Consider the following 61893-nt stretch of genomic DNA (forward strand, 5'->3'; position numbering starts at 1 on the left):
CTCCTTCCCACCTCTCCCTTTCTCCTCTCTCTCCCCTTCCTTTCTCTCTGCCCTGCCTCCTTCCTCTCTCCCCTTCCCCACTCTCTCTCTCACTCCTTCCCTCTCTCTCCCCTTCCCACTCTCTCCCCTTCCGCTCTCTCCCTTTCCCCTCTCGCTCCCCTTCCTTTCTCTCTGCCCTGCCTCCTTCCTCTCTCCCCTTCCCCACTCTCTCTCTCACCCCTTCCCTCTCTCTCCCCTTCCCCTCTCTCCCCTTCCATCCCTTATTCCCCCCTTCCCCACTCTCTCTCTCAAATTCCCCCTCTTTCTCATTCCTTCCCGCTTTCTCTCTCCTCTTCCCCTCTCTCTCCCCTTCCCCTCTCTCCCCTTCCATCCCTTATTCTCCCCTTCCCCACTCTCTCTCTCAACTTCCCCCTCTTTCTCATTCCTTCCCGCTCTCTCTCTCTCCTTCCACTCTCTCTTTTCCCTTTCCCTCTCTTTCCTGCTCCTTCCCCTGTCGGACCCAGCACAGGTGGCTCCATAGCTCAGGGGTTAGAGCACTGGTCTTGTAAACCAGAGATCCTGAGTTCAAATCTCACTGGCCTACTCAAAATTAGTTCAGCATTTAAATTCACCATCAATTAACAAGGGGTTTAAATTATAAATATTAAACAGCTCTGAGACCGACCCTTGAAGAACAGGCTTCTCTCTCCCCTTCCAAACCTCTCTCTTCCTTCCCCATCACATTCCGTTCTGCATCTTTTTACCCTCTCTCCCGCTATCTCTCTTTCCCTGTCTCTCACTCCTTCCCCTCTCTCCCCTCACTCTCTATCCTTTCACCTATCTCGCCCCTTCTGCTCTCTCCTTGCTGATCTTTCTCCTCTTCCCCCTCTCTCTCAGCTTCCCCCCTCTCTCCCTCTCCTTCCCCCCTCGCTCCCCATTCTGCTCTCTCTCCCCTTCCCCTCTCGCTCACTCCTTCCTCTCTCCCTTTTCATTTTCTCCCCTCCTCGCTCTATCTTCCCTCTCCTTCTCCCTCCCCTCACCTGTCTCCACTCCCCTCCTTCCTGACTTTCTCTCCTTCCCTCGCTCTCGCTCTCCCCTTTCCCATCAGACTCTCCCCCTCCCCATCTCAACAATTCTCCCCTTCTCCCTCTCTCTCCTTCCTCCGCTCTGCACAGAAAGAGAGAGACAGTGAGAGAGAGAGAGAGAGAGAGATCGAGAGACTGAGAGACAGAGAGAAAGAGAGAGAGACTGAGAGATTGAGGCAGAGTGTGACTGAGTTGCCTTGGGATGTTTTACTACGTGAAAGACCCGATATATCGATGTTGAGAGGCGAATATTGAAGAGACGGAGGCAGGAGTCTGGGGGATGAGACACAATCTGAGCGTTTCACTGACCCCTCCTCATTCTTCAAACACACAGCACTAACTGGGGAATGACCCACAGCCCAGGGCAGGTGGTTCCATAGCTCAGGGGTTAGAGCACTGGTCTAGTAAACCAGGGGTCGTGGGTTCAAATCTCACTGGAGCCTTCCTAAAATTAGTTCAGTATTTAAATTCACCGTCAATTAACGAGGGCTTTAATTATGAATATTAAACAGCTCCGAGACCGACCCTGGAATAAAAGATTCTCTGTTTGCGTCCTTTTCCCTCTCTCCCTGCTTTCCCCATCACTACACATTCTGCCTCTTTTTACTCGATCCCACTCTCTCGCTTTCCCCATTTCTCTTTATCACTCATTCCCCACTCTCTCCCCTTCCTCTCTCTCTCTCCCCTTCCTCTCTCTCTCTCTCCCCTTCCCCACTCTCTCCCCTTCCCCTCTCTCTCCCCTTCCCCACTCTCTCCCCCTTCCCCACTCTCTCCACTTCCCCACTCTCTCCCCTTCCCCTCTCTCTCCCCCCCCTTCCCCACTCTCTCCCCTTCCCCACTCTCTCCCTTTCCCCACTCTCTCCCTTTCCCCACTCTCTCCCTTTCCCCACTCTCTCCCCTTCCCCACTCTCTCCACTTCCCCACTCTCTCTCTCCCCTTCCTCTCTCTCTCTCTCCCCTTCTCTCTCTCTCTCTCCCCTTCCTCTCTCTCTCTCTCCCCTTCCCCACTCTCTCCCCTTCCCCTCTCTCTCCCCTTCCCCTCTCTCTCCCCTTCCCCTCTCTCTCCCCTTCCCCACTCTCTCCCCCTTCCCCACTCTCTCCCTTTCCCCACTCTCTCCCTTTCCCCACTCTCTCCCCTTCCTCTCTCTCTCTCTCCCCTTCCTCTCTCTCTCTCTCCCCTTCCTCTCTCTCTCTCTCCCCTTCCTCTCTCTCTCTCTCCCCTTCCCCTCTCTCTCCCCTTCCCCTCTCTCTCCCCTTCCCCACTCTCTCCCCCCCTTCCCCACTCTCTCCACTTCCCCACTCTCTCCCTTTCCCCACTCTCTCCCCTTCCCCACTCTCTCCCCTTCCCCACTCTCTCCCTTTCCCCACTCTCTCCCCTTCCCCACTCTCTCCCCTTCCCCACTCTCTCCCCTTCCCCTCTCTCTCCCCTTCCCCACTCTCTCCCCTTCCCCTCTCTCTCCCCTTCCCCACTCTCTCCCCTTCCCCACTCTCTCCCCTTCCCCTCTCTCTCCCCCACTTCCCCACTCTCCCCCACTTCCCCACTCTCCCCCACTTCCCCACTCTCCCCCACTTCCCCACTCTCTCCCCTTCCCCACTCTCTCCCCCTTCCCCACTCTCTCCCCTGCCCTCCCATCCTCTTCCCCTCCCACTCTCTCCCACTCCTTGCCCTTTCTCTCTCCTTCCACACTCTCTCTCTCTCTCCATCCCCTCCCTCTCTTTCCCCACCTCCCTCTCTTCCTCGCCGTCTCACTCCTTCCCTCTCTTTTCCCTTCTCCTCCCTCTCTCTTCCCTTTCCCCCGTCTCTCACTCCTTCCACTCTCTCTCTCCCCTTCCCCTCTCTTTCCTGCTCCTTCCCCTGTTTTTCACAGGACAGGTGGCTCCATAGCTCAGGGGTTAGAGCACTGGTCCAGTAAACCAGGGGTCATGGGTTCAAATCTCCAGGGGTCTGCTCAGTGTTTAAATTTAACGTCAATTAACAACAATTTTAATTATCAATATTAAACAGCTCCGGGACTGAGCCTGATCAACAGGCTCATATCTGTTACACTTTCTCTCCACCTCAAATCTCATTCTGCATCTTTATCCTCTCACTCTCCATAATTTCCTGTTTCGCTCCTCCCCTTCCCCATCTCTCTCTCACTTCTTCCGACATTCTAACCGATGCGGTCTAAAACGCGGCTGCCCCCGTGTCCGAACTCGCACCGAGTCCCGCTCGCCCATCACCCCGTGTCCTAACTCGCACCGAGTCCCGCTCACCCATCACCCCGTGTCCTAACTCGCACCGAGTCCCGCTCGCCCATCACCCCGTGTCCTAACTCGCACCCAGTCCCGCTCACCTATCACGCCCCGTGGTCCTAACTCGCACCGAGTCCCGCTCACCTATCACGCCCCGTGGTCCTAACTCGCACCGAGTCCCGCTCACCTATCACGCCCCGTGGTCCTAACTCGCACCGAGTCCGGCTCACCCATCACCCCGTGTCCAAACTCGCACCGAGTCCCGCTCACCCATCACCCCGTGTCCTAACTCGCACCCAGTCCCGCTCACCTATCACCCCCTGTGCTCACTGACCCATGCCTCGTAAACCGGGGTTGTGGGTTCAAATCTCACTGGGGCCTCCTCAAGATCAGCTTATTTATTAAATTCACCGTCAATTAACAATGGCTTTAATTATAAACATTAACCAGGTCTGAGTCCAACCCTGGAACAACAGGCTCTCCTCTCCTCTTCCAGTGACCTCAGTCTTTATTAAGACACTCCAGAGTGAGGAACAGGCCTTAGGGGCTGGCATATATACAAGGATGCTGGGATCCCTTGGGACTTCAGGGGATGCGCTCCCTGGTGGTGGAAGATGGGAGTACATGCTTTACAGATACACAACAGAACCATCTATTCTTCTCTCTCCCCTTCCCTCTCTTAGTCCTTCCGCTCTCTCTCCCCCCCTTAACTCTCTTTGTCCCCGTTCTTTCCCCCTCCCCCTCTCTCTCTCCTCTTCCCCTCCCACGTTACCATTCCCCTCGCTCACTCCCCTTCCCCTCTCTCTCTCTCCCCTTTCCTCTCGACTGTCATTCTCCCCCCAATCCTTCCCCTCTCTCTCCTTCCTCATCTATCTTGCCTCTCACTCCCCCCCGCCTCTCTCCCTTTCCCCCTCTGCTTTTTCACTCTCCCTTTCACTCTCCCTCTCCCCTTCCACTCTCTTCCCTCCCCTCCCTCCCTCCACTCTCTCTCTTCACCATTCTTTTCAGATTCTCCCCTTCACCCTCTCTCTCTCCCCTTCCTTTCTCTCTCTCCTGCCTCCTCCCTCTCTCATCTTCCCATCTCTCCCCTCCCCCTCTCATTCTCTCCCATTCCTCTCTCTCTCACTCTTTCCACTCTCTCTTTTCCCTTCCCCTCTCTTTCCTGTTCCTTCCCCTGTAACTTTTCAAACAGGAGGCTCCATAGCTCAGGGGTTAGAGCACTGGTCTTGTAAACCAGCGGTCATGAGTTCAAATCTCACTGGGGCCTCCTCGAAGTTAACTCAATATTTAAATTCAGCCTCAATTAACAAGGGTATTAAACAGCTTTGAGACTGACCCTGGAGCAACAATCTCCTTTTGTCTCCAGTAATATCGCTCTCCCTTCCCGTTCTGCATCTTTTTCCCGCTATCGAGCTTTCCCCATCCCTCACAGACTCCCCTCTCTCCCCCATCCTTTCACTCTCTCTCTCCGTCCCCTCTCTTTCCCCTCGCCCCTCTTTCTCTCACCCCTTCCCCACTCTCTTTCCCCTTCACGTCTCTTTCCCAGTCCTCCACACTCGCATTCCCCTTCCCGCCTCTCTCCAACCCTTCCCTTTTCTCACTCTCCACTTCCCCTCTCTCCACTTCTCTCTCACTTTCATTCACCACGCACTCCTTCCCTCTCTCTCCTTCCTCCTCTATCTTCCCTCTCTCTCCCCTCCCCCTCATACCCCTACCCACTCTCTCCACCCTCTCTCCCCCTTCCCCCTCTGCCTTTTCACTCTCCCCTCCCCTCTCTCTCCTCCCCTGCCTCCTCTGTCTCTCGCTTTTCCCTTTCTTTTCAGATTCTCCCCTTCTCCCTCACTTTCCCGTTCCCATCTCTCCTCTCCCCCTCTCTCTCCTCTCCCCCTCTTTCTCTCCCCTTCCCTTCTCTCTCTTCCTCCATGTCTCCCCTTCCCCCTCTCTCTCAGTCCTTCCCCTCTCTCTCATTCCTTCCACTCTCTCTCCACTTCCCCTCTCTCTCTCACTCCTTCCCCCTCCCTCTCCCTTCCCCTCCATCTCATTCCTTCCACTATTTCTCTCAATCCTGACCCCTCTTTTTCCCTTTCCCCCCTCTTTCCCCTGCCACACTGCTCCCTTGCCCCCCTCTCTCTCCCCTTCCCTCTCTCTTCCTCCCTGTCTCCCTTCCCTCTCTGTCCCCTTCCCTCTCTCAATCCTCCCCACTCTTCCCCTCCCCCTCTCACTCCTTCCACTCTCTCCCTCCCTTCCTCACTCTCTCTTGCCTCTCTCCCTCCCTTCCACACTCTCACTCTCTCTCTCTCTCTCTCTCTCTCACCTTCCACTCTCTCTCCCTTTCTGCTCCCTCTCTTTCCTCTTCCCTTCCTCTCTCTCCTTCCACACTCTCTCTCCCCTTTCCCCTCTCACTCCTTTCCCTCCCTCTCTTTCCCCTTCCCCCTCTCTCTCACTCCTTCCCCTCTCTGTCTCCTCTTCCCCCTCTCTCTCACTCCTTCCCTCTCTCTCTCACTCCTTCCCTCTCTGTCTCCCCTTCCCCCTCTCTCTCCCTCCTGCCACTCTCTCTTTTCCCTTCCCCTCTCTTTCCTGCTCCTTCCCCTGTCTTTCCCAGAGCAGGTGGCTCCATAGCTCAGGGGTTAGAGCACTGGTATTGTAAAGCAGGGGTCGTGGGTTTAAATCTAACTGGGGCCTCCTCAAGATCAGCTTATTTATTAAATTCACCGTCAATTAACAAGGGCTTTAATTATAAATATTAACCAGCTCTGAGACCGACCCTGGAACAACAGGCTCCCCTCTCCTCCCCTTGTCTCCCTCACACTCTCTCTTCCCCTTCCAAATCTTTCTCTGCCCTCCCCATCACTGTTATGTTCAGAATAAATCCACGGGACCGTATCGTAAGCTGAAACTATTGTGACCTTGGTCTCTTTATTGAGACCCCAGAGTGGGGAAGCAGCATGGTGGATCACCTTATGTACCTGCTTGTCCCAGGGTGCACAAGTGACCCTTAGGCCTCCCACAGGTGTGCCCCCTAGTGGCAAGTCTGACATATTGGTGAGGTTTAGGTGCATACATAACATCACTCCCCCCCCCCGCCCCCTCCAAAGGCTTATGTACCAGTTATGTGCAAGTTGAGGCGATATGATGCCCTGTGTCCCCGGGTCGATCACCTGATTTGAATTCCTGGCCTGGGTGAGTTGGTCGGAACGTTGCTGCCCGGCCGAGTGCCTGGTGTGATGGGACAGACGTGGCCAGGTCCTTTCACAATGGTGGCCTGCTTATCGATAGTTTGCAGTCTGGTCTGGTCCAAACGCTTTCTGCGTTTGCTCAGCACACGGTTTCACAACCAAACACTCCATTTTCATCACACACACACACACACTCCATTCCCCTCTTTGTCTCACACAGTGCTCTCGGCCCCATCTGGGGGCCCTGAATATTGTCCACGTCACTTATTCTGATGTGGTGTGGAGGGGGGCCGTACGATCCTGGTGCATTCTCTGCTGATAGCAGACGGAAGGCTCGGTCCTGAGCGACTCTGTCCGGTGACTGCGTAGCAACCCGGGACAGCCGGGGTCTGTAGGGAGTCTACCGCGACACGTGTGGTGCTCGGCTTGGTGATCTGGGCTGCCCGCTGCGGACTATTGTCGCTGACCCTAAGGCCTGGAGAGCCCAGGATGGGCCGATACGGCCCTGAGACTTTCAGTGGTAGCGGGAGGCCGTGTGGTCCCCCGTGGATCCTGGGCCGTAGTACGGAGGTTCCCGCACCACCGACTGTGTGTAGCCTCCCTGCCTTTCTTTGTAACACGTTGCAGGGTTTGTCCCACACGGGGGGGGCGCAATCTGATGGGATGAGCATTACGTCTTTGCGACGGATAAGCTGCAACACTCCCGTCTGGCGGTTCGCCGTGAGCAGGCGGTAATGTGATAACACATCACTTCCTACAAGTACTTTGTCAGATACATATACGACCAGTTGGTGTTTACCCGCTACTTTGGCTTGTTTTAACGTACCCCCGACCCCATATGATAGTACACCATTGGCCGTGAAAGAACGCTCACATGGGTTCCACAGTGCAAACAACTTATTGGAACGTAGTGGGTTCCTGGCCTTCTCAGCGGCCCCCCCCTTTACCTTTGCCCCAAACCCAGTGGCCTTCCTCGCTGGCCAACACATGCCTCTGTTCCGTTGCGGCCACATCCCGTGGTCTGGACGTTTCTCTCGACCCGTGGTCTGGACGCTTCTCTCGACTGCCGCCATCTTCCTCCCCAGGGATTCCCGCCTCTGGCGTCGGGAAGACACATTCGGATGGTTTCGGCCGGAGCCCCGCTCCGCTTGGTCGACCTGGAGCCTCTTCCGTCGCCGCCAAGAGGTCGTCGGCTTCGGGTGCTGGGTACCCTCCGTCTGTAACCGCTGCTCGGTTGATCTTCACCTCCTGGTGGTCGCGACGAGCGGCCTGTGCCTCGGGGGTCTGCAAATGGATCTGCACTTCGACGCCTGGTTCAGCTGAAGGTGGGGGGCTTGCTCAGCCTTTGAGCAAGGGGAGAGGTTGTTCGCCAGAGAAGGTACGCAGAGGTCTTCCCAGTTCCATCGAATCTTCCCCATCCACCTTCTACCAAGCAGCATTGGCCCATCACCTGAAACAATCCACAGAGGTAAATCGCGCACCGCTCCCTCATGGGATACCCTTATGCCCGCACTACCAATAACTGGTCTCAGTTCCTTGGTGCAGGTGCCCAGCTTTGCCTGAATCAGTATTTAAATTAACCGTCAATTAACAAGGGATTTAATTATAAATATTAAACAGCTCTGAGATTGACCCTGGAACTACAGGCTCCTGTCACACCTTTCCCTGTCTCTCTGCTTTCCAGATCACGACCCGTTCTACATTTTCTTTTTACTCCTCTCTCACTTTCCCGTGATCTCACTTTCTCCATCTCTCTCTCCTCTTCCGCTCTCTCTCTCTCCCCTTCCCCTCTCTCTCCTTCCGCTCCCTCCCCTCACTCCTCTCTCTCACTCTTTTGCCTTTCTTTTCAGATTCTCCCCTGCTCCCTCCCTCTCCCCTTCCTTTCTCTCTCCCTGCCTCCTCCCTCTCTTTCTCCTTCCCCTCTCTCTCCCTCCTTCCACTCGCTCTTTTCCCTGTCCCTCTCTTTCCTGCTCCTTCCCGTATCTTTTCCAGAGCAGTTTGCTCCATAGCTCAGGGGTTAAAGAACTGGTTTTGTAAACCAGCGGTTGTGAGTTCAAATCCCACTGTTGCTTAATTTTAGTATTTAGATACCTGTCTCTCATTCCTCCCACTCTCTTCCCCCTTGAAAAGATGCAAAATTCAGAAGAACCCCCTCACAGTGTTTGGGCTCATTCGAAAGGAAATTTAATTTGGGACTATCGACTGGAAAGTTTGGAACCCTGAAGTGCTTATGGAAGAAACGACGAACTTGAATAGAATTTTGGAATTTTTAAAGACAAATTCAAGGCTGTGGGCGGGCCTAAAGAACGAACAGGAGACAACTTGATTATTGAGGCTGTCTGGGTGTTGGGACTAACATAACTTGTCTGGAGAAATGGGTATTCGAGAATCCTTCTCCACGAGAGATATTAACATTACAATAAATAACCCAGAGATAGCCAACCATCAACCTGAATCTGGAAAACCATTTCAGCATATGCATCACAAAGAGGCCCAATCCAGCCTGTATGCGAAAAACTAAGCACAAATGGACAGTGCGATTACCAAACTAATATTTCCATCAGGAAGCAGTTTATCGCACATCAACCCACCCAAAACATTAACTTTTAACGAGCCCGCCAAAATATTACAAAGACTCAAGCCTGCCAAATACAAACAAAGAATCCTGGACTGATTTGGCGCGAAGATTAGAACCACTCAAACCGTATAACTGGCCCCTGTTTTAACAGAGGGTATGACATACTTTGCCACACAACCGAGACCACGCTTGTGTCATCAAGAAGGGAGAGAAATCAACGCGACCGTTGTAAACTTACTTCTCCAGCCTCGAAGTCCTGAAGTCCTGAAGGAAGAACATCACCATCGCGGCAACAACTGACCACAGCCAACGTGGTATCAATGAAAAACCACCGCAATCGACCAAACTACAAATAAACTCCAACTGGAAGAAACCGAAGAATCGAAAGTTTCCAGTCTACAGTCTAAGCCCTGACTACCAACAGGTGAAAACATTACCTAAAGAGACTTTGAACCTATTTCTAACAAAGAAAACCGGGTACTTACCCCATAGATCCAAAACGTGCTTTACCGCATCAGTGGACTCAACCCAACTGAAGATTGTGCAGCTAGAAGTCTTCTCCAACGTTCGGGGTACGGCAAGCAGAACCTACACAATTCAAGGAACCCTGAAACCGCGAACTACCGCTAAGTGACCAGAAAGGATTGGTAAGCATAGTCCCTGCCTGCCCTGGAGTCTCATCTAGCTAGGATTAGGTATGGGGAGGTGGGAGGTTTAATTATACTGTACACCCCCTTTGAATGTGTAATGTATTGTTCTTTATCAGAGTGATTATAAGTTTTGACATTGTATTTTCTTGTCTTTAATAAAATCAAAGTTCTTTTGCACCAAAGCAGTGACCTTTGCACTTTGTCACACCCCCCCAAATAAATCCAGAGTCTCGAATCGAAGGGAGTGGGGGCGATTCGAACCGCTCAAGTAGGTCAGAGGTGAACCTGACCCCCGGGACCACCACCACACTCTTACACTCCCGTCTCTCTCTTTTCCCTTTCCTTTCAGGTTCTCCCCCTCTCTGTTCTCCCCCTCTCTCTCTCACTCCTTCCTCCTCTCTCCCCTTAACATCTCTCTCCCCTTCTTCCCTCTCTCTCCCCTGCCCCTCTCTCTTCCTCCCTGTCTCCCCATCCCCTTCCCCTCCTACTCGCTCCTCTCCCTCTCTCTCTCCCACTCCTTCCCCTCTCTCTCCCCCCTTCCACACTCCCCCTCTCTCCATTCCCTCCCTCTTTTGCCCCACCTCCCTCTCTTCCCCACTCTCTCCCCTTCCCCTCTCTCTCGCCTTCCGCCTCTCTCTCACTCCTTCCACTCTCTCTTTTCCCTTCCCCTCTCTTTCCTGTTCCTTTCCCTGTGTTTCCCCAAACAGGTGGCTCCATAGCTCAGGGGTTAGAGCACTGGTCTCGTAAATCAGGGAATGTGAGTTCAAATCTCACTCGGGCTAGCTCAAAATTCGTCTCAGTATTTAAATTCAACGTCAATTAACAAGTGCTTTAATTATAAATATTAAACAGCTCTGAGACTGACCCTGGAACTGCAGGTTCTCATCTCTCTCTCTCCCCTTGCCCACTCTCTCCCCTTCCCGCTCTCTTTCTCTCCCCTCCCCCCTCTCACTCACTCTTTTCCCTTCCCCTCTCTTTCCTGCTCCTTCCCGTGTCTTTCCCAAAGCAGGTGGCTCCAGAGCTCAGGGGTTAGAGAACTGGTCCAATAAACCAGGGGTCATGAGTTTAAAACTCCCAGGGGCCTCCTCAAAATTCACTGTCTATTCGGAAAAGTTTCAATCATAAATATTAACAAGAGTTTTAATGATAAATATTAAACAGCTCCAGGACCGACCATCCAACAACAGGCTTTTGTCTCTGTTACACTTTCTATCCATCCAAATCTCTCTCTGCCTTCCCCATTCGACATCTTTTTACCCCGCTCTCCCTTTCCCGCTATTTCGCTCTCCCTGTCTCTCACTCATTCCCCCCTCGCCACACCCTCTCTCCCCTCACTCTCTATCCTTTCCCGTCTCTCTCTCTCTCCCCTTCCCTCTCTCACTCCTTCCCCTCAATCTCTCCATCCCCTCCCCGCCCCTCCATCCCCTTTCCCCTGTTTCTCACTTCTTCCTACATTCTACCCGACGTAAACTAGAGGTGATCTAAAACTCGGCTGCCCCCATATCCTAACTCGCACTGAGTCCCACTCACCCATCACCCCCTGTGCTCACTGCCCCGTGTCCTAACTCGCACTGAGTCCCACTCACCCATCACCCCCTGTGTTCGCTGCCCCCTGTCCTAACTCGCACCGAGTCCCACTCACCCATCACCCCCTGTGCTCACTGCCCCGTGTCCTAACTCGCACCGAGTCCCACTCACCCATCACCCCCTGTGTTCGCTGCCCCCTGTCCAACTCACACCGAGTCCCACTCACCCATCACCCCCTGTGCTCGCTGCCCCCTGTCCTAACTCGCACCGAGTCCCGCTCACCATCACCCTCTGTGCTCACTGCCCCCGTGTCCTAACTCGCACCGAGTCCCACTCACCCATCACCCCCTGTGCTCGCTGCCCTGTGTCCTAACTCGCACCGAGTCCCGCTCACCCATCACCCCCTGTGCTCACTGCCCCGTGTCCTAACTCGCACCGAGTTCCACTCATCCATCACCCCCTGTGCCCCGTGTCCTAACTCACACCCAGTCCCACTCACCCATCACCCCCTGTGCTCACTGCCCCGTGTCCTAACTCACACCGAGTTCCACTCACCCATCACCCCCTGTGCTCGCTGCCCTGTGTCCGAACTCACACCGAGTCCCGCTCACCCATCACCCTCTGTGCTCACTGACCCCGTGTCCTAACTCACACCCAGTCGCACTCACCCATCACCCCCTGTGCTCACTGCCCCGTGTCCTAACTCACACCCAGTCCCACTCACCCATCACCCCCTGTGCTCACTGACCCGTGTCCTAACTCACACCCAGTCCCGCTCACCCATCACCCCCTGTGCTCACTGCCCCGTGTCCTAACTCACACCCAGTCCCACTCACCCATCACCCCCTGTGCTCGCCGACCAACATTGGCTCTCGGTTAAGCAACGCCTCGATTTCAAAATTCTCATCCTTGTTTACAAATCCCTCCTGGGCCCTCGCCCCTCCCTATCTCTGTAATCTCCTCCAGCCCCTACATCCCTCCCTATCTCTGTAACTTCCTCCAGCCCCTACACCCCTCCCTATCTCTGTAACTTCCTCCAGCCCCTACACCCCTCCGTATCTCTGTAACTTCCTCCAGCCCCTACACCCCTCCCTATCTCTGTAACCTCCTCCTGCCTCTACACCCCTCCCTATCTCTGTAACCTCCTCCAGCCCCTACACCCCTCCCTATCTCTGTAACCTCCTCCAGCCCCTACACCCCTCCCTATCTCTGTAACCTCCTCCAGCCCCTACACCCCTCCCTATCTCTGTAACCTCCTCCAGCCCCTACACCCCTCCCTATCTCTGTAACCTCCTCCTGCCTCTACACCCCTCCCTATCTCTGTAACCTCCTCCAGCCCCTACACCCCTCCCTATCTCTGTAACCTCCTCCAGCCCCTCGCCCCTCCCTATCTCTGTAACCTCCTCCAGCCCCTACACCCCTCCCTATCTCTGTAACCCCCTCCAGCCCCTCGCCCCTCCCTATCTCTGTAACCTCCTCCAGCCCCACAACCCCCCGAGATGTCTGCACTCCTCTAATTCTGCCCTCCTGACCATCCCTGATTATAATCGCTCCACCATCGGTGGCTGTGCCTTTTGTTGCCTGGGCCCCAAGCTCTGGAACTCCCTCCCTAAACCTCTCCGCCTCTCTACCTCTCTTTCCCCTCTCTCCCCTTCCCCTCTCTCTCACTCCTTCCCCCTCTCTCTCATTTCTTCCCCCTCTCTCCACTTCCACTTCCTCTCTCCCCTTCCCCCTCTCACTCCCCTTCCCCCCTGTCACTCCCCTTCCCCCCTGTCACTCCCCTTCCCCCCTGTCACTCCCCTTTCCCCCCTCTCTCGCCCCTTCCTCACTCTCCCCCGTTCCCCTCTCTCTCCCCTTTGCCTCTCTCTCCCCTTCCCTCTCTCTCCCCTTCCCCTCTCTCTCCCCTTCCCCTCTCTCTCCCCTTCCCCTCTCTCTCCTCTTCCCCACTCCCTCTCTCTCCCCTTCCCCTCTCTCTCCCCTTCCCCTCTCTCTCCCCTTCCCCTCTCTCCCATTCCCCACTCTCTCCCATTCCCCACTCTCTCCCCTCCCTCTCTCTCCCCTTACCCCTCTCTCTCTCTCCTTCCCCACTCTCTCTCTCCCCTTCCCCTCCCTCTCTCTCCCCTTCTCCCTCTCTCTCACTCCTTCTACTCTCTCTTTTCCCTTCCCCTCTCTTTCCTGCTCCTTCCCGTGTTTTTCCAAAAGCAGGTGGCTCCATAGCTCAGGGGGTTAGAGAGCTGGTCTTGTAAACCAGGGGTCGTGAGTTCAAATCTCACTAGAACGTAATCAAAATTAGCTCAGTATTTAAATTCACTGTCAATTAACAAATGCTGTAATTAGAGAAATATAGAAAATAGTAGGCCATTTGGCCCTTCTAACCTGCACCACCATTCAATGAGTTCATGGCTGAACATGCAACTTCAGTATCCCATTCCTGCTTTCTCACCATACCCCTTGATGCCCCGAGTCATAAGAATTCATCTATTTCCTTTTTGAATATATTCAGTGAACTTGCCTCAACAACTTTCTGTGGTAGAGAATTCCACAGGTTCACCACTCTCTGGGTGAAGAAGTTTCTCCTCATCTCGGTCCTAAATGGCTTACCCCTTATCCTTAGACTGTGTCCCCTGGTTCTGGACTTCCCCAACATCAGGAACATTCTTTCTGCATCTAACCTGTCTAACCCGTCAGAATTTTAAACGTTTCGATGAGGTCGCCTCTCATTCTTCTGAACTCCAGTGAATACAAGCCCAGTTGATCCAGTCTTTCTTGATAGGTCGGTCCCGCCATCCCGGGAATCAGTCTGGTGAACCTTCGCTGCACTCCCTCAATAGCAAGAATGTCCTTCCTCAGGTTAGGAGACCAAAACTGTACACAATACTCCAGGTGTGGCCTCACCAAGGCCCTGTACAACTGTAGCAACACCTCCCTGCCCCTGTACTCAAATCCCCTCGCTATGAAGGCCAACATGCCATTTGCTTTCTTAACCGCCTGCTGTACCTGCATGCCAACCTTCAATGACTAATGTACCGTGACACCCAGGTCTCTTTGCACCTCCCCTTTTCCTAATCTGTCACCATTCAAATAATAGTTTGTTTCTCTGTTTTTACCACCAAAGTGGATAACCTCACATTTATCCACATTATACTTCATCTGCCATGCATTTGCCCACTCACCTAACCTATCCAAGTCGCTCTGCAGCCTCATAGCATCCTCCTCGCAGCTCACACTGCCACCCAACTTAGTGTCATCCGCAAATTTGGAGATACTACATTTAATCCCCTCATCTAAATCATTAATGTACAATGTAAACAGTGGGACCCCAGCACAGAACCTTGCGGTACCCCACTAGTCACTGCCTGCCATTCTGAAAAGTACCCATTTACTCCTACTCTTTGCTTCCTGCTTGACAACCAGTTCTCAATCCACGTCAGCACACTACCCCCAATCCCATGTGCTTTAACTTTGCACATTAATCTCTTGTGTGGGACCTTGTCGAAAGCCTTCTGAAAGTCCAAATATACCACATCAACTGGTTCTCTCTTGTCCACTCTACTGGAAACATCCTCAAAAAATTCCAGAAGATTTGTCAAGCATGATTTCCCTTTCACAAATCCATGCTGACTTGGACCTATCGTATCACCTCTTTCCAAATGCACTGCTATGACATCCTTAATAATTGATTCCATCATTTTACCCACTACCGATGTCAGGCTGACCGGACTATAATTCCCTGTTTTCTCTCTCCCTCCTTTTTTAAAAAGTGGGGTTACATTGGCTATCCTCCACTCCATAGGAACTGATCCAGAGTCAATGGAATGTTGGAAAATGACTGTCAATGCATCCACTATTTCCAAGGCCACCTCCTGAAGTACTCTGGGATGCAGTCCATCAGGCTCTGGGGATTTATCGGCCTTCAATCCCATCAGTTTCCCCAACACAATTTCCCGACTAATAAGGATTTCCCTCAGTTCCTCCTCCTTACTAGACCCTCCGACCCCTTTTATATCCGGAAGGTTGTTTGTGTCCTCCTCAGTGAATACCGAACCAAAGTACTTGTTCAATTGGTCCGCCATTTCTTTGTTCCCCGTTATGACTTCCCCTGATTCTGACTGCAGGGGACCTACGTTTGTCTTTACTAACCTTTTTCTCTTTACATATCTATAGAAACTTTTGCAATCCGTCTTAATGTTCCCTGCAAGCTTCTTCTCGTATTCCATTTTCCCTGCCCTAATCAAACCCTTTGTCCTCCTCTGCTGAGTTCTAAATTTCTCCCAGTCCCCGGGTTCGCTGCTATTTCTGGCCAATTTGTATGCCACTTCCTTGGCTTTAATACTATCCCTGATTTCCCTTGATAGCCACGGTTGAGCCACCTTCCCTTTTTTATTATTACGCCAGACAGGAATGTACAATTGTTGTAGTTCATCCATGCGGTCTCTAAATGTCTGCCATTGCCCATCCACAGTCAACCCCCTAAGTATCATTCGCCAATCCATCCCAGCCAATTCACGCCTCATACCTTCAAAGTTACCCTTCTTTAAGTTCTGGACCATGGTCTCTGAATTAACTGTTTCATTCTCCATCCAAATGCAGAATTCCACCATATTATGGTCACTCTTCCCCAACGGGCCTCGCACAACGAGATTTCTAATTAATCCTCTCTCATTACACAACACCCAGTCTAAGATGGCCTCCCCGCTAGTTGGTTCCTCGACATATTGGTCTAAAAAACCATCCCTTATGCACTCCAGGAAATCCTCCTCCACCGTATTGCTTTCAGTTTGGTTAACCCAATCTATGTGCATATTAAAGTCACCCATTATAACTGCTGCACCTTTATTGCATGCACCCCTAATTTCCTGTTTGATGCCCTCCCCAACATCACTACTACTGTTTGGAGGTCTGTACACAACTCCCACTAACGTTTTTTGCCCTTTGATGTTCTGCAGCTCTACCCATATAGATTCCACATCATCCAAGCTAATGTCCTTCTGAACTATTGCCTTAATTTCCTCCTTAACCAGCAATGCTACCCCACCTCCTTTTCCTTTTATTCTATCTTTCCTGAATGTTGAATACCCCTGGATGTTGAGTTCCCAGCCCTGATCATCCTGGAGCCACGTCTCCGTAATCCCAATCACATCATATTTGTTAACATCTATTTGCACAGTTAATTCATCCACCTTATTGCGGATACTCCTTGCATTAAGACACAAAGCCTTCAGGCTTGTTTTTTTAACACCCTTTGTCCTTTTAGAATTTTGCTGTACAGTGGCCCTTTTTGTTCTTTGCCTTGGGTTTCTCTGCCCTCCACTTTTCCTCATCTCCTTTCTGTCTTTTGCTTTTGCCTCCTTTTTGATTCCCTCTGTCTCCCTGCATTGGTTCCCATCCCCCTGCCATATTAGTTTAACTCCTCCCCAACAGCACTAGCAAACACTCCCCCTAGGACATTGGTTCCGGTAATTATAAATATTAAACAGCTCTGAGACCGACCCTGGAATTACAGCTCCCCTCTCCTCTTCTCATCCTGGTTTACTCTCTCTCCCACATTAAAAATCTCTCTTTCCCTTCCCCATCATGACCCATTCTGCATCTGTTTTTCACTCATTCTTCTTTCTTATCCTCTCTCCTTCCCATCTCTCCCTCCTTCCCCTCCCTGTTCTCACCACCCCTCTCTCTCCTTCCCCTCCCTCTCTTTCCCCTTCCCCTCTCTCTTTTTCCCTTTCCTCGCTCTCCCCTTCCCCTCTCACACTCCCTCTTTCCCCTCTCTCTCCTCTCTGCCCTTCCCTCTCGACTTTCATTCTCTCGCCACTCCTTCCCCTTCTCTCCCCTTCCCCTCTCTCCCTTTCCCCCTCGAGAGACACACAGAGAGAAAGTGAGCGTGTGTGAGAGAGACAGAGAGAGTGAGAAAGTGTTGTGTGTGCAATAACTCAACAGACAGATTACTGTCAACTCCGAACAGGTACACACCTGGCTCTACTTTATTAGGGCCCAAAGTGATTACATTACAAGATGGCTGGCCTTTTATACCTGGGCCACACACGCGTGTGTACAGCCCAATGACCTCCGACAGTGGCCCCACCTGGTGGCTAGTAACCCCAAGCACACTTTCATGACAGAAAGAGAGAGACAGAGAGACAGAGAGACAGAGAGATTGGGACAGAGTGTGATTGAGTTGCCTTGCGATGTTTTACTATGTGAAAGACCCGATATATCGATGTTGAGAAGTGAATATTGAAGAGACGGAGGCAGGAGTCTGGGGGATGAGACACAATCTGAGCGTTTCACTGACCACTCCTCATTCTTCAAACACACAGCACTAACTGGGGAATGACCCACAGCCCAGGTCCGATGGCTCCATAGCTCAGGGGTTAGAGCACTGGTCCAGTAAACCAGGGGTCGTGGGTTCAAATCTCACTGGGGCCTACTCAAAATTAGCTCAGTATTTAAGTTCACTGTTAATTAACAAGGGCTTCAATTATAAATATTAACAACTCTGAGACTGACCCTCAAACAACAGGCCTCTGTCTTGCTGACACTCTCTCTCACTTTCCCAATCTCTCTCTGCTTTCCAGGTCATGACCTGTTCTGCATTTTTTTTTTCCTGCAATCTCACTTTCTCCATCTCTCTCCCCTTTCCATCTCTCTCCCCTTTCCCTCTCTCTCCCCTTCCGCTCCCTCCCCTCTCTCCTCTCTCTCCCTCTTTTGCCTTTCTTTTCAGATTCTCCACTGCTCCCTCTCTCTTCCCTTCCTTTCTCTCTCCCCTGCCTCCTCCCTCTCTCGACTTCCAATCTCTCTCCCCTCCCCCACTCGCTCTCTCCCAATCCGCTCTCTCCCATTCCCCTCTGGCTGACTCCTTCCCCCTCTCTCTCCCATTCCCTCTCCCACTCATTCCCCTCTCTCCCCCCTTTTACAACCTCCAAGAACCACTCTCTCTCACAGAGCCGACACAGACACGATGGGCCGAATGGCCCTCCTTGTGTGCTGTAAGATTCTGTCAATGTTCAGGGATGAATCACCGAGAATGATTATTCGGGCCCCATCTCCTTGTTAACAATAGTAAGATGTTAACAGGAGCTGGTGTTACACGTGGCTCCATAGCTCAGCGGTTAGAGCACTGGTCTTGTAAACCAGGGGTCGTGAGTTCAAATCTCACTGGGGCCTACTCAATTTTGGCTTCTGTTACTGAATTGACCGTCAATCGGTGACAGGCCGACACCATCAACAGGAACCGCTCACTCCGCACTTTACAATCTGCCCACAGCACATTCACTTCCCACTCCCAGTCTGTATCCCACCTTTTCCACATCCAGTCTCAGAGACACCGATATATCATCGACTCATAGAAACTTACAGCAGGGAAGGAGACCATTTCGGCCCATCGTGTCTGCACCAGCCGACCAAGAGCTATCTGCTGGGCAGGGCCACACAGTCCGCATGTCCCAGACACGAGACTCCCAAAGCAAGCGCTCTACTCGGAACTCCTTCACGGCAAGCGAGCCAAAGGTGGGCAGAGGAAACGTTACAAGGAACACCCTCAAAGCCTCCCTGATAAATTGCAACATTCCCACCGACACCTGGGAGTCCCTGGCCAAAGACCAGTCTCCCCTTCCATTTCTCTCACTCCTTCCCCACTCTCTACCCTTCCCCTCTCTCTCCCTCCTTCCACTCTCTCTTTTCCCTTCCCCTCTCTTTCCTGCTCCTTCCCCTGTCTTTCAGAGAGCAGGTGGCTCCATAGCTCAGGGGTTAGTGCACTGGTCTTGTAAGCCAGGGGTCGTGAGTTCAAATCTCACTGGGGTCTAATTTTAGTATTTAGATACCTGTTTCTCATTCCTCCCACTCTCTTCCCCCTTGAAAGGATGCAAAATTCACAAGAATCTCCTCACAGTGTTTGGGCTCATTCGAAAGGATATTTAATTTTGGACTATTGATCGGAAAGTTTGCAACCCTAAAGTGCTGATGGAAGAAACTGCGAACTTTAGTAGAATTTTGGACTATTTAAAGACAAATTCAAGGCTGTGAGCGGGCCCAAAAAACGAACAGGAGACAACTTGATTATTGAGTCTGTCTGGGTGTTGGGACTAACATAACTTGTCTGGAGAAATGGGTATTCGAGAATCCTTCTCCACAAGAGATATTAACATTGCAACAAATAACCCAGAGATAGCCAACCATCAACCTGAATCTGGAAAACCATTTCAGCATATACATCACAAAGAGGCCCAATACAGCCTGTATGCGAAAAACTAAGCACAAAAGGACATTGCGATTACCAAACTAATATTTCCATCAGGAAACAGTTTATCGAACATCAACCCACCCAAAACATATTAACTTTTAACGAGCCCGCCAAAATATTACAAAGAGGAGTCAAGCCCGCCAAATTCAATCAAAGAATCCTGGACTGATTTGGCACGAAGATTAGAACCACTCAAACCGTATAACTGGCCCCTGTTTTTACAGAGGGTGTGACATATTTTGCCAAACAACCGAGACCACGCTTGTGTCATCAAGAAGGGAGAGAAACCAACGCGACCGTTGTAAACTAAATTCTCCAGCCTCGAAGTCCTGAAGTCCTGAAGGAAGAACATCACCATCGCGGCAACAACTGACCACAGCCAACGTGGTATCAATGAAAAACCACCGCGATCGACCAAACTCCAAATAAACTCCAACTGGAAGAAACCGAAGAATCGAAAGTTTCCAGTCTACAATCTAAGTCCTGACTACCAACAGGTGAAAACATTACCTAAAGAGACTTTGAACCTATTTCTAACGAAGAAAACCGGGTACTTACCCCATAGATCCAAAACGTGCTTTACCGCATCAGTGGACTCAACCCAACTGAAGATTGTGCAGCTAGAAGTCTTCTCCAACATTTGGGGTACGGCAAGCAGAACCTAAACAATTCAAGGAACCCCGAAACCGCGAAATACCGCTAACTGACCAGAAAGGATTGGTAAGCATAGTCCCTGCCTGCCCTGGAGTCTAACCTAGCTAGGATTAGGTATGGGGAGGTGGGAGGTGTCATTTTACTGTACACCCCCTTTGAATGTGTAATGTATTGTTCTTTATCAGAGTGATTCTAAGTTTTGACATTGTATTTTCTTGTCTTTAATAAAATCAAAGTTCTTTTGCACCAAACCATTGACCTTTGCACTTTGTCACACCCCCCCAAATAAATCCAGAGTCTAGAACCCAAGGGAGTGGGGGGCGATTCGAACCGCTCAAGTAGGTCAGAGGTGAACCTGACCCCCGGGACCACCACCACACCGTTACACTCCCGTCTCTCTCTTTTCCCTTTCCTTTCAGGTTCTCCCCCTCGCTGCCCTCCCCCCTCTCTCTCACTCCTTTCCCCTTTCTCCCCTAAACATCTCTCTCCCCTCCCCCCCTCTCTCCCACTCCTTCCCTTCTCTCTCCCCCCATTCCACACTCTCTCTCTCCATCCCCTCCCTCTCTTTCCCCAACTCCCTCTCTTCCTCGCTGTCTCCTCTTCCCACTCTCTCACTCCTTCCCCACTCTCTCTCCTTCCCCTCCCTCCGCACTCCTTTTCCCTTCCCCTCTCTTTCCTGATCCTTCCCCTGTTTTCGCTGGAACAGGTGGCTCCATAGTTCAGGGGTTAAAGCACTGGTTTAGTAAACTAGTGGTTGTGGGTTTAAATCTCACTGGGGCCTATTCAAAGTTAACTCAGTATTTAAATTCACTGTCAATTAACAAGGGATTTAATAATGAATATTGACCAGCTCTGAGACTGACCCTGAAACACAAAGCTCTCCTATTCTCCTTTCGCCCCCTTTCTCATTCTCCCTCTCTCCCTATCTTCCCCATCACTACACATTCTGCCGCTCTCCCCATTTCTCTTTATCACTCATTCCCCTCTCTCTCCCCTTCCGCACTCTCCCGTTTCCCTCTCTCTCCTCTACCCATTTCCTCCAGTCTCTCTCATTCCTTCCCCCTCTCTCCCCTTAACATCTCTTTCCTCTTCCTTCCTCTCTCTCCCCTTCGCCCCTTTCTCTCTCCCACCCCTAGCCCTCTCTTTCCCTCCTTCCACTCTCTCTCTCTCCATCCCCTCCCTCTCTTTTCCGCTGTCTCTATTCCCTCTCTCTCACTCCTTCCACTCTCTCTTTTCCCTTCCCCTCTCTTTCCTGCTCCTTCCCCTGTCTTTTCCAGAGCAGGTGGCTCCATAGCTCAGGGGTTAGAGAATTGGTCTTGTAAACCAGTGGTCGTGGGTTCAAATCTCCCTGGGGCCTAATTATAAATATTAAACAACTCCAAGACTGCTCCTGAAACAACAGGCTCCCCTCTCCTCCTCCTTGTGTCCTTTACACTCTCTCTCCCTGACCCATTCTACATCTTATTCTTGCTTTCCCCGTCTCTCACTCATTTCCCTCTCCCCTCTTGCTCCTCACTCGCCACACTCTCTATCCCTTCCCCTCTCTCGCATTTCTTTCTACATTCTGCCCAATATAAACTAGAAGTGATCCAAAACGCGGCTGCCCCGTGTCCTAACTCACACCCAGTCCCACTCACCCATCACCCCCTGTGCTCACTGCCCCGTGTCCTAACTCTCACCGAGTCCCACTCACCCATCACACACTGTGCTCGCTGCCCCCGTGTCCTAACTCGCACCCAGTCCCACTCACCCATCACCCCCTGTGCGCGCTGCCCCGTGTCCTAACTCGCACCCAGTCCCGCTCACCCATCACCCGCTGTGCTCACTGCCCCCGTGTCCTAACTCACACCCAGTCCCACTCACCGATCACCCCCTGTGCTCGCTGCCCCCGTGTCCTAACTCGCACCGAGTCCCACTCACCCATCACCCCCTGTGCTCACTGCCCCGTGTCCTAACTCGCACCCAGTCCCACTCACCCATCACCCCCGGTACTCACTGCCCCCGTGTCCTAACTCGCACCGAGTCCCGCTCATCCATCACCCCCTGTGCTCGCTGCCCCTTGTCCTAACTCGCACCCAGTCCCGCTCACCCATCACACCCTGTGCTCACTGACCCCGTGTCCTAACTCACACCCAGTCCCACTCACCCATCACCCCCTGTGCTCACTGACCCCGTGTCCTAACTCGCACCGAGTCCCACTCACCCATCACCCCCTGTGCTCACTGCCCCCATGTCCTAACTCGCACCGAGTCCCCCTCACCCATCACCCACTGTGCTCACTGCCCCGTGTCCTAACTCGCACCGAGTCCCGCTCTCCCATCAACCCCTGTGCTCTCTGCCCCACATTGGCTCCCGGTTAAGCAATGCCTCGATTTCAAAATTCTCATCCTTGTTTACGAATCCGTGCATGGCCCCTCACTACTCCCTATTTCTGTAATCTCCTCTAGCCCTACACCTCTCCCTTTCTCTGTAATCTCCTCCAGCCCCTACACCCCTCCCTATCTCTGTACCCTCCTCCAGCACCTACACCCCTCCCTATCTCTGTAACCTCCTCCAGCCCTACACCCCTCCCTATCTCTGTAATCTCCTCCAGCCCTACACCCCTCCCTTTCTCTGTAATCTCCTCCAGCCCCTACACCCCTCCCTATCTCTGTAACCTCCTCCAGCCCCACAACCCCCCCTATCTCTGTAACTTCCCACACCCCTCCCTATCTCTGTAATCTCCTCCAGCTCCTACATCCCTCCCTATCTCTGTAACCCCACAATCAGCCATGATCTTATTGAATGGCGGAGCAGGCTCAAGGGGCTAGATGGCCTACTCCTGTTCCTAATTCTTATGTTCTTATGTCTGCACTCCTCTAATTCTGCCCTCCTGACCATCCCTGATTATAATCGCTCCACCATCGGTGGCCTTGCCTTCTGTTGCCTGGGCCCCAAGCTCTGGAACTCCCTCCTTAAACCTCTCCGCCTCTCTACCTCTCTTTCCTCCTTCAAGACATTCCTTAAAACCAAACTCTTCACCTGCGTTAATTTCTACTTTTGTGGCTCGGTGTCAAATTTTTATCCCATAATCCTCCTGTGGAGCACCTTGGGACGTTTCACTACGTTAAGGGCGCTATATAAATATACATTATTGTTGGTGTTCCCTCTGTCTCTCCTCTTCCCCGTCTCTCTCTCACTCCTTCCCCTCACTCTCCCCTTCCCTCTCTCTCAATCCTTCCCCTCACTCTCCCCTTCCCTCTCTCTCAATCCTTCCCCTCACTCTCCCCTTCCCTCTCTCTCACTCCTTCCACTCTCTCTTTTCCTTTCCCCTCACTTTCCTGCTCCTTCCCCTGTATGTCCCAGTGCAGGTGGCTCCATAGCTCAGGGGTTAGAGCACTGGTCTCGTAAACCAGGAGTCGTGAGTTCAAATCTCACTGGGGCCTACTCAAAATTAGCTCATTGTTTAAATTCACCGTCAATTAACAAAGGCTTTAATTATAAATATTAAACAACTCTGAGACTGTCCCTGGAACAACAGGGTCCCCTCCTCTCTCCTCCTTCTTGTGTCTCTGACACTCTCTCTCCCTTCCCCATCACGACCCGTTCTACACCTTTTTATCGCTTTCCCGTCTCTCACTCATTCCCTTCTCCCCCTTTCCCCCTCCCTCGCCTCACCCTCTCTCTCCGCTATCCACTCTCTCACCCCCTCTCTCCGCTCACTCTGTCTCTTTCGCCAACCCAGTCTCTCCACCCTCTCTCCCCTTCCCCTCACCTTTTCACTCTCCACTTCCCTCCCTCCCCTCCTTCCTCTCTCGCTCTCTTTTCCCTTTCTTTTCAGAGTCTCCCGTTCTCCCTCTCTCTCCCCTTCCTTTCTCTCTCGCTTGCCTCCTCCCTCTCTTGCCTTCCCATCTCTCTCCCCTTCCCCCCTCTCCCCTTCCATCACTTACTCTGCCTTCCGCTCTCATCCATTATCCTCTCTCACTCACTCCATCGTCACCCTTCCCTCTCCCTCTATTTCCCCTTCCCCCTCTCTCTCACTCCTTCCACTCTCTCTTTTCCCTTCCCCTCTCTCTCAATCCTTCCCCTCACTCTCCCTTTCCCTCTCTCTCACTCCTTCCCCTCACTCTCCCCTTCCCTCTCTCTCACTCCTTCACCTCACTCTCCTCTTCCCCGTCTCTCTCTCACTCCTTCCCCTCACTCTCCCTTTCCCTCTCTCTCACTCCTTCCCCTCACTCTACCCTTCCCTCTCTCTCACTCCTTCACCTCACTCTCCTCTTCCCCGTCTCTCTCTCACTCCTTCCCCTCACTCTCCCTTTCCCTCTCTCTCACTCCTTCCCCTCACTCTCCCTTTCCCTCTCTCTCACTCCTTCACCTCACTCTCCCCTTCCCTCTCTCTCACTCCTTCCCCACACTCTCCCCTTCTCTCTCTCTCAATCCTTCCCCTCACTCTCCCCTTCCCTCTCTCTCACTCCTTCCCCTCACTCTCCCCTTCCCTCTCTCTCAATCCTTCCCCTCACTCACCCCTTCCCTCTCTCTCAATCCTTCCCCTCACTCTCCCCTTCCCTCTCTCTCACTCCTTCCCCTCACTCTCCCCTTCCCTCTCTCTCACTCCTTCCCCTCACTCTCCTCTTCTCCATCTCTCTCTCACTCCTTCCCCTCACTCTCCCCTTCCCTCACTCTCACTCCTTCCCCTCACTCTCCCCTTCCCTCTCTCTTCCTCTAAAGAGCCCACCTAGTGGACTATCGATGTAATAACAACTACTGACACGCTCCTCTCTCTCTCCATCTCTCTCTCTCCCTCTCTCCCCGTCCCCCTCTAACTCACTCCTTCCCTCACGCTGTCCCTTTCCCCCGCTTTCTCCCCTTCCCACTCTCCGCTCCTCTCTCTCCACTCAATCCTCAATCTCTCTCCTCCCTCTCTCTCTCTTTCTCTCTCCCTTCCCTTCTGACTTTCCCCTTCCCCCTCTCTAACCCCTTCCGGCTCGAGAGACAGTGAGCGACAGAGAGAAAGTGATAGAGAGACAGAGAGAGAGAGAGACAGAGGGAGAGAGAGAAAGAGATTGAGAGACAGAGAGATTGAGGCAGAGTGTGACTGAGTTGCCTTGGGATGTTTTACTACGTGAAAGACCCGATATATCGATGTTGAGAGGCGAATATTGAAAAGACGGAGGCAGGCGTCTCCCCTGCCTCCTCCCTCTCTCTCTTTCCGATCTCTCTCCCCTTCCCCCTCTCTCTCACTCCTTCCACTCTCTCTTTTCCCTTCCCCTCACTTTCCTGCTCCTTCCCCTGTATTTCCCAGTGCAGGTGGCTCCATAGCTCAGGGGTTAGAGCACTGGTCTCGTAAACCAGGAGTCGTGAGTTCAAATCTCACTGGGGCCTACTCAAAATTAGCTCAGTGTTTAAATTCACCGTCAATTAACAAGGGATTTAATTATAAATATTAAACAGCTCTGAGACTGTCCCTGGAACAACAGGGTCCCCTCCTCTCTCCTCCTTCTTGTGTCTCTGACACTCTCTCTCCCTTTCCAAATCTCTCTCTCCCTTCCCCATCACGACCCGTTCTACACCTTTTTATCGCTTTCCCGTCTCTCACTCATTCCCTTCTCCTCCTTTCCCCCTCCCTCGCCTCACCCTCTCTCTCCACTATCCACTCTCTCACCCCCTCTCTCCGCTCACTCTGTCTCTTTCACCAACACAGTCTCTCCACCCTCTCTCCCCTTCCCCTCGCCTTTTCACTCTCCACTTCCCTCCCTCCCCTCCTTCCTCTCTTTTCCCTTTCTTTTAAGAGTCTCCCGTTCTCCCTCTCTCTCCCCTTCCTTTCTCTCTCCCTTGCCTCCTCCCTCTCTTGCCTTCCCATCTCTCTCCCCTTCCCCCCTCTCCCCTTCCCCTCTCTCCCCTTCCCCTCTCTCCCCTTCCAATCACTTACTCTCCCCTTCCGTCTCATCCATTATCCTCTCTCACTCACTCCATCGCCACCCTCCCCTCTCCCTCTATTTCCCCTTCCCCCTCTCTCTCACTCCTTCCACTCTCTCTTTTCCCTTCCCCTCTCTTTCCTGCTCCTTACCCTGCGTTTCCCAAAGCAGGTGGTTCCACAGCTCAGGGGTTCGAGCTCTGGTCTAGTAAATCAGGGTCGTGGGTTCAAATCTCACTGGGGCATACTCAAAATTAGCTCAATATTTAAATTCACCGTCAATTAACAAGGGCTTTAATTATAAATATTAAACTGCTCTGATACCGACCCTGGAACAACAGGTTGTCGTCTCTATTACACTTTCTCTCCATCCAAATCTCTCTCTGCCGACCCCCATTCTGCATCTTTTACCCCCTTTCCCGCGATCTCGCTTTGCCCGTCTCTCCCCTCCCTTGCCACACCCACTCTCTATCCTTTCCTGTCTCTCTCTCTCCCCCTTCCGCTCCCCACCTCTCATTCCCCTTCCCCCTGTCTCTCAATTCTTCCCACATTCTACCCCAATATAAACTAGAGGTGATCCAAAACTCGACTGACCCCGTGTCCTAACTCGCACCGAATCTCACTCACCCATCACCCTCTGTGCTCGCTGCCCCGTGTCCGAACTCACACCCAGTCCCGCTCACCCATCACCCGCTGTGCTCACTGCCCCGTGTCCTAACTCACACCCAGTCCCGCTCACCCATCACCCTCAGTGCTCGCTGCCCCGTGTCCCAACTCACACCAAGTCCCGCTCACCCATCACCCCCTGTGCACGCTGACCCCGTGTCCGAACTCACACCCAGTCCCGCTCACCCATCACCCCCTGTGCTCACTGACCCCGTGTCCTAACTCACACCGAGTCCCGCTCACCCATCACGCCCTGTGCTCACTGCCCCGTGTCCAAACTCACACCGAGTCCCGCTCACCCATCACGCCCTGTGCTCACTGACCCCGTGTCCTAACTCGCACCAAGTCCCGCTCACCCATCACCCTCTGTGCTCGCTGCCCCGTGTCCTAACTCGCACCGAGTCCCACTCACCCATCACCCACTGTGCTCACTGCCCCGTGTCCTAACTCGCACCGAGTCCCACTCACCCATCACCCCCTGTGCTCGCTGCCCCGTGTCCTAACTCGCACCGAGTCCCGCTCACCCATCACCCCCTGTGCTCACTGCCCCGTGTCCTAACTCGCACCGAGTCCCACTCACCCATCACCCCCTGTGCTCACTGCCCCGTGTCCTAACTCGCACCCAGTCCCACTCACCCATCACCCCCTGTGCTCACTGCCCCCGTGTCCTAACTCACACCCAGTCCCGCTCACCCATCACCCGCTGTGCTCACTGACCCCGTGTCCTAACTCGCACCGAGTCCCACTCACCCATCACCCCCTGTGCTCGCTGCCCCGTGTCCTAACTCACACCCAGTCCCACTCACCCATCACCCCCTGTGCTCACTGACCCCGTGTCCTAACTCGCACCGAGTCCCGCTCACCCATCACCCCCTGTGCTCGCTGACCCCGTGTCCTAACTCGCACCCAGTCCCGCTCACCCATCACCCCCTGTGCTCGCTGCCCCATGTCCTAACTCACACCCAGTCCCGCTCACCCATCACCCCCTGTGCTCACTACGTAAAGGCGCTTTATAAATATACATTATTGTTGGTGTTCCCTCTGTCTCTCCTCTTCCCCGTCTCTCTCTCACTCCTTCCCCTCATTCTCCCCTTCTCTCTCTCTCACTCCATCCCCTCACTCTCCCCTTCCCTCTCTCTCACTCCTTCCCCTCACTCTCCCCTTCCCTCTCTCTCAATCCTTCCCCTCACTCTCCCCTTCCCTCTCTCTCACTCCTTCCCCTCACTCTCCCCTTCCCTCTCTCTCAATCCTTCCCCTCACTCACCCCTTCCCTCTCTCTCAATCCTTCCCCTCACTCTCCCCTTCCCTCTCTCTCACTGCTTCCCCTCACTCTCCCCTTCCCTCTCTCTCACTCCTTCCCCTCACTCTCCTCTTCTCCATCTCTCTCTCACTCCTTCCCCTCACTTTCCCCTTCCCTCTCTCTCACTCCTTCCCCTCACTCTCCCCTTCCCTCTCTCTCACTCCTTCCCCTCACTCTCCCCTTCCCTCTCTCTCAATCCTTCCCCTCACTCACCCCTTCCCTCTCTCTCAATCCTTCCCCTCACTCTCCCTTCCCTCTCTCTCACTGCTTCCCCTCACTCTCCTCTTCCCTCTCTCTCACTCCTTCCCTTCACTCTCCTCTTCTCCATCTCTCTCTCTCTCCTTTCCCTTCTTACTTTCCCCTTCCCCCTCTCTACCTCCTTCCGGCTCGAGAGACAGTTAGCGACAGAGAGAAAGTGATAGAGAGACAGAGAGAGAGCGACAGAGGGAGAGAGAGAAAGAGATTGAGAGACAGAGAGATTGGGACAGAGTGTGACTGAGTTGCCTTGGGATGTTTTACTACGTGAAAGACCCGATATATCGATGTTGAGAGGCGAATATTGAAGAGACGGAGGCAGGAGTCTCCCCTGCCTCCTCCCTCTCTCTCTTTCCGATCTCTCTCCCCTTCCACCTCTCTCTCACTCCTTCCACTCTCTCTTTTTCCTTCCCCTCACTTTCCTGCTCCTTCCCCTTATTTCCCATAGCAGGTGGCTCCATAGCTCAGAGGTTAGAGCACTGGTCTCGTAAACCAGCGGTCGTGAGTTCAAATCTCACTGGGGCCTGCTCAAAATTAGCTCAGTATTTAAATGCAGTGTCAATTAACAAGGGCTTTAATTATAAATATTAAACAGCTCCAAGACTGTCCCCTGGAACAACAGGGTCCCCCCTCTCTCCTCCTTCTTGTGTCTCTGACACTCTTTCTCCCTTTCCAAATCTCTCTCTCCCTTCCTCATCACGACCCGTTCTACACCTTTTTATCGCTTTCCCGTCTCTCACTCATTCCCTTCTCCCCCTTTCCCCCTCCCTCGCCTCACCCTCTCTCTCCGCTATCCACTCTCTCACCCCCTCTCTCCGCTCACTCTGTCTCTTTCTCCAACCCAGTCTCACCACCCTTTCTCCCCTTCCCCTCGCCTTTTCACTCTCCACTTCCCTCCCTCCCCTCCTTCCTCTCTCGCTCTCTTTTCCCTTTCTTTTCAGAGTCTCCCGTTCTCCCTCTCTCTCCCCTTCCTTTCTCTCTCCCTTGCCTCCTCCCTCTCTTGCCTTCCCATCTCTCTCCCCTTCCCCTCTCTCCCCTTCCATCACTTACTCTCCCCTTCCGCTCTCATCCATTATCCTCTCTCACTCACTCCATCGCCACCCTTCCCTCTCCCTCTATTTCCCCTTCCCCCTCTCTCTCACTCCTTCCACTCTCTCTTTTCCCTTCCCCTCTCTTTCCTGCTCCTTACCCTGCATTTCCCAAAGCAGGTGGTTCCATAGCTCAGGGGTTAGAGCACTGGTCTAGTAAATCAGGGCCGTGGGTTCAAATCTCACTGGGGCTTACTCAAAATTAGCTCAATATTTAAATTCACCGTCAATTAACAAGGGCTTTAATTATAAATATTAAACTGCTCTGATACCGACCCTGGAACAACAGGCTGTCGTCTCAATTACACTTTCTCTCCATCCAAATCTCTCTCTGCCTTCCCCCATTCTGCATCTTTTACCCCCTTTCCCGCTATCTCGCTTTGCCCGTCTCCCCCCTCCCTTGCCACACCCACTCTCTATCCTTTCCTGTCTCTCTCTCTCCCCCTTCCGCTCCCCACCCCTCACTCCCCTTCCCCCTGTCTCTCAATTCTTCCCACATTCTACCCAATATAAACTAGAGGTGATCCAAAACTCGACTGACCCCGTGTCCTTACTCGAACCGAGTCCCACTCACCCATCACCCCCTGTGCTCACTGCCCCGTGTCCTAACTCACACCCAGTCCCACTCACCCATCACCCCCTGTGCTCGCTGACCCCGTGTCCTAACTTGCACCGAGTCCCACTCACCCATCACCCGCTGTGCTCGCTGCCCCGTGTCCTAACTCGCACCGAGTCCCACTCACCCATCACCCGCTGTGCTCGCTGCCCCGTGTCCTAACTCACACCCAGTCCCACTCACCCATCACCCACTGTGCTCACTGCCCCGTGTCCTAACTCGCACCGAGTCCCACTCACCCATCACCCCCTGTGCTCGCTGCCCCATGTCCTAACTCGCACCCAGTCCCGCTCACCCAACACCCTTTGTGCGCGCTGCCCCGTGTCCTAACTCACACCGAGTCCCACTCACCCAACACCCTTTGTGCGCGCTGCCCCGTGTCCTAACTCGCACCCAGTCCCACTCACCCAACACCCTTTGTGCGCGCTGCCCCGTGTCCTAACACACACCGAGTCGCGCTCACCCATCAGCCCCTGTGCTCGCTGCCTCGTGTCCTAACTCACACCGAGTCTCGCTCACCCATCACCCCCTGTGCTCACTGACCCCGTGTCCTAACTCACACCCAGTCCCACTCACCCATCACCCACTGTGCTCACTGCCCCGTGTCCTAACTCACACCCAGTCCCACTCACCCATCACCCACTGTGCTCACTGCCCCGTGTCCTAACTCACACCCAGACCCGCTCACCCATCACCCCCTGTGCTCACTGACCCCGTGTCCTAACTCACACGGAGTCCCGCTCACACATCAAACCCTGTGCTCACTGCCCCATGTCCTAACTCGCACCCAGTCCCGCTCACCCATCACACCCTGTGCTCGCTGACCCCGTGTCCTAACTCACACCGAGTCTCGCTCACCCATCACCCCCTGTGCTCACTGCCCCATGTCCTAACTCGCACCCAGTCCCGCTCACCCATCACCCCCTGTGCTCGCTGCCCCTTGTCCTAACTCACACGGAGTCCCGCTCACACATCACACCCCTGTGCTCACTGCCCCGTGTCCTAACTCGCACCCAGTCCCGCTCACCCATCACCCCCTGTGCTCACTGCCCCGTGTCCTAACTCGCACCGAGTCCCGCTCACCCATCACCCGCTGTGCTCACTGCCCCGTGTCCTAACTCACACCCAGTCCCGCTCACCCATCACCCGCTGTGCTCACTGCCCCGTGTCCTAACTCACACCCAGTCCCGCTCACCCATCACCCCCTGTGCTCTCTGCCCTACATTGACTCCCGGTTAAGCAACGCCTCGATTTCAAAATTCTCATCCTTGTTTACAAATCCCTCCATGACGCTCGCCCCTCCCTATCTCTGTAACTTCCTCCAGCGTCTACACCCCTCCCTATCTCTGTAACCTCCTCCAGCCCCTACACCCCTCCCTATCTCTGTAACCACCTCCAGCCCCTACACCCCTCCCTATCTCTGTAATCTCCTCCAGCCCCACAACCCCCCGAGATGTCTGCACTCCTCTAATTCTGCCCTCCTGACCATCCCTGATTGTAATCGCTCCACCATCGGTGGCCGTGCCTTCTGTTGCCTGGGCCCCAAGCTCTGGAACTCCCTCCCTAAACCTTTCCGCCTCTCTACCTCTCTTTCCTCCTTCAAGACGCTCCTTAAAACCGACCTCTTCACCTGCGCTAATTTCTACTTTTGTGGCTCGGTGTCAAATTTTTATCCCATAATCCTCCTGTGGAGCACCTTGGGACGTTTCACTACGTTAAAGGCGCTATATAAATACACATTATTGTTGTTGTTCCCTCTGTCTCTCCTCTTCCCCGTCTCTCTCTCACTCCTTCCCCTCACTCTCCCCTTCCCTCTCTCTCACTCCTTCCCCTCACTCTCTCCTTCCCTCTCTCTCACTCCTTCCCATCACTCTCCCCTTCCCTCTCTCTCACTCCTTCCCCTCACTCTCCCCTTCCCTCTCTCTCACTCCTTCCCCTCACTCTCCCCTTCCCTCTCTCTCACTCCTTCCCCTCACTCTCCCCTTCCCTCTCTCTCACTCCTTCCCCTCACTCTCCCCTTCCCTCTCTCTCACTCCTTCCCCTCACTCTCCCCTTCCCTCTCTCTCACTCCTTCCCCTCACTCTCCCCTTCCCTCTCTCTCACTCCTTCACCTCACTCTCCCCTTCCCTCTCTCTCACTCCTTCCCCACACTCTCCCCTTCTCTCTCTCTCACTCCATCCCCTCACTCTCCCCTTCCCTCTCTCTCACTCCTTCCCCTCACTCTCCCCTTCCCACTCTCTCACTCCTTCCCCTCACTCTTCCCTTCCCTCTCTCTCAATCCTTCCCCTCACTCTCCCCTTCCCTCTCTCTCACTCCGTCCCCTCACTCTCCCCTTCCCTCTCTCTCAATCCTTCCCCTCACTCACCCCTTCCCTCTCTCTCAGTCCTTCCCCTCACTCTCCCCTTCCCTCTTTCTCACTCCTTCCCCTCACTCTCCCCTTCCCTCTCTCTCACTCCTTCCCCTCACTCTCCTCTTCTCCATCTCTCTCTCACTCCTTCCCGTCACTCTCCCCTTCCCTCTCTCTTCCTCTAATAGAGCCCCACCTAGTGGACTATCGATGTAATAACAACTACTGACACGCTCCTCTCTCTCTCCATCTCTCTCTCTCCCTCTATCCCCGTCCCCCTCTCACTCACTCCTTCCCTCACGCTGTCCCTTTCGCCTGCTTTCTCCCCTTCCCACTCTCCGCTCCTCTCTCTCCACTCACTCCTCAATCTCTCTCCTCCCTCTCTCTCTCTCTCTCTCCCATCCCTTCTGACTTTCCCCTTCCCCCTCTCTAACCCCTTCCGGCTCGTTAGACAGTGAGCGACAGAGAGAAAGTGATAGAGAGACAGAGAGAGAGAGCGACAGAGGGAGAGAGAGAGAGAGATTGGGGCAGAGTGTGACTGAGTTGCCTTGGGATGTTTTACTACGTGAAAGACCCGATATATCGATGTTGAGAGGCGAATATTGAGAGACGGAGGCAGGAGTCTGGGGAATGAGACACAATCTGAGTGTTTCACTGACCCCTCCTCATTCTTCAAACACACAGCACTAACTGGGGAATGACCCACAGCCCAGAGCAGGTGGCTCCATAGCTCAGGGGTTAGAGCACTGGTCTCGTAAACCAGGAGTCGTGGGTTCAAATCTCACTGGGGCCGACTCAAAATTAGCTCAGTATTTAAATTCACTGTCAATTAACAAGGGCTTTAATTATAAATATTAAACAGCTCCAAGACTGTCCCTGGAACAACAGAGTCCCCCCTCTCTCCTCCTTCTTGTGTCTCTGACACTCTCTCTCTCCCTTCCTCATCACGACCCGTTCTACACCTTTTTATCGCTTTCCCGTCTCTCACTCATTCCCTTCTCCCCCTTTCCCCCTCCCTCGCCTCACCCTCTCTCTCCGCTATCCACTCTCTCACCCCCTCTCTCCGCTCACTCTGTCTCTTTCTCCAACCCAGTCTCTCCACCCTCTCTCCCCTTCCCCTCGCCTTTTCACTCTCCACTTCCCTCCCTCCCCTCCTTCCTCTCTCGCTCTCTTTTCCCTTTCTTTTCAGAGTCTCCCGTTCTCCCTCTCTCTCCCTTTCCTTTCTCTCTCCCTTGCCTCCTCCCTCTCTTGCCTTCCCATCTCTCTCCCCTTCCCCCCTCTTCCCATCCCCTCTCTCCCCTTCCATCACTTACTCTCCCCTTCCGCTCTCATCAATTATCCTCTCTCAATCACTCCATCGCCACCCTCCCCTCTCCCTCTATTTCCCCTTCCCCCTCTCTCTCACTCCTTCCACTCTCTCTTTTCCCTTCCCCTCTCTTTCCTGCTCCTTACCCTGCGTTTCCCAAAACAGCTGGTTCCACAGCTCAGGGGTTAGAGCACTGGTCTGGTAAATCAGGGTCGTGGGTTCAAATCTCACTGGGGCTTACTCAAAATTAGCTCAATATTTAAATTCACCGTCAATTAACAAGGGCTTTAATTATAAATATTAAACTGCTCTGATACCGACCCTGGAACAACAGGTTGTCGTCTCTATTACACTTTCTCTCCATCCAAATCTCTCTCTGCCGACCCCCATTCTGCATCTTTTACCCCCTTTCCCGCGATCTCGCTTTGCCCGTCTCCCCCCTCCCTTGCCACACCCACTCTATATCCTTTCCTGTCTCTCTCTCTCCCCCTTCCGCTCCCCACCTCTCACTCCCCTTCCCCCTGTCTCTCAATTCTTCCCACATTCTACCCAATATAAACTCGAGGTGATCCAAAACTCGACTGACCCCGTGTCCTAACTCGCACCGAGTCCCACTCACACATCACCCCCTGTGCTCACTGCCCCGTGTCCTAACTCACACCCAGTCCCGCTCACCCATCACCCGCTGTGCTCACTGCCCCGTGTCCTAACTCACACCCAGTCCCGCTCACCCATCACCCTCAGTGCTCGCTGCCCCGTGTCCCAACTCACACCAAGTCCCGCTCACCCATCACCCCCTGTGCTCGCTGACCCCGTGTCCGAACTCACACCCAGTCCCGCTCACCCATCACCCCCTGTGCTCACTGACCCCGTGTCCTAACTCACACCGAGTCCCGCTCACCCATCACGCCCTGTGCTCACTGCCCCGTGTCCAAACTCACACCGAGTCCCGCTCACCCATCACCCCCTGTGCTCACTGCCCCGTGTCCTAACTCGCACCGAGTCCCACTCACCCATCACCCCCTGTGCTCACTGCCCCTGTGTCCTAACTCGCACCGAGTCCCGCTCACCCATCACGCCCTGTGCTCACTGCCCCTGTGTCCTAACTCGCACCCAGTCCCGCTCACCCATCACGCCCTGTGCTCACTGCCCCGTGTCCAAACTCGCACCGAGTCCCGCTCACCCATCACCCCCTGTGCTCACTGCCCCATGTCCTAACTCGCACCGAGTCCCACTCACCCATCACCCCCTGTGCTCACTGCCCCGTGTCCTAACTCGCACCGAGTCCCGCTCACCCATCACCCACTGTGCTCACTGCCCCGTGTCCTAACTCGCACCGAGTCCCGCTCACCCATCACCCCCTGTGCTCACTGCCCCGTGTCCTAACTCGCACCGAGTCCCGCTCACCCATCACCCACTGTGCTCGCTGCCCCGTGTCCTAACTCACACGGAGTCACGCTCACCCATCACCCCCTGTGCTCGCCGCCCCGTGTCTTAACTCACACCCAGTCCCGCTCACCCATCACCCCCTGTGCTCACTGCCCCGTGTCCTAACTCGCACCGAGTCCCGCTCCCCCATCACCGCCTGTGCTCTCTGCCCCATGTCCTAACTCGCACCGAGTCCCGCTCACCCATCACCGCCTGTGCTCCCTGCCCCGTGTCCTAACTCACACCGAGTCCCGCTCACCCATCACCCCCTGTGCTCTCTGCCCTACATTGGCTCCCGGTTAAGCAACGCCTCGATTTCAAAATTCTCATCCTTGTTTACAAATCCCTCCATGACGCTCGTGCCTCCCTATCTCTGTAACTTCCTCCAGCATTACACCCCTCCCTTTCTCTGTTACCTCCTCCAGCGTCTACACCCCTCCATATCTCTGTAACCTCCTCCAACACCTACACCCCTCCCTATCTCTGTAACTTCCTCCAGCACTACACCCCTCCCTATCTCTGTTACCTCCTCCAGTGTCTACACCCCTCCCTATCTCTATAACCCCAACACCTACACCCCTCCCTATCTCTGTAACCTCCTCCAGCCACTACACCCCTCCCTATCTCTGTAACCTCCTCCAGCCCCTACACCCCTCCCTATCTCTGGAACCTCCTCCAGCCCCTACACCCCTCCCTATCTCTGTAACCTCCTCCAGCCCCTACACCCCTCCCTATCTCTGGAACCTCCTCCAGCCCCTACACCCCTCCCTATCTCTGTAACCTCCTCCAGCCCCTACACCCCTCCCTATCTCTGTAACCTCCTCCAGCACCTACACCCCTCCCTATCTCTGTAACCTCCACCAGCCCCTACACCCCTCCCTATCTCTGTAACCTCCACCAGCCCCTACACCCCTCCCTATCTCTGTAACCTCCTCCAGCACCTACACCCCTCCCTTTCTCTGTAATCTCCTCCAGCCCCTACAACCCTCCCTATCTCTGTAACCTCCTCCAGCCCCTACACCCCTCCCTATCTCTGTAATTCCCTCCAGCCCCACAACCCCCGAGATGTCTGCACTCCTCTAATTCTGCCCTCCTGACCATCCCTGATTATAATCGCTCCACCATCGGTGGCCGTGCCTTCTGTTGCCTGGGCCCCAAGCTCTGGAACTCCCTCCCTAAACCTCTCCGCCTCTCTACCTCTCTCTCCTCCTTCAAGACTCTCCTTAAAACCGACCTCTTCACCTGCGCTAATTTCTATTTTTGTGGCTCGGTGTCAAATTTTTATCCCATAATCCTCCTGTGGAGCACCTTGGGACGTTTCACTACGTTAAAGGCGCTATATAAATATACATTATTGTTGGTGTTCCCTCTGTCTCTCCTCTTCCCCGTCTCTCTCTCACTCCTTCCCCTCAGTCTCCCCTTCCCTCTCTCTCACTCCTTCCCCTCACTCTCCCCTTCCCTCTCTCTCACTCCTTCCCCTCACTCTCCCCTTCCCTCTCTCTTCCTCTAATAGAGCCCCACCTAGTGGACTACCGATGTAATAACAACTACTGACACTCTCCGCTCTCTCTCCATCTCTCTCTCTCCCTCTCTCCCCTTCCCACTCTCACTCACTCCTTCCCTCTCCCTGTCCCTTTCCCCCACTTTCTCCCCTTCCCACTCTCCGCTCCTCTCTCTCCACTCACTCCTCAATCTCTCCCCTCCCTCTCTCTCTCTCCTTTCCCTTCTGACTTTCCCCTTCCCCCTCTCTAACCCCTTCCGGCTCGAGAGACAGTGAGCGACAGAGAGAAAGTGATAGAGAGACAGAGAGAGAGAGAGACAGTGATTGAGAGACTGACATAGAGAGACTGAGAGACAGAGAGATTGAGGCAGAGTGTGACTGAGTTGCCTTGGGATGTTTTACTACGTGAAAGACCCGATATATCGATGTTGAGAGGCGAATATTGAAGAGACGGAGGCAGGAGTCTGGGGGATGAGACACAATCTGAGCGTTTCACTGACCCCTCCTCATTCTTCAGACACACAGCATTAACTGGGGAATGACCCACAGCCCATGGCAGGTGGCTCCATAGCTCAGGGGTTAGAGCACTGGTCTAGTAAACCAGGGTTCGTGGGTTCAAATCTCACTGGGGCCTGCTCAAAATTAGTTCAGTATTTAAATACAGTATCAATTAACAACATGTTAAACAGCTGTGAGACTGACCCTGGAACAACAAGCTCCACTCACAACCTTCTCTCTCTCTGCCTGGCACATTTTACATCTTTTTTCCGCTATCTCGCTTTTCCCGTCTCACATTCCCATCTCCCCCTCCCTCCTCTCTCTCTCTTTTCCCTTTTTTTCAGATTCTCACATTCTCCCTCTCTCTCCCCTTCCTTTCTCTCTCTCCCCTGTCTCCTCCCTCTCTCCTCTTCCCTTCTCTCTCTCCCCTTCCCCTCCCTCTCTCTCTCCTTCCGCTCCCTCCCCTCACTCCTCTCTCTCCCGCTTTTGCCTTTCTTTTCAGATTCTCCCCTGCTCCCTCTCTCTCCCCTTCCTTTCTCTCTCTCCTGCCTCCTCCCTCTCTCGACTTCCCATCTCGCTCCCCTCCCCCTCGCTCTCTCCCATTACGCTCTCTTCCATTCCCCTCTGGCTGACTCCTTCCCCCTCTCTCTCCCATTCCCTCTCCCACTCATTCCCCTCTCTCCCTCCTTTTACAACTTCCAAGCACTAATCTCTCTCACAGAGCCGACACAGACACGATGGGCCGAATGGCCCTCCTTGTGTGCTGTCAGATTCTGTGAATGTTCAGGAATGAATCACCGAGAATGATTATTCAGGCCCCACCTCCTTGTTAACAATAGTAAGATGGAAACAGGAGCTGGTGTTACAGGTGGCTCCATAGCTCAGGGGTTAGAGCACTGGTTTTGTAAACCAGGGGTCGTGGGTTCAAATCTCACTGGGGCTTTCTCAATTTTGGCTTCTGTTACTGAATTGACCGTCAATCGATGACAGGCCAACACCATCAACAGGAACCACTCACTCCGCACTTTACAATCTGCCCACAGCACTTTCACTTCCCACTCCCAGTCTGTATCCCACCTTTTCCACATCCAGTCTCAGAGACACCGATATATCATCGACTCATAGAAACTTACAGCAGGGAAGGAGACCATTTCGGCCCATCGTGTCCGCACCAGCCGACCAAGAGCTATCTGCTGGGCGGTCCGCATGTCCCAGACACGAGACTCCCAAAGCAAGCGCTCTACTCGGAACTCCTTCACGGCAAGCGAGCCAAAGGTGGGCAGAGGAAACGTTACAAGGGACACCCTCAAAGCCTCCCTGATAAAGTGCAACATCCCCACCGACACCTGGGAGTCCCTGGCCAAAGACCAGTCTCCCCTTCCATCTCTCTCACTCCTTCCCCACTCTCTCCCATTCCCCTCCCTCTCTTTCTCCTTCCCCACTCTCTCACTCCTTCCCCACTCTCTCTTTTCCCTTCCCCTCTCTTTCCTGCTCCTTCCCGTGTCTTTCGCAAGGCAGGTGGCTCCATAGCTCAGGGGTTAGAGCACTGGTCTTCGCAACCAGGAGTTGTGAGTTCAAATCTCACTGCAGCCTAATTTTAGTATTTAGACACCTGTCTCTCATTCCTCCCACTCTCTTCCCCCTTGAAAAGATGCAACATTCAGATTAACCCCCTCACAGTGTTTGGGCTCATTCAAAAGGATATTTAATTTGGGACTATCGATTGGAAAGTTTGGAACCCTAAAGTGCTTATGGAAGAAACTACAAACTTGAGTAGAATTTTGGAATTTTTAAAGACACATTCAAGGCTGTGTGCGGGCCTAAAGAACTGACAGGAGACAACTTGATTATTGAGACTGTCTGGGTGTTGGGACTAACATAACTTGTCTGGAGAAATGGGTATTCGAGAATCCTTCTCCACAAGAGACATTAACATTACAACAAATAACCCAGAGATAGCCAACCATCAACCTGAATCTGGAAAACCATTTCAGCATATACATCACCAAGAGGCCCAATCCAGCCTGTATGCGAACAACTAAGCACAAAAGGACATTGCGATTACCAAACTAATATTTCCATCAGGAAACAGTTTATCGAACATCAACCCACCCAAAACATATTAACTTTGAACGAGCCCGCCAAAATATTACAAAGAAGAGTCAAGCCCGCCAAATACAAACAAAGAAACCTGGACTGATTTGCTGGTAAGATTAGAACCACTCAAACCGTATAACTGGCCCCTGTTTTAACAGAGGGTGTGACATACTTTGCCAAACAACCGAGACCACGCTTGTGTCATCAAGAAGAGAGAGAAACCAATGCGACCGTTGTAAACTAACTTCTCCAGCCTCGAAGTCCTGAAGTCCTGAAGGAAGAACATCACCATCGCGGCAACAACTGACCACAGCCAACGTGGTATCAATGAAAAACCACCGCGATCGACCAAACTACAAATAAACTCCAACTGGAAGAAACCGAAGAATCGAAAGTTTCCAGTCTACAATCTAAGGCCTGACTACCAACAGGTGAAAACATTACCTAAAGAGACTTTGAACCTATTTCTAACGAAGAAAACCGGGTACTTACCCCATAGATCCAAAACGTGCCTTACCGCATCAGTGGACTCAACCCAACTGAAGATTGTGCAGCTAGAAGTCTTCTCCGACGTTCGGGGTACGGCAAGCAGAACCTACACAATTCAAGGAACCCCGAAACCGCGAACTACCGCTAACTGACCAGAAAGGATTGGTAAGCATAGTCCCTGCCTGCCCTGGAGTCTAACCTAGCTAGGATTAGGTATGGGGAGGTGGGAGGTGTCATTTTACTGTACACCCCCTTTGAATGTGTAATGTATTGTTCTTTATCAGAGTGATTGTAAGTTTTGACATTGTATTTTCTTGTCTTTAATAAAATCAAAGTTCTTTTGCACCAAACCAGTGACCTTTGCACTTTGTCACACCCCCCGCAAATAAATCCAGAGTTTAGAACCCAAGGGAGTGGGTGCGATTCGAACCGCTCAAGTAGGTCAGAGGTGAACCTGACCCCCGGGACCATCACCACACCCTTACACTCCCGTCTCTCTCTTTTTCCTTTCCTTTCAAGTTCTCCCCCTCTCTGCCCTCCCCCTCTCTCTCTCACTCCTTCCCCCTCTCTCCCCGTAACATCTCTCTCCCCTTCCTCCCTCTCTCTCCCTTGCCTCTCTCTCTTCCTCCCTGTCTCCCCATCCCCTTCCCCTCCCACTCTTTCCCCTCCCCCTCTCTCTCCCGCTCCTTCCCCTCTCTCCCCGCCCTTCCACACTCTCTCTCTCCCCTTCCCCTTCCTCTCTCTCCCTTTCTCCACTCTCTCTCACCCCTTCCCTCACTTTTTTCCCTCCTTTCAGGTTGTCTCCCTCTCTGCCCTCACCCTCTCTCTCTCATTCCTTCCTCCTCTCTCTCCCCTTCCCTCACTCACTTCCCCCTTTTCCCTCCCTCCTTTCTCTCTCTTTTCCCTTTCCTTTCAGATTCGCTCCCTCTCTCTCCCCTTCCCCTCTCTGCCCTCCCCCTCTCTCTCTCATTCCTTCCCCCTCTCTCCCCTTAACACCTCTTTCCCCATCCTCTTTCTCCCCTGCCCCTCCTAGTCTCCTCTTCCCCCCTCTCTCTCACTCCTTCCCCACTCTCTATTTTGCCCTGTCTCCCCCTCCCCTTCCCCTCCCACTCTCTCCCCTCTCCCTCTCTTCCACTCATTCAGCTCTCTTTACCCACTCACTCTCTCTCTCCATCCCCTCCCTCTCTTTCCCCACCTTCCTCTCTTCCTCGCTGTCTCCTCTTCCCCATCTCTCTCTCACTCCTTCCCCTCACTCTCCCCTTCCCTCTCTCTCACTCCCTCCCCTCACTCTCCCCTTCCTTCTCTCTCACTCCTTCCCCTCACTCTCCCCTTCCCTTTCTCTCAATCCTTCCCCTCACTCTCCCCTTCCCTCTCTCTTCCTCTAATAGAGCCCCACCTAGTGGACTATCGATGTAATAACAACGACTGACACGCTCCTCTCTCTCTCCTTCTCTCTCTCTCTCTCTCTCTCCCCTTCCCACTCTCGCTCTCTCCTTCCCTCTCCCTGCCCCTTTCCCCCGCTATCTCCCCTTCTCCACTCTCCGCTCCTCTCTCTCCACTCATTCCTCAATCTCTCTCCTCCCTCTCTCTCTCTCTCCCCTTTCCCTTCTGACTTTCCCCTTCCCCCTCTCGAACCCCTTCTGGCTCGAGAGACAGTGAGCAACAGAGAGAAAGTGATAGAGAGACAGAGGGAGTGAGAGATGGAGAGACAGAGAGACAGAGAGATTGAGGCAGAGTGTGACTGAGTTGCCTTGGGATGTTTTACTACGTGAAAGACCCGATATATCGATGTTGAGAAGTGAATATTGAAGAGACGGAGGCAGGAGTCTGGGGGATGAGACACAATCTGAGCGTTTCACTGACCCCTCCTCATTCTTCAAATGAAAAAACTGGCTCCTCTTCACCTGGCCAGGCTGTGGGTTCATTGTTCAGCTTCCCGTCTGAGACTGGAGATGGGAAGTGTTTTCGCGTTCGAGTGGCTTTCTAATCTGGTCACTGGCTTCACGTGAACGGGTGCCTCAGGTTCCTGAGCCCCTTTGTCAGTGGCCCCCCCCTTCCTTTTGCTGGGACTGGCGGGTGAACCTTTACATCCTGGGTTTTGTCACAGACAGCCGCCATGTGGTCTCCAGAGTTTTAACAAACCAGCGTTTTCACGTACCTGCACAGGGAGATCCCATCACAGGGAAAATACCCTCAGAGACAAACCCTACAAAGTCCACGCAATATTCTCGACTGAGTCCATTCTTCAAACAGAGACTTTGCGATCTCTTCACTCTCTCTCTCCTTCCCACCTCTCCCTTTCTCCTCTCTCTCCCTTCCTTTCTCTCTGCCCTGCCTCCTTCCTCTCTCCCCTTCCCCACTCTCTCTCTCACTCCTTCCCTCTCTCTCCCCTTCCCACTCTCTCCCCTTCCGCTCTCTCCCTTTCCCCTCTCGCTCCCCTTCCTTTCTCTCTGCCCTGCCTCCTTCCTCTCTCCCTTCCCCACTCTCTCTCTCACCCCTTCCCTCTCTCTCCCCTTCCCCTCTCTCCCCTTCCATCCCTTATTCCCCCTTCCCCACTCTCTCTCTCAAATTCCCCTCTTTCTCATTCCTTCCCGCTTTCTCTCTCCTCTTCCCCCTCTCTCTCCCCCTTCCCCTCTCTCCCCTTCCATCCCTTATTCTCCCCTTCCCCCACTCTCTCTCTCAACTTCCCCCTCTTTCTCATTCCTTCCCGCTCTCTCTCTCTCCTTCCACTCTCTCTTTTCCCTTTCCCTCTCTTTCCTGCTCCTTCCCCTGTCGGACCCAGCACAGGTGGCTCCATAGCTCAGGGGTTAGAGCACTGGTCTTGTAAACCAGAGATCCTGAGTTCAAATCTCACTGGCCTACTCAAAATTAGTTCAGCATTTAAATTCACCATCAATTAACAAGGGGTTTAATTATAAATATTAAACAGCTCTGAGACCGACCCTTGAAGAACAGGCTTCTCTCTCCCCTTCCAAACCTCTCTCTTCCTTCCCCATCACATTCCGTTCTGCATCTTTTTACCCTCTCTCCCGCTATCTCTCTTTCCCTGTCTCTCACTCCTTCCCCTCTCTCCCCTCACTCTCTATCCTTTCACCTATCTCGCCCTTCTGCTCTCTCCTTGCTGATCTTTCTCCTCTTCCCCCTCTCTCTCAGCTTCCCCCCTCTCTCCCTCTCCTTCCCCCCTCGCTCCCCATTCTGCTCTCTCTCCCCTTCCCCTCTCGCTCACTCCTTCCTCTCTCCCTTTTCATTTTCTCCCCTCCTCGCTCTATCTTCCCTCTCCTTCTCCCTCCCCTCACCTGTCTCCACTCCCCTCCTTCCTGACTTTCTCTCCTTCCCTCGCTCTCGCTCTCCCCTTTCCCATCAGACTCTCCCCCTCCCCATCTCAACAATTCTCCCTTCTCCCTCTCTCTCCTTCCTCCGCTCTGCACAGAAAGAGAGAGACAGTGAGAGAGAGAGAGAGAGAGAGATCGAGAGACTGAGAGACAGAGAGAAAGAGAGAGAGACTGAGAGATTGAGGCAGAGTGTGACTGAGTTGCCTTGGGATGTTTTACTACGTGAAAGACCCGATATATCGATGTTGAGAGGCGAATATTGAAGAGACGGAGGCAGGAGTCTGGGGGATGAGACACAATCTGAGCGTTTCACTGACCCCTCCTCATTCTTCAAACACAGCACTAACTGGGGAATGACCCACAGCCCAGGGCAGGTGGTTCCATAGCTCAGGGGTTAGAGCACTGGTCTAGTAAACCAGGGGTCGTGGGTTCAAATCTCACTGGAGCCTTCCTAAAATTAGTTCAGTATTTAAATTCACCGTCAATTAACGAGGGCTTTAATTATGAATATTAAACAGCTCCGAGACCGACCCTGGAATAAAAGATTCTCTGTTTGCGTCCTTTTCCCTCTCTCCCTGCTTTCCCCATCACTACACATTCTGCCTCTTTTTACTCGATCCCACTCTCTCGCTTCTCCCCCATTTCTCTTTATCACTCATTCCCCACTCTCTCCCCTTCCTCTCTCTCTCTCCCCTTCCTCTCTCTCTCTCTCCCCTTCCCCACTCTCTCCCCTTCCCCTCTTCTCTCCCCTTCCCCACTCTCTCCCCCTCCCCACTCTCTCCACTTCCCCACTTCTCCCCTTCCCCTCCTCTCTCTCCCCCCTTCCCCACTCTCTCCCCTTCCCCCACTCTCCCTCCCTTCTTCCCCACTCTCTCCCTTTCCCCCACTCTCTCCCTTCCCCCACTCTCTCCCTTCCCCACTCTCTCCACTTCCCCACTCTCTCTCTCCCCTTCCTCTCTCTCTCTCTCCCCTTCCTCTCTCTCTCCTCCCCCTTCCTCTCCTCTCTCTCTCTCCCTTCCCCACTCTCTCCCCTTCCCCTCTCTCTCCCCTTCCCCTCTCTCTCCCCTTCCCCTCTCTCTCCCCTTCCCCACTCTCTCCCCCTTCCCCACTCTCTCCCTTTCCCCACTCTCTCCCTTTCCCCACTCTCTCCCTTCCTCTCTCTCTCTCTCTCCCCTTCCTCTCTCTCTCTCTCCCCTTCCTCTCTCTCTCTCTCCTCCTTCCTCTCTCTCTCTCTCCCCTTCCCCTCTCTCTCCCCTTCCCCTCTCTCTCCCCTTCCCCACTCTCTCCCCCCCTTCCCCACTCTCTCCACTTCCCCACTCTCTCCCTTTCCCCACTCTCTCCCCTTCCCCACTCTCTCCCCTTCCCCACTCTCTCCCTTTCCCCACTCTCTCCCCTTCCCCACTCTCTTCCCTTCCCCACTCTCTCCCCTTCCCCTCTCTCTCCCCTTCCCCACTCTCTCCCCTTCCCCTCTCTCTCCCCTTCCCCACTCTCTCCCCTTCCCCACTCTCTCCCCTTCCCTCTCTCTCCCCCACTTCCCCACTCTCCCCCACTTCCCCACTCTCCCCCACTTCCCCACTCTCCCCCACTTCCCCACTCTCTCCCCTTCCCCACTCTCTCCCCCTTCCCCACTCTCTCCCCTGCCCTCCCATCCTCTTCCCCTCCCACTCTCTCCCACTCCTTGCCCTTTCTCTCTCCTTCCACACTCTCTCTCTCTCTCCATCCCCTCCCTCTCTTTCCCCACCTCCCTCTCTTCCTCGCCGTCTCACTCCTTCCCTCTCTTTTCCCTTCTCCTCCCTCTCTCTTCCCTTTCCCCCGTCTCTCACTCCTTCCACTCTCTCTCTCCCCTTCCCCTCTCTTTCCTGCTCCTTCCCCTGTTTTTCACAGGACAGGTGGCTCCATAGCTCAGGGGTTAGAGCACTGGTCCAGTAAACCAGGGGTCATGGGTTCAAATCTCCAGGGGTCTGCTCAGTGTTTAAATTTAACGTCAATTAACAACAATTTTAATTATCAATATTAAACAGCTCCGGGACTGAGCCTGATCAACAGGCTCATATCTGTTACACTTTCTCTCCACCTCAAATCTCATTCTGCATCTTTATCCTCTCACTCTCCATCATTTCCTGTTTCGCTCCTCCCCTTCCCCATCTCTCTCTCACTTCTTCCGACATTCTAACCGATGCGGTCTAAAACGCGGCTGCCCCCGTGTCCGAACTCGCACCGAGTCCCGCTCGCCCATCACCCCGTGTCCTAACTCGCACCGAGTCCCGCTCACCCATCACCCCGTGTCCTAACTCGCACCGAGTCCCGCTCGCCCATCACCCCGTGTCCTAACTCGCACCCAGTCCCGCTCACCTATCACGCCCCGTGGTCCTAACTCGCACCGAGTCCCGCTCACCTATCACGCCCCGTGGTCCTAACTCGCACCGAGTCCCGCTCACCTATCACGCCCCGTGGTCCTAACTCGCACCGAGTCCGGCTCACCCATCACCCCGTGTCCAAACTCGCACCGAGTCCCGCTCACCCATCACCCCGTGTCCTAACTCGCACCCAGTCCCGCTCACCTATCACCCCCTGTGCTCACTGACCCATGCCTCGTAAACCGGGGTTGTGGGTTCAAATCTCACTGGGGCCTCCTCAAGATCAGCTTATTTATTAAATTCACCGTCAATTAACAATGGCTTTAATTATAAACATTAACCAGGTCTGAGTCCAACCCTGGAACAACAGGCTCTCCTCTCCTCTTCCAGTGACCTCAGTCTTTATTAAGACACTCCAGAGTGAGGAACAGGCCTTAGGGGCTGGCATATATACAAGGATGCTGGGATCCCTTGGGACTTCAGGGGATGCGCTCCCTGGTGGTGGAAGATGGGAGTACATGCTTTACAGATACACAACAGAACCATCTATTCTTCTCTCTCCCCTTCCCTCTCTTAGTCCTTCCGCTCTCTCTCCCCCCCTTAACTCTCTTTGTCCCCGTTCTTTCCCCCTCCCCCTCTCTCTCTCCTCTTCCCCTCCCACGTTACCATTCCCCTCGCTCACTCCCCTTCCCCTCTCTCTCTCTCCCCTTTCCTCTCGACTGTCATTCTCCCCCCAATCCTTCCCCTCTCTCTCCTTCCTCATCTATCTTGCCTCTCACTCCCCCCCGCCTCTCTCCCTTTCCCCCTCTGCTTTTTCACTCTCCCTTTCACTCTCCCTCTCCCCTTCCACTCTCTTCCCTCCCCTCCCTCCCTCCACTCTCTCTCTTCACCATTCTTTTCAGATTCTCCCCTTCACCCTCTCTCTCTCCCCTTCCTTTCTCTCTCTCCTGCCTCCTCCCTCTCTCATCTTCCCATCTCTCCCCTCCCCCTCTCATTCTCTCCCATTCCTCTCTCTCTCACTCTTTCCACTCTCTCTTTTCCCTTCCCCTCTCTTTCCTGTTCCTTCCCCTGTAACTTTTCAAACAGGAGGCTCCATAGCTCAGGGGTTAGAGCACTGGTCTTGTAAACCAGCGGTCATGAGTTCAAATCTCACTGGGGCCTCCTCGAAGTTAACTCAATATTTAAATTCAGCCTCAATTAACAAGGGTATTAAACAGCTTTGAGACTGACCCTGGAGCAACAATCTCCTTTTGTCTCCAGTAATATCGCTCTCCCTTCCCGTTCTGCATCTTTTTCCCGCTATCGAGCTTTCCCCATCCCTCACAGACTCCCCTCTCTCCCCCATCCTTTCACTCTCTCTCTCCGTCCCCTCTCTTTCCCCTCGCCCCTCTTTCTCTCACCCCTTCCCCACTCTCTTTCCCCTTCACGTCTCTTTCCCAGTCCTCCACACTCGCATTCCCCTTCCCGCCTCTCTCCAACCCTTCCCTTTTCTCACTCTCCACTTCCCCTCTCTCCACTTCTCTCTCACTTTCATTCACCACGCACTCCTTCCCTCTCTCTCCTTCCTCCTCTATCTTCCCTCTCTCTCCCCTCCCCCTCATACCCCTACCCACTCTCTCCACCCTCTCTCCCCCTTCCCCCTCTGCCTTTTCACTCTCCCCTCCCCTCTCTCTCCTCCCCTGCCTCCTCTGTCTCTCGCTTTTCCCTTTCTTTTCAGATTCTCCCCTTCTCCCTCACTTTCCCGTTCCCATCTCTCCTCTCCCCCTCTCTCTCCTCTCCCCCTCTTTCTCTCCCCTTCCCTTCTCTCTCTTCCTCCATGTCTCCCCTTCCCCCTCTCTCTCAGTCCTTCCCCTCTCTCTCATTCCTTCCACTCTCTCTCCACTTCCCCTCTCTCTCTCACTCCTTCCCCCTCCCTCTCCCTTCCCCTCCATCTCATTCCTTCCACTATTTCTCTCACAACTGACCCCTCTTTTTCCCTTTCCCCCCTTTTTCCCCTGCCACACTGCTCCCTTGCCCCCCTCTCTCTCCCCTTCCCTCTCTCTTCCTCCCCCCTCTCACTCCTTCCACTCTCTCCCTCCCTTCCTCACTCTCTCTTGCCTCTCTCCCTCCCTTCCACACTCTCTCTCTCTCTCTCTCTCTCTCTCACCTTCCCCTCTCTCTCCCTTTCTGCTCCCTCTCTTTCCCCTTCCCTTCCTCTCTCACTCCTTCCACACTCTCTCTCCCCTTTCCCCTCTCACTCCTTTCCCTCCATCTCTTTCCCCTTCCCCCTCTCTCTCACTCCTTCCCCTCTCTGTCTCCTCTTCCCCCTCTCTCTCACTCCTTCCCTCTCTCTCTCACTCCTTCCCTCTCTGTCTCCCCTTCCCCCTCTCTCTCCCTCCTGCCACTCTCTCTTTTCCCTTCCCCTCTCTTTCCTGCTCCTTCCCCTGTCTTTCCCAGAGCAGGTGGCTCCATAGCTCAGGGGTTAGAGCGCTGGTCTAGTAAACCAGGGGTCATGGGTTTAAATCTCACTGGGGCCTCCTCACGATCAGCTTATTTATTAAATTCACCGTCAATTAACAAGGGCTTTAATTATAAATATTAACCAGCTCTGAGACCAACCCTGGAACAACAGGCTCCCCTCTCCTCCCCTTGTCTCCCTCACACTCTCTCTTCCCCTTCCAAATCTTTCTCTGCCCTCCCCATCACTGTTATGTTCAGAATAAATCCACGGGACCGTATCGTAAGCTGAAACTATTGTGACCTTGGTCTCTTTATTGAGACCCCAGAGTGGGGAAGCAGCATGGTGGATCACCTTATGTACCTGCTTGTCCCAGGGTGCACAAGTGACCCTTGGGCCTCCCACAGGTGTGCCCCCTAGTGGCAAGTCTGACATATTGGTGAGGTTTCGGTGCATACATAACATCACTCCCCCCCCCCCCCGCCCCCTCCAAAGGCTCATGTACCAGTTATTTGCAAGTTGAGGCGATATGACGCCCTGTGTCCCCGGGTCGATCACCTGATTTGAATTCCTGGCCTGGGTGAGTTGGTCGGAACGTTGCTGCCCGGCCGAGTGCCTGGTGTGATGGGACAGACGTGGCCAGGTCCTTTCACAATGGTGGCCTGCTTATCGATAGTTTGCAGTCTGGTCTGGTCCAAACGCTTTCTGCGTTTGCTCAGTACATGGTTTCACAACCAAACACTCCATTTTCATCACACACACACACACACTCCATTCCCCTCTTTGTCTCACACAGTGCTCTCGGCCCCATCTGGGGGCCCTGAATATTGTCCACGTCACTTATTCTGATGTGGTGTGGAGGGGGGCCGTACGATCATGGTGCATTCTCTGCTGATAGCAGGCGGAAGGCTCGGTCCTGAGCGACTCTGTCCGGTGACTGCGTAGCAACCCGGGACAGCTGGGGTCTGTAGGGAGTCTACCGCGACACGTGTGGTGCTCGGCTTGGTGATCTGGGCTGCCCGCTGCGGACTATTGTCGCTGACCCTAAGGCCTGGAGAGCCCAGGATGGGCCGATACGGCCCTGAGACTTTCAGTGGTAGCGGGAGGCCGTGTGGTCCCCCGTGGATCCTGGGACGTAGTACGGAGGTTCCCGCACCACCGACTGTGTGTAGCCTCCCTGCCTTTCTTTGTAACACGTTGCAGGGTTTGCCCCACAGGGGGGTGCGCAATCTGATGGGATGAGCATTACGTCTTTGCGACGGATAAGCTGCAACACTCCCGTCTGGCGGTTCGCCGTGAGCAGGCGGTAATGTGGGACCCTGGCTGGTCCAGGGCCTAAACTGAGGGGGCCCTTACGGTGGACCCATCGCTTTCTCGCACTTCCGTAACAAGGAGCAGGTCTGTGGGCTCCGCCGTTTCCACCCCAGGGGGGGTGGGCAAGGTTGGTCAACTGAGGGCATCAGCGCCATTCTCAGTGCCTGGCCCGTGGCGGATCATGTTACAGAGCACAGACAGTGTGAGACATATTCCAAACAAAGCCTTGATAATGCTGCCTCTGCTCTCCCGAAACTGTGGGATGGGCAGCTTGTCTGACTCGGGCACATATTGGGACCCTCGTTGGTGCCTCTCTTTTGCCCCGTGAAGGCAGGCTACTGCCTTGGGTAACTTACAGGATACATGTACAACCGGTTGGGGCTCGCCCGCTACTTTGGCTCGGTGTACAACACTCCCGACCTCGTGTGGTAACACATCACTTGCTACAAGTACTTTGTCAGATACACATACGACCGGTTGGTGTTCACCCGCTACTTTGGCTTGTTTTAACGTACCCCCGACCCCATATGATAGTACATCATTGGCCGCGAAAGAACGCTCACATGGGTTCCACAGTTGCAAACAACTTATTGGAACGCAGTGGGTTCCTGGACTTCTCAGCGTCCCTCCGCTTTACCTTTGCACCAAATCTCACTGGGGCCTATTCAATTTTGGCTTCTGTTACTGAATTGACCGTCAAGAGGCGACAGGCCGACACCATCAACAGGAACCACTCACTCCGCACTTTACAATCTGCCCACAGCACTTTCACTTCCCACCCCCAGTCTGTATCCCACCTTTTCCACATCCAGTCTCAGAGACACTGATATATCACCGACTCAAAGAAACTTACAGCACGGAAGGTGACCATTTCAGTCACCTCAGGACTCATGTTTCGAGTGGGAGCAAGTCTTCCTCGATTCCGAGGGACTGCCTATGATGATGATATGATCCCAGCCTGATCCCACTTTCCAGCTCTCGGTGCGTAGCCCTGTAGCTTACGGCACTTCAAGTGCACATCCAAGTACCTTTTAAATGTGGTGAGGGTTTCTGCCTCTACCACCCTTTCAGGCCGTGAGTTCCAGACCCCCACCACCCTCTGGGTGAAGGAATGGAGGTCTCCCCTCAGCCTCCTCTGTTCCAAAGAAAACAACCCCAGCCGATCCAATCTTTCCTCATCGCTAAAATTCTCCAGTCCCGCCAACATCCTGGTAAATCTCCTCTGCACCCTCTCCAGTGCAATCACATCCTTCCTGCGATATCCTGACATTTCCCAGTTCCTGCCTTCGCTGGTTTTAGGCTCAAGATGCGGCAATGGACACAAGATGATCCAGTTGGGATTTTCCACAAATAATGAATCCCACGGCCACATCGGTTTGACCCTCGGAGGGCACTCTGTAAATTCACCAAATTTATTAAATGCATACCTTACCCCCGCCCTGTGGTTACGCTCGAACTGTACACAACACTGGTTAGGCCACAGCTGGAGTACTGCGTGCAGTTCTGGTCACCACATTACAGGAAGGATGTGATTGCACTGGAGAAGGTGCAGAGGGGATTTACCAGGATGTTGCCGGGACTGGAAAACTTTAGTCATGAGGAAAGATTGGATAGGCTGGGGTTGTTTTCCTGGGAACAGTGGAGGCTGAGGGAAGATTTAATTGAGGTGTATAAAATTATGAGGGGCCTGGATAGAGTGGATAGGAAGGACCTATTTCCCTTAGCAGAGAGGTCAATAACCAGGGGCATAGATTTAAAGTAATTGGGGGGAGGTTTAGAGGGGATTTGAGGGGAAATGTCTTCACCCAGAGGGTGGTGGGGGTCTGGAACTCACGGCCTGAAAGGGTGGTAGAGGCAGAAACCCTCACCACATTTAAAAAGTACTTGGATGTGCACTTGAAGTTTCGTATCCTACAGGGCTACGGACCGAGAGCTGGAAAGTGGGATTAGGCTGGGTAGCTCTTGGTCGGCCGGTGTGGACACGATGGGCCGGAATGGCCTCCTTCCATGCTGTAAATGTTTATGATTCACTGATTCTCTCTCTCACTCCTTCCCCCATTCTACCCGTCATAAACTAGAGGTGATCAAAAACTCGGCTGCCCCATGTCCTAACTCACACCGAGTCCCACTCACCCATCACCCCCTGTGCTCACTGACCCCGTGTCCTAACTCACACCGAGTCCCACTCACCCATCACCCCCTGTGCTCGCTGCCCCATGTCCTAACTCGCATCCAGTCCCGCTCACCCATCACCCACTGTGCTCACTGCCCCGTGTCCTAACTCGCACCCAGTCCCGCTCACCCATCACCCCCTGTGCTCACTGCCCCGTGTCCGAACTCGCACCCAGTCCCGCTCACCCATCACCCCCTGTGCTCGCTGCCCCGTGTCCTAACTCGCATCCAGTCCCGCTCACCCATCACCCCCTGTGCTCACTGCCCCGTGTCCTAACTCGCACCCAGTCCCGCTCACCCATCACCCCCTGTGCTCACTGCCCCGTGTCCTGACTCGCACCCAGTCCCGCTCACCCATCACCCCCTGTGCTCGCTGCCCCCATGTCCTAACTCACACCCGGTCCCGCTCACCCATCACCCCCTGTGCTCACTGCCCCGTGTCCTAACTCACACCCAGTCCCGCTCACCCATCATCCCCTGTGCTCACTGCCCCGTGTCCTAACTCGCACCCAGTCCCACTCACCCATCATCCTCTGTGCTCACTGACCAACATTGGCTCCCGGTTAAGCAACGCCTCGATTTCAAAATTCTCATGCTTATTTACAAATCCCTCCTAGGCCCTCACCCCTCCCTATCTCTGTAACTTCCTCCAGCTCCTACACCCCTCCCTATCTCTGTACCCTCCTCCTGCCCCGACACCCCTCCCTATCTCTGTAACCTCCCCAGCCCCCACACCCCTCCCTATCTCTGTAACCTTCTCCAGCCCCTACACCCCTCCCTATCTCTGTAATCTCCCTGAGGCCCACAAACCCCCGAGGTGTCTGCACTCCTCTAATTCTGCCCTCCTGAGCATCCCTGATTATAATCGCTCCACCATCGGTGGCCGTGCCTTCTGTTTCTTGCGCCCCAAGCTCTGGAACTCCCTCCCGAAATCTCTCCGCCTCTCACTCCTTCCCCCTCTCTCTCATTTCTTCCCCCTCTCTCCACTTCCACTTCCTCTCTCCCCTTCCACTTCCTCTCTCCCCTTCCCCCTCTCACTCCCCTTCCCCCCTGTCACTCCCCTTCCCCCCTGTCAATCCCCTTCCCCCCTCTCGCTCCCCTTCCCCACTCTCCCCCGTTCCCCTCTCTCTCCCCTTCGCCACTCTCTCCCCTTCCCCTCTCTCTCCCCTTCCCCTCTCTCTCCCCTTCCCCACTCTCTCCCCTTGCCCTCTCTCTCCCCTTCCCCTCTCTCTCCTTCCCCACTCTCTTCCCTTCCCCACTCTCTCCCATTCCCCACTCTCTCCCCTTCCCCTCTCTCTCCCCTTTCCCTCTCTCTCCCCTTCCCCTCTCTCTCCCCTTCTCCACTTTCTCCCCTTCCCCTCTCTCCCCTTCCCCACTCTCTCCCCTTCCCCTCTCTCCCCTTCTCCATTCTCTCCCCTCCCTCTCTCTCCCCTTCCCCCTCTCTCTCACTCCTTCCCCACTCTCTCTCTCCCCTTACCCTCCCTCTCCCTCCCCTTCCCCCTCTCTCTCACTCCTTCCACTCTCTCTTTTCCCTTCCCCTCTCTTTCCTGCTCCTTCCCGTGTTTTTCCAAAAGCAGGTGGCTCTGTAGCTCAGGGGGTTAGAGAGCTGGTCTTGTAAACCAGTGGTCGTGAGTTCAAATCTTACTAGAACGTAATCAAGATTAGCTCAGTATTTAAATTCACTGTCAATTAACAAGGGCTGTAATTAGAACAATACAAAAAATAGGTGCAGGAGCAGGCCATTCTAACCTGCACCACCATTCAATGAGGTCATGGCTAAGCATGCAACTTCAGTACCCCATTCCTGCTTTCTCACCATACCCCTTGATGCCCCGAGTAATAAGGACTTCATCTAACTCCTTTTTGAATATATTTAGTGAATTGGCCTCAACAACTTTCTGTGGTAGAGAATTCCACAGGTTCACCACTCTCTGGGTGAAGAAGTTTCTCCTCATCTCGGTCCTAAATGGCTTACCCCTTATCCTTAGACTGTGACCCCTGGTTCTGGACTTCCCCAACATCGGGACCATTCTTTCTGCATCTAACCTGTCTAACCCCGTCAGAATTTTAAACGTTTCTATGAGATCCCCTCTCATTCTTCTGAACTCCAGTGAATACAAGCCCAGTTGATCCAGTCTTTCTTGATATGTCAGTCCCGCCATCCCGGGAATCAGTCTGGTGAACCTTCGCTGCACTCCCTCAATAGCAAGAATGTCCTTCCTCAGGTTAGGAGACCAAAACTGTACACAATACTCCAGGTGTGGCCTCACCAAGACCCTGTACAACTGTAGCAACACCTCCCTGCCCCTGTACTCAAATCCCCTCGCTATGAAGGCCAACATGCCATTTGCTTTCTTAACCGCCTGCTGTACCTGCATGCCAACCTTCAATGACTGATGTACCATGACACCCAGGTCTCTTTGCACCTCCCCTTTTCCTAATCTGTCACCATTCAGATAATAGTTTGTTTCTCTGTTTTTACCACCAAAGTGGATAACCTCACATTTATCCACATTATACTTCATCTGCCATGCATTTGCCCACTCACCTAACCTATCCAAGTCGCTCTGCAGCCTCATAGCATCCTCCTCGCAGCTCACACTGCCACCCAACTTAGTGTCATCTGCAAATTTGGAGATATTACATTATACCCCTCGTCTAAATCATTAATGTACAATGTAAACAGTGGGACCCCAGCACAGAACCTTGCGGTACCCCATTAGTCACTTCCTGCCATTCTGAAAAGTACCCATTTACTCCTACTCTTTGCTTCCTGTCTGACAACCAGTTCTCAATCCACGTCAGCACACTACCCCCAATCCCATGTGCTTTAACTTTGCACATGAATCTCTTGTGTGGGACCTTGTCGAAAGCCTTCTGAAAGTCCAAATATACCACATCAACTGGTTCTCCCTTGTCCACTCTACTGGAAACATCCTCAAAAAATTCCAGAAGATTTGTCAAGCATGATTTCCCTTTCACAAATCCATGCTGACTTGGACCTATCGTATCACCTCTTTCCAAATGCACTGCTATGACATCCTTCATAATTGATTCCATCATTTTACCCACTACCGATGTCAGGCTGACCGGTCTATAATTCCCTCTTTTCTCTCTCCCTCCTTTTTTTAAAAGTGGGGTTACATTGGCTACCCTCCACTCCATAGGAACTGATCCAGAGTCAATGGAATGTTGGAAAATGACTGTCAATGCATCCACTATTTCCAAGGCCACCTCCTGAAGTACTCTGGGATGCAGTCCATCAGGCCCTGGGGATTTATCGGCCTTCAATCCCATCAGTTTCCCCAACACAATTTCCCGACTAATAAGGATTTCCCTCAGTTCCTCCTCCTTACTAGACCCTCCGACCCCTTTTATATCCGGAAGATTGTTTGTGTCCTCCTCAGTGAATACCGAACCAAAGTACTTGTTCAATTGGTCCGCCATTTCTTTGTTCCCCGTTATGACTTCCCCTGATTCTGACTGCAGGGGACCTACGTTTGTCTTTACTAACCTTTTTCTCTTTACATATCTATAGAAACTTTTGCAATCCGTCTTAATGTTCCCTGCAAGCTTCTTCTCGTATTCCATTTTCCCTGCCCTAATCAAACCCTTTGTCCTCCTCTGCTGAGTTCGACATTTCTCCCAGTCCCCGGGTTCGCTGCTATTTCTGGCCAATTTGTATGCCACTTCCTTGGCTTTAATACTATTCCTGATTTCCCTTGATAGCCACGGTTGAGCCACCTTCCCTTTTTTATTATTACGCCAGACAGGAATGTACAATTGTTGTAGTTCATCCATGCGGTCTCTAAATGTCTGCCATTGCCCATCCACAGTCAACCCCCTAAGTATCATTCGCCAATCTATCCTAGCCAATTCACGCCTCATACCTTCAAAGTTACCCTTCTTTAAGTTCTGGACCATGGTCTCTGAATTAACTGTTTCATTTTCCATCCTAATGCAGAATTCCACCATATTATGGTCACTCTTCCCCAACGGGCCTCGCACAATGAGATTGCTAATTAATCCTCTCTCATTACACAACACCCAGTCTAAGATGGCCTCCCCCCTAGTTGGTTCCTCGACATATTGGTCTAAAAAACCATCCCTTATGCACTCCAGGAAATCCTCCTCCACCGTATTGCTTCCAGTTTGGTTAACCCAATCTATGTGCATATTAAAGTCACCCATTATAACTGCTGCACCTTTATTGCACACACCCCTAATTTCATGTTTGATGCCCTCTCCAACATCACTACTACTGTTTGGAGGTCTGTACACAACTCCCACTAACGTTTTTTGCCCTTTGATGTTCTGCAGCTCTACCCATATAGATTCCACATCATCCAAGCTAATGTCCTTCTGAACTATTGCCTTAATTTGCTCCTTCACCAGCAATGCTACCCCACCTCCTTTTCCTTTTATTCTATCTTTCCTGAATGTTGAATACCCCTGGATGTTGAGTTCCCAGCCCTGATCATCCTGGAGCCACGTCTCCGTAATCCCAATCACATCATATTTGTTAACATCTATTTGCACAGTTAATTCATCCACCTTATTGCGGATACTCCTTGCATTAAGACACAAAGCCTTCAGGCTTGTTTTTTTAACACCCTTTGTCCTTTTAGAATTTTGCTGTACAGTGGCCCTTTTTGTTCTTTGCCTTGGGTTTCTCTGCCCTCCACTTTTCCTCATCTCCTTTCTGTCTTTTGCTTTTGCCTCCTTTTTGATTCCCTCTGTCTCCCTGCATTGGTTCCCATCCCCCTGCCATATTAGTTTAACTCCTCCCCAACAGCACTAGCAAACACTCCCCCTAGGACATTGGTTCCGGTAATTATAAATATTAAACAGCTCTGAGACCGACCCTGGAATTACAGCTCCCCTCTCCTCTTCTCATCCTGGTTTACTCTCTCTCCCACATTAAAAATCTCTCTTTCCCTTCCCCATCATGACCCATTCTGCATCTTTTTTTCACTCATTCTTCTTTTTTATCCTCTCTCCTTCCCGTCTCTCCCTCCTTCCCCTCCCTGTTCTCACCACCCCTCTCTCTCCTTCCCCTCCCTCTCTTTCCCCTTCCCCTCTCTCTCTTTCCCTTTCCTCGCTCTCCCCTTCCCCTCTCACTCTCCCTCTTTCCCCTCTCTCTCCTCTCTCCCCTTCCCTCTCGACTTTCATTCTCTCCCCACTCCTTCCCCTCCTCTCTCCCCTTCCCCTCTCTCCCCTTCCCTCTCGACTTTCATTCTCTCCCCACTCCTTCCCCTCCTCTCTCCCCTTCCCCTCTCTCCCCTTCCCTCTCTACTTTCATTCTCTCCCCACTCCTTCCCCTTCTCTCCCCTTCCCCTCTCTCCCTTTCCCCCTCGAGAGACACACAGAGAGAAAGTGAGAGTGCGTGAGAGAGACAGAGATAGTGAGAAAGTGTTGTGTGTGCAATAACTCAACAGACAGATTGCTGTCAACTCCGAACAGGTACACACCTGGCTCTACTTTATTAGGGCCCAAAGTGATTACATTACAAGATGGCTGGCCTTTTATACCTGTGCCCTACACGCGTGTGTACAGCCCAATGACCTCCGACAGTGGCCCCACCTGGTGGCTAGTAACCCCAAGCACACAGACATGACAGAAAGAGAGAGACAGAGAGACAGAGAGACAGAGAGATTGGGACAGAGTGTGACTGAGTTGCCTTGCGATGTTTTACTACGTGAAAGACCCGATATATCGATGTTGAGAGGTGAATATTGAAGAGACGGAGGCAGGAGTCTGGGGGATGAGACACAATCTGAGCGTTTCACTGACCCCTCCTCATTCTTCAAACACACAGCACTAACTGGGGAATGACCCACAGCCCAGGGCAAGTGGTTCCATAGCTCAGGGGTTAGAGCACTGGTCTAGTAAACAAGGGGTCATGGGTTCAAATCTCACTGGGGCCCACTCAAAATTAGCTCAGTATTTAAATTCACCGTCAATTAACAAGGGCTTTAATTATAAATATGAACAACTCTGAGACTGACCCTCAAACAACAGGCCTCTGTCTTGCTGACACTCTCTCTCACTTTCCCAATCTCTCTCTGCTTTCCAGGTCATGACCTGTTCTGCATTTTTTTTTCCTGCAATCTCACTTTCTCCATCTCTCTCCCCTTTCCCTCTCTCTCCCCTTTCCCTCTCTCTCCCCTTCCGCTCCCTCCCCTCTCTCCTCTCTCTCCCTCTTTTGCCTTTCTTTTCAGATTCTCCCCTGCTCCCTCTCTCTTCCCTTCCTTTCTCTCTCCCCTGCCTCCTCCCTCTCTCGACTTCCAATCTCTCTCCCCTCCCCCACTCGCTCTCTCCCATTACGCTCTCTCCCATTCCCCTCTGGCTGACTCCTTCCACCTCTCTCTCCCATTCCCTCTCCCACTCATTCCCCTCTCTCCTTCCTTTTACAACTTCCAAGCACTAATCTCTCTCACAGAGCCGACACAGACACGATGGGCCGAATGGCCCTCCTTGTGTGCTGTAAGATTCTGTCAATGTTCAGGGATGAATCACCGAGAATGATTATTCGGGCCCCACCTACTTGTTAACAATAGTAAGATGGAAACAGGATGTTACAGGTGGCTCCATAGCTCAGGGGTTAGAGCACTGGTCTTGTAAACCAGGGGTCGTGGGTTCAAATCTCACTGGGGCCTACTCAATTTTGGCTTCCGTTACTGAATTGACCGTCAATCGACGACAGGCCGACACCATCAACAGGAACCACTCACTCCGCACTTTATAATCTCCCCACAGCACTTTCACTTCCCACCCCCAGTCTGTATCCCACCTTTTCCACATCCAGTCTCAGAGACACCGATATATCATCGACTCATAGAAACTTACAGCAGGGAAGGAGACCATTTCGGCCCATCGTGTCCGCACCAGACGACCAAGAGCTATCTGCTGGGCAGGGCCACATAGTCCGCATGTCCCAGACACGTGACTCCCCAAAGCAAGCGCTCTACTTGGAACTCCTTCACGGCAAGCGAGCCAAAGGTGGGCAGAGGGAACACTCTCAAAGCCTCCCTGATAAAGTGTAACATCCCCACTGACACCTGGGAGTCCCTGGCCAAAGACCAGTCCACCCGGAGTGGAGGAAGTGCATCCGGGAGGGCGCTGAGCACCTCGAGTCTCGTCGCCGGGAGCGTGCAGAAACCAAGCGCAGGCAGCTGAAGGAGCGTGCGGCAAACCAGTCCCACCCTCCCCTTCCCTCAACGTCTATCTGTCCCACCTGTGACAGGGACTGTGGTTCCCCTATTGGACTGTTCAGTCACCTAAGGACGCATGTTAAGAGTGGGAGCAAGTCTTCCTCGATTCCGAGGGACTGCCTATGATGATGATATGATCCCAGCCTGATCCCACTTTCCAGCTCTCGGTGCGTAGCCCTGTAGCTTACGGCACTTCAAGTGCACATCCAAGTACCTTTTAAATGTGGTGAGGGTTTCTGCCTCTACCACCCTTTCAGGCCGTGAGTTCCAGACCCCCACCACCCTCTGGGTGAAGGAATGGAGGTCTCCCCTCAGCCTCCTCTGTTCCAAAGAAAACAACCCCAGCCGATCCAATCTTTCCTCATCGCTAAAATTCTCCAGTCCCGCCAACATCCTGGTAAATCTCCTCTGCACCCTCTCCAGTGCAATCACATCCTTCCTGCGATATCCTGACATTTCCCAGTTCCTGCCTTCGCTGGTTTTAGGCTCAAGATGCGGCAATGGACACAAGATGATCCAGTTGGGATTTTCCACAAATAATGAATCCCACGGCCACATCTGTTTGACCCTCGGAGGGCACTCTGTAAATTCACCAAATTTATGAAATGCACACCTTACCCCTGCCCTGTGGTTACGCTCGAACTGTACACAACACTGGTTAGGCCACAGCTGGAGTACTGCGTGCAGTTCTGGTCACCACATTACAGGAAGGATGTGATTGCACTGGAGAGGGTGCAGAGGAGATTTACCAGGATGTTGCCGGGACTGGAAAACTTTAGCTATGAGGAAAGATTGGATAGGCTGGGGTTGTTTTCCTGGGAACAGAGGAGGCTGAGGGGAGATTTAATTGAGGTGTATAAAATTATGAGGGGCCTGGATAGAGTGGATTGGAAGGACCTATTTCCCTTAGCAGAGGGGGTCAATAACCAGGTGGCACAGATTTAAAGTAATTGGGGGGAGGTTTAGAGGGGATTTGAGGGGAAATGTCTTCACCCAGAGGGTGGTGGGGGTCTGGAACTCACGGCCTGAAAGGGTGGTAGAGGCAGAAACCCTCACCACATTTAAAAGGTACTTGGATGTACACTTGAAGTGTCGTAACCTACAGGGCTACGGATCGAGAGCTGGAAAGTGGGATTAGGCTGGGTAGCTCTTGGTCGGCCGGTGTGGACACGATGGGCCGAATGGCCTCCTCCCGTGCTGTAAATGTTTATGATTCTCTGATTCTCTCTCTCACTCCTTCCCACATTCTACCCGACGTAAACTAGAGGTGATCCAAAACTCGGCTGCCCCATGTCCTAACTCGCACCGAGTCCCACTCACCCATCACCCCCTGTGCTCACTGCCCCATGTCCTAACTCACACCCAGTCCCGCTCACCCATCACCCGCTGTGCTCACTGCCCCCGTGTCCTAACTCGCACCGAGTCCCACTCACCCATCACCCCCTGTGCTCGCTGCCCCCGTGTCCTAACTCGCACCGAGTCCCGCTCACCCATCACCCCCTGTGCTCGCTGCCCCCTGTCCTAACTCGCACCGAGTCCCATTTACCCATCACCCCTTGTGCTCACTGCCCCGTGTCCTAACTCACACCGAGTCCCGCTCACCCATCACCCCCTGTGCTCACTGCCCCCGTGTTCTAACTCGCACCGAGTCCCACTCACCCATCACCCCCTGTGCTCGCTGCCCCCGTGTCCTAACTCACACCGAGTCCCGCTCACCCATCACCCCCTGTGCTCGCTGCCCCCGTGTCCTAACTCGCACCGAGTCCCACTCACCCATCACCCACTGTGCTCACTGCCCCGTGTCCTAACTCGCACCGAGTCCCGTTCACCCATCACCCCCTATGCTCGCTGACCTACATTGGCTCCCGGTTAAGCAACGCCTCGATTTCAAAATTCTCATCCTTGTTTACAAATCCCTCCATGGCCCCTACACCCCTCCCTATCTCTGTAACCTCCTCCAGCCCGACACCCCTCACTATCTCTGTAATTCCCTCCGGCCCCACAACCCCCCGAGATGTCTGCACTCCTCTAATTCTGCCCTCCTGACCATCCCTGATTATAATTGCTCCACCATCGGTGGCCGTGCCTTCTGTTGCCTGGGCCCCAAGCTCTGGAACTCCCTCCTAAACCTCTCCGCCTCTCTACCTCTCTTTCCTCCTTCAAGACGCTCCTTAAAACCGACCTCTTGTCACCTGCGTTAATTTCTACTTTTGTGGTTCGGTGTCAAATTTTTATCCCATAATCCTCTTGTGGAGCACCTTGGGACGTTTCACTACGTTAAAGGCGCTATATAAATACACATTATTGTTGTTGTTCCCTCTGTCTCTCCTCTTCCCCGTCTCTCTCTCACTCCTTCCCCTCACTCACCCCTCCCCTCTCTCTCACTCCTTCCCCTCACTCTCACCTTCCCTCTCTATCACTCCATCCCCTCACTCTCCCCTTCCCTCTCTCTCACTCCTTCCCCTCACTCTCCCCTTCCTTCTCTCTCACTCCATCCCCTCACTCTCCCCTTCCCTCTCTCTCACTCCTTCCCCTCACTCTCCCCTTCCCTCTCTCTCACTCCTTCCCCTCACTCTCCCCTTCTCTCTCTCTCATTCCTTCCTCTCATTCTCCCCTTCCCTCTCTCCCACTCCTTCCCCTCACTCTCCCCTTCCCTCTCTCTCACTCCTTCCCCTCACTCTCCCCTTCCCTCTCTCTCACTCCTTCCCCCACTCTCTGCTTCTCTCTCTCTCACTCCTTCCCCTCACTCTCCCCTTCCCTCTCTCTCACTACTTCCCCTCACTCTCCCTTTCCTTCTCTCTCACTCCTTTCCTTCACTCACCTCTTCCCTCTCTCTCACTCCTTCCTCTCACTCTCCCCTTCCCTCTCTCTCACTCCTTCCCCTCACTCTCCCCTTCCTTCTCTCTCACTCCTTCCTCTCACTCTCCCCTTCCTTCTCTCTCACTCCTTCCCCTCACTCTCCCCTTCCCTCTCTCTCACTCCTTCCCCTCACTCGCCTCTTCCCTCTCTCTCACTCCTTCCTCTCATTCTCCCCTTCCCTCTCTCTCACTCCTTCACCTCACTCTCCCCTTCCCTCTCTCTCACTCCTTCCCCTCACTCTCCCCTTCCCTCTCTCTCACTCCTTCCCCGACTCTCCCCTTCCCTCTCTCTTCCTCTTATAGACACCCACTTAGTGGACTATCGATGTAATAACAACTACTGACACGCTCCTCTCTCTCCATCTCTCTCTCTCTCTCTCTCTCGCCTTCCCCCATCACTCACTCCTTCCCTCTCCCTGTTCCTTTCCCCCACTTTCTCCCCTTCCCACTCTCCGCTCCTCTCTCTCTACTCACTCCTCAATCTCTCCCCTCCCTCTCTCTCTCTCTCTCTCCTTTCCCTTCTGACTTTCCCCTTCCCCCTCTCTAACCCCTTCCGGCTCGAGAGACAGTGAGCGACAGAGAGAAAGTGATAGAGAGACAGAGAGA

General features: G+C 53.3%; 19 non-coding genes across 19 annotated transcripts; all 19 read left to right on the forward strand.

Annotated features, from left to right (window-relative positions):
* The first annotated feature begins 1434 nt into the window (after window positions 1–1434).
* trnat-agu (transfer RNA threonine (anticodon AGU)) lies at window positions 1435–1507 on the forward strand. The gene has a single exon. It is a non-coding gene; the product is annotated as a tRNA-Thr (tRNA).
* Window positions 1508–4492: 2985 nt separating this feature from the next.
* trnat-ugu (transfer RNA threonine (anticodon UGU)) lies at window positions 4493–4565 on the forward strand. The gene has a single exon. It is a non-coding gene; the product is annotated as a tRNA-Thr (tRNA).
* A 5846-nt stretch (window positions 4566–10411) lies between these two features.
* trnat-cgu (transfer RNA threonine (anticodon CGU)) lies at window positions 10412–10484 on the forward strand. The gene has a single exon. It is a non-coding gene; the product is annotated as a tRNA-Thr (tRNA).
* A 7095-nt stretch (window positions 10485–17579) lies between these two features.
* On the forward strand, window positions 17580–17652 carry trnat-agu (transfer RNA threonine (anticodon AGU)). The gene has a single exon. It is a non-coding gene; the product is annotated as a tRNA-Thr (tRNA).
* A 665-nt stretch (window positions 17653–18317) lies between these two features.
* Window positions 18318–18390, forward strand: trnat-ugu (transfer RNA threonine (anticodon UGU)). The gene has a single exon. It is a non-coding gene; the product is annotated as a tRNA-Thr (tRNA).
* A 564-nt stretch (window positions 18391–18954) lies between these two features.
* On the forward strand, window positions 18955–19027 carry trnat-ugu (transfer RNA threonine (anticodon UGU)). The gene has a single exon. It is a non-coding gene; the product is annotated as a tRNA-Thr (tRNA).
* A 2376-nt stretch (window positions 19028–21403) lies between these two features.
* On the forward strand, window positions 21404–21476 carry trnat-ugu (transfer RNA threonine (anticodon UGU)). The gene has a single exon. It is a non-coding gene; the product is annotated as a tRNA-Thr (tRNA).
* A 1995-nt stretch (window positions 21477–23471) lies between these two features.
* trnat-cgu (transfer RNA threonine (anticodon CGU)) lies at window positions 23472–23544 on the forward strand. The gene has a single exon. It is a non-coding gene; the product is annotated as a tRNA-Thr (tRNA).
* Window positions 23545–25407: 1863 nt separating this feature from the next.
* Window positions 25408–25480, forward strand: trnat-cgu (transfer RNA threonine (anticodon CGU)). Its single transcript has one exon. It is a non-coding gene; the product is annotated as a tRNA-Thr (tRNA).
* A 3206-nt stretch (window positions 25481–28686) lies between these two features.
* On the forward strand, window positions 28687–28759 carry trnat-cgu (transfer RNA threonine (anticodon CGU)). Its single transcript has one exon. It is a non-coding gene; the product is annotated as a tRNA-Thr (tRNA).
* A 684-nt stretch (window positions 28760–29443) lies between these two features.
* Window positions 29444–29515, forward strand: trnat-agu (transfer RNA threonine (anticodon AGU)). Its single transcript has one exon. It is a non-coding gene; the product is annotated as a tRNA-Thr (tRNA).
* A 3489-nt stretch (window positions 29516–33004) lies between these two features.
* Window positions 33005–33077, forward strand: trnat-cgu (transfer RNA threonine (anticodon CGU)). The gene has a single exon. It is a non-coding gene; the product is annotated as a tRNA-Thr (tRNA).
* A 4003-nt stretch (window positions 33078–37080) lies between these two features.
* trnat-agu (transfer RNA threonine (anticodon AGU)) lies at window positions 37081–37153 on the forward strand. Its single transcript has one exon. It is a non-coding gene; the product is annotated as a tRNA-Thr (tRNA).
* A 734-nt stretch (window positions 37154–37887) lies between these two features.
* On the forward strand, window positions 37888–37960 carry trnat-ugu (transfer RNA threonine (anticodon UGU)). Its single transcript has one exon. It is a non-coding gene; the product is annotated as a tRNA-Thr (tRNA).
* A 577-nt stretch (window positions 37961–38537) lies between these two features.
* trnar-ucg (transfer RNA arginine (anticodon UCG)) lies at window positions 38538–38610 on the forward strand. Its single transcript has one exon. It is a non-coding gene; the product is annotated as a tRNA-Arg (tRNA).
* Window positions 38611–43311: 4701 nt separating this feature from the next.
* trnat-agu (transfer RNA threonine (anticodon AGU)) lies at window positions 43312–43384 on the forward strand. Its single transcript has one exon. It is a non-coding gene; the product is annotated as a tRNA-Thr (tRNA).
* Window positions 43385–46380: 2996 nt separating this feature from the next.
* trnat-ugu (transfer RNA threonine (anticodon UGU)) lies at window positions 46381–46453 on the forward strand. The gene has a single exon. It is a non-coding gene; the product is annotated as a tRNA-Thr (tRNA).
* Window positions 46454–47735: 1282 nt separating this feature from the next.
* Window positions 47736–47808, forward strand: trnat-agu (transfer RNA threonine (anticodon AGU)). The gene has a single exon. It is a non-coding gene; the product is annotated as a tRNA-Thr (tRNA).
* Window positions 47809–57801: 9993 nt separating this feature from the next.
* Window positions 57802–57874, forward strand: trnat-ugu (transfer RNA threonine (anticodon UGU)). The gene has a single exon. It is a non-coding gene; the product is annotated as a tRNA-Thr (tRNA).
* Window positions 57875–61893: the final 4019 nt, after the last annotated feature.

Source organism: Pristiophorus japonicus, unplaced genomic scaffold, assembly GCF_044704955.1.
Source record: "Pristiophorus japonicus isolate sPriJap1 unplaced genomic scaffold, sPriJap1.hap1 HAP1_SCAFFOLD_1501, whole genome shotgun sequence".
NCBI classification, from domain to species: Eukaryota; Metazoa; Chordata; class Chondrichthyes; family Pristiophoridae; genus Pristiophorus; species Pristiophorus japonicus.